At 31.4% G+C, this 51813-nt stretch overlaps 4 protein-coding genes and 9 long non-coding RNA genes across 20 annotated transcripts in view; 4 read left to right on the top strand and 9 right to left on the bottom strand.

Moving 5' to 3' along the window:
• Window positions 1–3841: 3841 nt before the first annotated feature.
• Window positions 3842–9114, bottom strand: LOC121119662 (uncharacterized). The gene is made up of 3 exons (XR_005864815.2): window positions 8973–9114; window positions 6479–8862; window positions 3842–6420 (listed from the first exon to the last, which is right to left on the bottom strand). It is a non-coding gene; the product is annotated as an uncharacterized lncRNA (long non-coding RNA).
• LOC139905621 (uncharacterized) lies at window positions 8072–9391 on the top strand. Its single transcript, XR_011780541.1, has 2 exons — window positions 8072–8211; window positions 8260–9391. It is a non-coding gene; the product is annotated as an uncharacterized lncRNA (long non-coding RNA).
• A 448-nt stretch (window positions 9392–9839) lies between these two features.
• Window positions 9840–11898, bottom strand: LOC139905622 (uncharacterized). Its single transcript, XR_011780542.1, has 2 exons — window positions 11185–11898; window positions 9840–11110 (listed from the first exon to the last, which is right to left on the bottom strand). It is a non-coding gene; the product is annotated as an uncharacterized lncRNA (long non-coding RNA).
• Window positions 11899–14785: 2887 nt separating this feature from the next.
• On the bottom strand, window positions 14786–16134 carry LOC139905623 (uncharacterized). Its single transcript, XR_011780547.1, has 3 exons — window positions 15749–16134; window positions 15557–15696; window positions 14786–15494 (listed from the first exon to the last, which is right to left on the bottom strand). It is a non-coding gene; the product is annotated as an uncharacterized lncRNA (long non-coding RNA).
• Window positions 16135–17063: 929 nt separating this feature from the next.
• On the bottom strand, window positions 17064–18202 carry LOC121120484 (uncharacterized). Its single transcript, XR_005865075.2, has 3 exons — window positions 18067–18202; window positions 17265–17338; window positions 17064–17187 (listed from the first exon to the last, which is right to left on the bottom strand). It is a non-coding gene; the product is annotated as an uncharacterized lncRNA (long non-coding RNA).
• A 704-nt stretch (window positions 18203–18906) lies between these two features.
• LOC121119553 (uncharacterized) lies at window positions 18907–21590 on the bottom strand. Of its 2 annotated transcripts, none has more exons than XR_011780545.1 (4): window positions 21080–21590; window positions 20789–20989; window positions 19686–20696; window positions 18907–19583 (listed from the first exon to the last, which is right to left on the bottom strand). It is a non-coding gene; the product is annotated as an uncharacterized lncRNA (long non-coding RNA). The 2 variants fall into 2 exon arrangements; XR_011780546.1 differs by having other exon boundaries at window positions 21092–21496.
• LOC121119552 (MIT domain-containing protein 1) lies at window positions 21479–22796 on the top strand. The gene is given in 4 exon segments (XM_040714251.2): window positions 21479–21881; window positions 21945–22154; window positions 22157–22230; window positions 22299–22796. Coding segments are annotated over 4 exon segments (789 nt in total). The 5' UTR covers window positions 21479–21727; the 3' UTR covers window positions 22650–22796.
• A 3911-nt stretch (window positions 22797–26707) lies between these two features.
• LOC121119490 (general transcription factor II-I repeat domain-containing protein 2-like) lies at window positions 26708–27046 on the bottom strand. The gene has a single exon (XM_040714161.1). It carries the CDS (start codon window positions 27044–27046, stop codon window positions 26708–26710), a length of 339 nt encoding a protein of 112 aa, XP_040570095.1.
• A 424-nt stretch (window positions 27047–27470) lies between these two features.
• On the bottom strand, window positions 27471–28151 carry LOC139905646 (general transcription factor II-I repeat domain-containing protein 2B-like). The gene is made up of 2 exons (XM_071889156.1): window positions 28128–28151; window positions 27471–28034 (listed from the first exon to the last, which is right to left on the bottom strand). The coding sequence occupies exons 1-2, from the start codon at window positions 28149–28151 to the stop codon at window positions 27471–27473; spliced, it is 588 nt and encodes a 195-aa protein (XP_071745257.1).
• Window positions 28152–28532: 381 nt separating this feature from the next.
• Window positions 28533–31467, top strand: LOC121120953 (uncharacterized). Its single transcript, XR_011780631.1, has 3 exons — window positions 28533–29297; window positions 29349–29900; window positions 29956–31467. It is a non-coding gene; the product is annotated as an uncharacterized lncRNA (long non-coding RNA).
• A 4476-nt stretch (window positions 31468–35943) lies between these two features.
• Window positions 35944–39443, bottom strand: LOC121120629 (uncharacterized). Of its 2 annotated transcripts, none has more exons than XR_011780628.1 (3): window positions 39318–39443; window positions 38128–39161; window positions 35944–36175 (listed from the first exon to the last, which is right to left on the bottom strand). It is a non-coding gene; the product is annotated as an uncharacterized lncRNA (long non-coding RNA). The 2 variants fall into 2 exon arrangements; XR_011780629.1 differs by having other exon boundaries at window positions 38162–39161.
• LOC139905666 (uncharacterized) lies at window positions 39311–41349 on the top strand. Its single transcript, XR_011780630.1, has 3 exons — window positions 39311–39449; window positions 39508–40587; window positions 40651–41349. It is a non-coding gene; the product is annotated as an uncharacterized lncRNA (long non-coding RNA).
• A 6373-nt stretch (window positions 41350–47722) lies between these two features.
• The window catches only part of LOC121119949 (choline/ethanolamine kinase), a 9876-nt gene continuing 5785 nt past the window's right edge, over window positions 47723–51813 (bottom strand). Inside the window, exons 2-10 of one of the 6 annotated variants that reach the window (XM_040714798.2) lie at window positions 51176–51366; window positions 50956–51109; window positions 50750–50864; window positions 49582–49640; window positions 49424–49488; window positions 48823–48956; window positions 48656–48769; window positions 48108–48594; window positions 47723–48048 (exon numbers count right to left, since the gene is read on the bottom strand). In XM_040714798.2, the coding sequence (XP_040570732.1) occupies window positions 47983–48048; window positions 48108–48594; window positions 48656–48769; window positions 48823–48956; window positions 49424–49488; window positions 49582–49640; window positions 50750–50864; window positions 50956–51109; window positions 51176–51193 (1212 nt within the window). In that variant the 5' untranslated portion in view covers window positions 51194–51366 and the 3' untranslated portion in view covers window positions 47723–47982. Of the gene's footprint in view, window positions 48049–48107; window positions 48595–48655; window positions 48770–48822; window positions 48957–49423; window positions 49641–50749; window positions 50865–50955; window positions 51110–51175; window positions 51378–51813 lie in introns of all 6 variants that reach the window. The other 5 variants (XM_040714795.2, XM_040714796.2, XM_071889172.1 and 2 more) reach the window with 5 other exon arrangements.

Below are 51813 nucleotides of genomic sequence, written 5' to 3'. Positions count from 1 at the left end.
CTTTTTAAAACTTAGTGAGATGACTGGCACTGCATGGAGTCCACCAAAGAGGTGTATGCTGGAGTGTATGCACTCAGGTTCACTCTAATACAGTCGCTTCAGTGCTCATCGGTCAGTCTTGTTCTGAATTTAGATTTGATGACATTCATGTCAAAAAACGCAGCTCCACAAAGGTATGTCGAACCAAATAAAACAGAAGTTTTAAGTACTGTTTGGTGAATGTTCTTGTAGTTTTCTGGGTCTACAAGGCTCCAGAAATGAAGTGAGGGATGCTGCGGCTTAAGCTGAACATGATTCTCGAGATTTATAACCTCCATCTCTATCTCCGCAGGATCGACAGTGAACAGTTCAGCCATCTTTCCTGAAATCTCTATTATGTCTACCTCCATGAATGGGTTGCCAATGAATGCCACACATGGCTCCTGTTATCATAATCGTTGAACCTATCCTCAAACTCCTGACCTATCTTTGACTGAGGTCACAATATTTATTGACATCCAACACAAAGTCAGCCCCTGCATAGTTATCTTACATCTTAACTACTGTTGGGAAGTGTTGCAGTTGAGTTTTGTGTTGAAGATAGGGATAAATTATCTTAATATATTTTAAAGCTGAATGTTAAAAATTTTTAAAACCATTTTTAAAATGTCTGCATCATACTTATAACTTGAATTATCTTTGTTTAAAGTGGAAAATAGGTGCTTTTTATTCAAGCTTCAAGGTATAGCTTCAAGACCAATATATTCAAAAAGTTTAAAAGTATCTCATTAGATAGCTGAAAATATGTATTTTGATTTAAAAAAATGAGCCTCGCCAAGAACACTCTATATCGTTGTCAATTTGAGATAAGGCCACGGCAATATTTCAAGGATATATCTCATTTTCGAATTGATTTCATAACAAAAAGTCCATAAATATTCGTATGCCCCAACTACAAGAGATAGAAACAAAGAGAGAGTAAAAGAAAAAGGAGAAAAAGAAAAGATATATTATACAATTTGTAATAACATTAAGCCTTATGTCTCAAACTGTATAAATAAATTATTTCAAGCTTCATGAACACAAGAGGACTCGTTGCATATCCGTAGTGAGTAAGGCATTAAAAAAAACGGGTATTCAAGGGAGTCCTCGGAGCAAATCCTTTTTCTTTTTTTCTCTCTATGTTACTATATCTTTTTTTCTTCTCTGTCTTTGTTTCTATTTTCTAATTTTTCTAATTAAAAAGTATCTCTGTTCTCTAGGACTATTGGGTCCATTAGGAAACAAAATTTCTTGTTTTAATTGGTTTGATTACGAATGTTTCTTTCGGCGATATCAATGCCTAGAAATTTCTTCTGTTTCTCCATTGAGTTATGAAGCCTATATGTTTGGACATTTTGGTGCCTCGGAAAGGGGATATCAAAAAATTAAATTCAAAATTAGTTGATGAAGAGTTTGTCTCACAACTTTTTATTTACTCATGGCTATGCGAAAATCTAGAGTTCAGAGACTTCACACTCATTATTTGAAAGATGGTTTTACTCATAAGCAACATAAGTTAATTGGAAATCCATCTAATAACCTGTACAATCGAAATATTAATGAAAGAAGAAAAGGTATCATACATTTTCTGGAGAACTTATTGTAGGATCATGGTATTTTTGTACCGGGAAGAGTTGTTGATATAAAACCAATTCGTTTTCCAAGTCATTAGAATAGGGAAGTTGTATAAAAATAAATATAAGGAGTCTGATTGCTCAGAAAATCTTAGTGTGAACTTATTCAAACATAGAATTTCCTCCAGTGTTTTCCTCCTCTCTCGATTCCTGAAGAGTATATTATATAGAGAGAAAACCTTATCTGAGGAAAGAATGGAACATCTTATGTTGAATGTCGCTCCTGAGATTTCTTGTAATGAAAAGAAACAATTTTTTTTTAAATTCTCGAATAAAGAATTAATAAATATCCCTTTTCCCCGACATATCGATTTCTTGCCTACGTTCACTACTTCTATTCCGAGATTTTTCATTATTTTTATCCTCACCATCTAATTATTCGGGAGAAGATACTCCTTCAACATTATCTGCTAATTTATTACAAGGTATCACAATAAATTATTTAATTTTACCCACCCCTTCTCTATTATAGACTCAGCATGCTATTTTGGTTGTACAAGTAACTTATCAATCCATTTTGATCCAGAACAAGGATTCTAATATGAATATGCAATTTATGTATTTAAATCACATGGAAAAAGAAAGAAAATGTGTTTTTCATGCAAAGGATGTGATTTGTACAGTAAATATTTGAAGAAGAATTTTGTATAAAAAAATGTGGAACTTGTTAACATTGCAGTAAAAAAGATCTTTAAAAAATATTGCAATTTGACTTATATGAAACATAAGTCTCTCTCATTCTTTACCACTGTGAGGAACTGCAAGTGATCCTCATCTTTGACGTTGACTCATATACTTCACTAGAATCTCGAAGAACCTCAAGGGGTTTAAATGTATCATTCCTTTAGTAAAATGAAGACATTGTCGTGATTATATATTGGAATGCAGAGTCAAAGAATTTTGGGATGAGGGAACTGTACTTAAATGATGTAGAGTTTAATTACAAAATTAAATCTCTGACTGATTTGGCATTTCTACCGGTCGAGGATGTCATACAAGACTTTATTGGGCTGACGGATGATGATTGATTCCGTCAAGAGCTAGTATCGTATTTCGAAAGCTATTATATAGGTGGAGAAAGAGGCCAAGAGGAGGGATGAAGAAGACTATAGACACCATTTCGCAATGAACTATGGAATTTTAACCAAAGAATCCGAAATTGGATGAGCAGAACTAACAATAATGTGGAAGGTTACAACAATGCTTACAAAGCTCTGTGCATTGTTCATCCAAATTTACGGAAACTAATTACTAAATTGACAAATGTAGAAGTAATCGCAAGAAATAAAATAGTTGATCATGAAAGGGGCAATTTCAGCCAAAGAAGGAAGAAATATATAGAAATTGATAAAAGACTACACCGTCAATTATTTAACTATAATCCTGTAGATAAGAAAGCCTTTCTCAAAAGAATTGTTTACAATTTATATACTTTTCAATAAAATATTAGTGTTAGTTCTTCAAATTTAAAAATGTGTATAAACATATATCAAATATTTTCTTATATAATTTTATGTCTTTTGTCTATAATAATAAACTGCCTCAGAAAAATAAGATATCCATTGATTAAATTATTGTTTAGTTTTCAAAGTTGGAGACATAAGAAGGAATCAGGAAATAATTCCGGTATTTGGTACCAGGGATGTTTTTAAGTTCCCACCTCAATCAGGATCGAGCAGTTTGTGTAGAGTAGATAACTCCTCGTTTGACTATCCCTTCCCTAAAAAAAAGTTTTGGGGCTCCAGCTCGTCAAAGATTATCAATATGTCAGATGGGCAGTACTTCAAAATTAACCTTAAAATAGTTTATTAAAGAGTTTTAATTTTTAAATAAGTGCAAACAGATGATGAAATCGACTTATGTTGAGTGATATCCGGAAAATAAGTGTCTCACTTTTTCAGTGCAGCTGATGTAGATGGATCTGAAGTTGCTACATTACCTGAATTGAAAGTGTCTTAAACAGAAAAAACAATCAAAGTAATACACAAGCATTTTATGAAGTTTAAAAGGCCGGCAGGGATCAATGAGTCACTCAAAGTTTATACAACAAAAGTCCGTGAATATTTTTTGATTAATGTTAAACTCAAAGTTTTTAAAACATTTGTAACGTATTATTGAAGTTTTTCATAATCTTGTGGATGAGTAAGGCATGCCATATTATGTATTAGAATTCAAATGAGACACTATTTTCAGTATTCATCAGAAACTATATTTACACGTGATTGTATTGCCGTACAAGATCTACAAAAGGTTTACATAATAAAAAAGCAACACTATACATAAATAGGTTCATTGACATCAGATACAACTCAATCGAGGCTGTCGGTTTTGAAGTTGAATTGTGTACTATTCCAAACTCAAACGAAGTCATTTGTAGCCTTTAGAAACTCTTCAAGGATGGGAGATGGGCTTGTTTCATCACCTAAGAGATTGTCTTAGGTTAACCACCTTACATACGCAGTATACTAAGTATTCTATTGGCATTGAGATTGCCTATTAAATCTTGGATATTCTCGTTCTTAAAGGTCAAGCTACGTCGTTTGGCATCATAACCCTTACTATTAAAGAGAAATCAGTTCTTGGATCAAAGAAGTTAACCCTCTGTGAGAGTAAAAGAAAGAAGAATTAAAGCCAGGCCTAGAGATCACCCAAGACATTCTTGAAATCTGATTGTTGATTCCTCTAGTATCTATCCTCTCTCTCAGTCGTTCACTTCCTTTTGAAAATTTGAGATAGTGATCATCATATCTTCACTGATTCTGCAGAGGTCCTCAGAGATTTCATCATTCTCTGCCGATCGCTTTTATGAAAGAACTTGTCTTCTACCAGTCGCTAGGCAAAGTTCATCGAAACTCCGTTACTTTGGAAGCAGGTAAACAGAATGGACAAAAACCCATCCTTGTATGTACTATGTAATGAATTCCATCAAATACTTGCTCGATGGGATCGTATCTACAATCAATTAATTGTTGCGTCTCGACGAGGGAGAGACACAAGCTTATTTATAATAGGAGAGATCCAGGATGACCAAGAGACATGAGGAGAAGAATTCACGTGGAGGAATAATGTAACACTAGATCATGTGTCTTCTAACTATACTCTAATATATTTACAAAAGACGACACTATTTATAATACGTAAAACTCAGTACTTATAATACATAGACGAATATACAAGAAGATAAAAACCAGAAAGGACATTTTAAATACATAACATTAATAAAAATATTATTATCTCAACTGAAATAACTAATATGTGTAATAAGTAATGTCTAGTTGTAGTATATGATGCTTTTCCGACTCCTTCTGAATTTCCATGAGATCCGTAGAGACACAAGTCTTTCAAAGTACGCTGATATTTACGTATGAGAGTTATTTTTACTTCCGTCTAATTCCAGATAGTCTCGTCACTTTCCAATAGTAACATTAGCACAGAACAAATAATATATTTTGAAATCTTAATGACGTGATTCCCACTCTCTTTCTCTCTCCTTTTCTCAACTTCGAATAGTGATGGTAAGATGAAAAAAGAAACTTCAAACTTCTATTTTATTGGAATTATTGAACTCAATTCGTTATTTTATACCTAAGCTCCAACTTCAATTAAATAGAAATAAGAAGTATTTATTTATCTCCGAAAAAAACCGATAACATGTCAATATTAACTGTATAGGATCTATTATAACTTTTGTCGGCAAAAGTACTGAACGGCAATTATGTAGCATGGCAAACATGTTGGAGGAAAGCACGTATGACGGCAAAGAAGATAGCCGGCGAGTGCATTCGAGGCAAAAGAGTGCAAGGTGAAAGTGTCTGAGGCAAATTCTCCTAGAACCCTAAACGGTTCTAGGAGGATTCGCCTTGTTTGCCTTTTATGTGTTTCCTTTTACGTATTCGCGTTGAAGCATTTTCCCCTTGTGCTGTTTTGGTTTGGAATATAATAGAGGGGACATTATTTCTTCTTAGTTATATATTTGGTTTGAATTTTTACCGTTGTATTCCAGCTTTGAGAAATTAAAAACAAAAAGGTAAACAAGCTAGACAATAACAATTTTTCAAATCTTAATTATATATAATACGTAGGTTTTAAAGCATTGGGAAGTAATGACGGAATGCTACAGCTATGCTCTGTTGAATAGAATCATTAACATTCATATGCAGTCCATTTCTTCATCAAAATGTAATGAAGAATACATGGAATACACCAGTAAAAAATCAAAACTAATATTTACCATATTTAGGCAAAAATGTTTAAGGTGATTCCTCCTGACACGATCCTAAACTACTACTTATTTCTGAAAGCAATTACTTTTGTGTTTCTTGATTGTCGAAGTATAATTTAGTAGTTAGTGTAATTTTTTTGGAGATTGGAACATGTTTTGACAAGAAATTCACAAAATCTTACAAAAATGCACCTAGGGATGGAAAGTATTAATTTAATAATTGAAAAATAAATAAAAAACGCTTCGAAAAATCACCCATATTACCTGATAAAATTTTTGAATAATGCATTTTTTATACCAACTTTGATAAAACGATTGTCCATATAATTTGAAAAAAGACTCTCATAAGTGTGGGCAATATCAGCATAGGTTATTTGAATTTGAGAACTTCTTTCAAACGTACTAGAATTATCAATAACCAATTACTTCGACTCATTTAAAGATTATGTTTTTCAAATCAATCGATTTTCGCTTGTATTTTTCTCCTTAATTCTTCTATCTTATTTACATATTATCTTCTTGAGAGTTTATTAATATCGGATACTACGAAAAAGCAATTATTATAAATATGAAATTATGAACGCTGAATGGAAACACTTACACAAGATTAAAGATTCATAACAATTAAGGGCCTAATAGAAGTTAAAGAGAGCAGTTTTCCTTGTTTTTCGATTCAAATGCTTGATAATTGGACGATTGGATTCTAATGTTTATTTCCTTGGAACTATTTCCACCCATCACTATATTAGTGATGAATTATAAATTATATACCTTAAATGCAATCACTAGTAATTTAAGGTATATAATTTATAACTAATTGATAGTATCAAGTATTAACTGTTACAGAATGACACAAGAATTTTAGAATTGTTATCTGTATCCTGCGCTTCACCCTCCTTCAACCTATTTTGTAACTCGGTGTTATTAAATAATTAGAAATTTTATATTTATTTAACTCAATAAGGCATGAGCAAACTAAAAAAATATATAATAGGTAAGGAAAAAAGTAATTTTGTGTATTCGCTTTATAAGAAGTGCTAAAATCCTCTTATTTAAGCCAAGTATGTTCAGTTCTGTTTGATAACTTGTTTCCAAGGAGAATCCAACTCATATTGTCCTCTCTTAGAAGCCCTTATCCCTATTGGAAATAAAAACTCGTAGTAACCAATTTTTGTAGCCCCCTATTGAACCCAAATTTGTACACCCAAGCACATTGGCCATAGACAGGAAAATGTCGTAGTTACTTCGTACCAGGTCCGTCATGTCGGGTGATGCATAAAAACTTCCCATCCGAGCTACCGGAAATTCAGGAACGTCACCAAAGATGTGTGCAATAAGGCCATCTCTTGATAAAACACGATTATTTTTCTATTCGCCAATGCTGCCGGCTTCTGTTAGATCGCCAGCTTCAAACGATCGAGTTGTTAACAGTGGAGGACAGAATTGTTTATAAAATAAATAAAAACCACTGTTGTGCAACACGAACCGAAGCAGTATTGGCCTCGTGGTCGTATTGGACGCGTTTTCCATTTCAGGTAGTAAAAATGTAAAGTATGGCAATTTTTTTTTCTCTTGAAAAATGTGAGTTTTTCAGGGACTCTGTTGAGTTCCTTGGACATTCTATTTCACCGGAGGGTTTTAAACCTCTTAAATCGAAAGTTGAAGCTATTGCAAGAATTTCATCTCCAAAATCGGAAGATGATTTACAGAGATTTTTAGGCATGACTCAATTCTATTCACAATTCATCAAAAATTTGTCAAAATGGACAGTGATGTTAAATCCAGTTTTAAAGAAAAAATTTAAATTGATATGGAATGATGAATGAGGAAGAGCTTTTCAAGGTATAAAACACAGTTTATCCTCAAGTACTCAACTTTAATTCTGGGAAGACTCGTTACCTTTAGGCTTAAAACAGATGCATCTGATACTGGAATGGGAGCCGTTCTGGAACAGAAAGTGAATGGGCGCTGGTAACCAATAGCATTTTAGTTTAAAGCCTTATCTGAAACACAAAAGAAGTATTCAAATTTTGATAGGGAATTACTTATTATAAAGGAAAGCATTAAACATTTTCTGTGGGCATTGGATTTACAAAATTTTAGAGTTTCACAGATCCTAAGCCTTTTTTTGTCAGCAATAGACATCTGCAATCCCTCCGGGACTCCCAAGTCCATTCCTCACATTTGCATATATAGTAGAGTTTAATTGCAGGATTGATCATGTGTCAGTTAAACTAAACCACACCACGGATATTCTTTCGAGAAATATCAACAAAATCAAATGAAGTCCCAATTTTCTCCAATATGTCATTGACGATCAAAGACTTCATCAACGTAAATTGTTAAATTTTAAAGTTAAACCTTATCTCAAATATGTTTCAGGAACTTTACATGCTGGCATCTGCAACGAAGACTTTTTTTGTGTCGTAGTGTCCTCTCCAGAACGAACTTCGCCAACGAATTATTCATTGAAGCCACAAAGATAATTATCCTGAATTCAAGGAGACTTTAAGAAGGGTATCACTTTTCTACGCTTGGCCTAAATTACGTTCTGATATTAAAAAATTTACTGAAGAAGGCATCGCATGTCAACAAACGAAGCCTTTTAAAGCATCCAAGCCTACTTCCTCTTTCGATCCACCATCAGCGAGACTTGCCTTCCTCCACATTAACATAATTGGCCCGTTCACACTCGTCAAGGGACAGTGCTATGCCCTGACTATGATGGATCGGTATACGAGGTGGCCGGAAGTGATCCCAATTCCAAATATCACCTCTAGTACAATGGCTGGAGCTTTCTTGAACGGTTGAATATCAAGATTTGGAGTACCTGACAGGTGGACGCAATTTACAAATGTTATTTTGACGTGTGTTTGCAGGGCACTTGGAATCGCAAATAGGACGACCACATCATATCATCATGAATCAAACGAGCTTATTCAACGGTTCTTCAGATCTCTAATAACTTAGCTAGTTGCACGGATACTAGAAAAGAAAGAAAATTGGATGAATGCTATGTCTGTTGTTTTGTGGGGACTGAGGAATTCAGTACCAATGGATCAAGGATCTAAATATTCGCCCTTCCAGTTACTTACTGCGTGCCCTGGATCTTTAGATTCAGGCTTCTTCGATTCGTTTCCTACTCCTAAGACAGACGCAGATGTGGGGTACTTCGAGATGATGGAGAAGGTGGCTCACGTTCCCAAACGAATAACCCAGAGAGAAACGTTCCACAATTGTCTGAGCAAGACTCACTACGTTTTGTTAAAAAAAGCCAGTCGGAGAATCTCTTTCTCCAACCTTCTTGGCTCCTTTTAAATTCCTAGGAAAATAAGAATGTTATTTTAAATTGGACTTGGGCGCCAAAGTCCACAATGTCTCCCAAGATAGACTCCGTCCTACTTTTGGAATCGCTAGGATCCAACCAGAACCTCCAACTGTGCATTGTACAAGATCCATTTAAAAAAAAACAATTAGTAATTACTGTTATTTATAAATATATCGTTTGATTATTTTTTTTTTGTTTATTATCTTTTGTACAAGACGATAAAAAAAGAAAATTTTTATTTTCTTTTACTTTCGTCTAAGCTGGGAGAACTGTTAAAGTTTGAGGGTACACGGTACAAGTTTGCCCATACGTCATACTTTCTTTTTCTATCTCAAAATTGGAAACAGCGACAGAGGATAGTTTAAATTCAAGTCTCGCAACCTTTTAATAAAAAGGACATAACTTCGGTACGTCCGAGATACTTAGAGACACTTGTCTCTAAAGTATCTTGGGTACGTCAAGCATAGGGACGAGAAGTGAAGGAAGAATATTATTGGCCGAAGAAGAGAAGACGCGAAGTGAAGCGAAAGGATCTCACTTTTCCTAGTTGTTCGGCTAATTAGCACTTCGAAGGGTTACGGAAACAGATGGAAGGGCATACGTAAATAAAGAAAAGAATTTACACTATAATAAATTAAAAACATTGAGTATATTAATTAATTAAAAAAACTTTGAATACACATATTAATAAATATATAAACATTTAATAACTAACAAATTTAACAGTTAACAAAAAATATCGGAGTTACAAAAAATTAAACACAAATGAATCAACATATAACAGAATAGAGCAATCACAAGAATATAAAAGAAATGAAAAAATATCACTAGCATTTATAGAAAACAACAGAAAAAATCATATATAAAGCAGTCCAAACTTCCAATTCGTTTAATTCGTAATCCTTCCGAAATAAAATGTTTTTGTTTTGATACAAATCTATCGAACAAGTCCAATTGGGGAATAGTATTTCAGATATACTTCTTCTCCTTCTTAGATGAAAGTAATGGGCATCATTGTGAGGAACATATATGCCATCAAATCCACTAAGTCATGGAACAGAAAATAAAGGTGGAGCGCAAAAATGAACTTTAAAAAAATAATTGAAAAATATGAAAGAACCTCATCTTTGATATTGGCTCATAATGTCGTCAAGAATTCTATAAAAATGACTAATATCCTTGAGACGCTTCCTCCACATAAATTCGTTGAGATATGTCTGAAAAAGCTCTTTAGAGGTATTTAATTACTCTTACCCGTCTTAGCATACCCTTGAGATGACTCCAAAAGACTCTATCGTCTGAGTATAAGCTCCAGTTAATGTATCAACAAAGTTATATTTATGCACTACAGTAAAGTGTGCCATATCTAATTAACTCCCAAGCTTGCAATAGGCTGCCCAATCGTCAGAAATGACAGTTGTTTACGGTGATAAGTAAAAACTTATTCAAACAATTGTGGTCGATAAAATTATAATACAACATCATATAGGTAAAAAACAAATAATTAAGTTTGAACAGAGGACATAATTATAGACTGTAAACTAAGCGTCAATATGATAAAATTTGATTTGTTCATATCTTTTAAATAAGTAACTTAATTTAAATTACATTATTAATATTAGACGTGCTTATTTTTTAGTTATTGCTTATTTACTATCATTGTATAGTTGTTAAGTATAGAAATATACAGTAAAATCTCCTATGATTGCATAATCCTACCTGTAAACTTATACCTACAATTATGATCGATAAAATGATCATATTAAGACTTATTATTAGGTAATAAATAATTAAGTTTGAAGGACTATGATTATTTATTGGTAAATAATTCAATTATGTTTTGAATTCACTCCTATCCGAGTTCATCGATGTCCAAGAAGAAAAATGCTAGAACGAATTTGCACACTACGACTCCCGTGCAAAGTATTCCAGAAATTAATTCTACTGTCATGATATAAGAAAAAGTCATAATGCCTTACATAATTAAATATGATCTTCTCCGGCCTCCTCTCTTAGTCAACGGACCCCCTCCTCCGAATACTCTATAAGAGCCAAATTCCCAACTTCTTCCGCACAATGAGACCATCCATCTTTTTCCGTGCCCCTTCGAAGTGCTAATTAACCGAACAACTCGGAAAAGTCGAGATCCTTCCGCTTCACTTCGAGTCTTCTCTTCCTGAGCCAATAATATTCTTCCTTCACTTCGCGTCCTTAAGTTTGACGTACCCAACCCAATATACTTAGACACAAGTGTCTCTAAGTATCTTGGACGTACCGAAGTTATTTCCTTATTATTGAAAGGTTGCGATAATTGAATTTCAAGTATCCTCTGTCGCTGTCTCCAATTTTGAGATAGAAAGAGAAAAGAGAGACATATGGGCAAACTTAGGTAGTGTACCTGCCTAAGCTAATATAAGTATAGATTTCTTGAGGGCACTGGGGTCTCTTCTATGTGATAAATCACCGACCTATAAAATAATTAATATTATATGGGTCGGTGGATAATCATAATTATTATTCTGGGAGATGTATTATTTTGTCTCATTTTATTGATTATTATTTTTTTTTTGGAAAATGCTGGATTTCTGCAGGATCTGTAGTTGAATTGTTATTTTTATAACTTGGAAGAGTACTGTTTAATGATTAATTATCTGTATATATATATAAGATTTTATATTTTAGACAAGTCTGAAGCGGGGCTACGTAATATTGTAGTATATAAATCTTTAATGCAATCATTTTTGACACTAATAGGTGGAATTGATCTTTTATATCATCTAAAATATTTTAAAAACCTATTGCAAATTCGAAAACAGAATACTTTGTCATTAAATGTACTCTTTTTTTCGTCAGGAAATGCAAGTTTTTATCCTAATATTTATTTATTAAAAGTACAGATAATTTAAAATCATAATCAAGACTTGAAAATGATCTAGAAAGTGTCTCCCCCTAAGTATTCGTTAATTTAATATTCTTATTTCAATAAATTTCTTGAAGATTTTTACTACATGCACTAATTTTATCATCTTTTTCATAAATACCGAAAATAGTTACATTTTAGTTTGGCAAAATGTCTTCTCGTAATACTTCTATACGTATGTGCTCAAATTATCCAAACTTCTTTTGCTATATTTGTCGGTCGTTATTACACATTTATAGGGCAGATGAGGAATATAAATTATTTAACAATGCATACTTACTTGTCCTATTTTAAAATGCCAATAGGTAATCAAGATAAGTTGTGGCACCTCGGTGGGGGGGGGGGCGCAAAGTGTGTAATTCTTGTCAAATAAAAATAAAAGCGATGTATCTAAGGAAAACGGAATAAGATGCCGCTTTGTGTACCTATGGTTTGCCCAGAACCAAAAGATAATTTCTTTGATTGTTATTTCTGCCTAGATATGAATTTACAAATAAAAATAAAAGTCAAATAATGAATCCAAATTTGTATTCAACAATCAGACCTATCCCTCATTTTGATAAAATTAAAAACAAACATATGAATCTCCTCCAGAAAATCAAGGCGACGTTGAAGAAATAAATTATCTAGACTTTGAAATTTTACAAGATGCCTCTTGTAAACATAAAGAATTTAAATAGTAAGAATAGTATAAATAAATTAAAAGTTATTGCTCTAATATAAAATTTAAACTCATTTGTGTAAAAATATACATATTTTAACCTTATTTTCATTACTTTTTAAAACTTTTTCTTATTTTTTCTCTACCTTTTTGGGAATGGGTCGATCAATTTCAAATTACTTTTTTTAATAGTTTTGTTTAAAACTATTTTTTAAATTATACTTCATATCAATTGATGATATTTTATATAAAACCATCTTTTTGGCTTGTGTTTCACACTTTCGAAAATTATCTGAGGTCTTGAATTCAAATACTGGGATATCTTCTTAAATCGTTTTCATATTTTAAGACGCCTTTAAATTTAATTTCTTCTAAAAGTAGAAAAGTGTCTTTCATATTCGAGGAAGTGTATTCCTCAAAAAAGGATTGAGTTTGTTGAATGAACATTTTATGGCTTTGACTCTGATGGTACACCCATAAGAACAGTGAGTATTTTTTATGATTAAAAGTTTAGCAGCTAAATATAATCCTATTGTTGCCATAGTTTATGTTGTCATAATCAATCGGAAAATTGTGAAAGAGTGGGCTATGTCTGCAATTAAATTGTTAACGGAAAATAGATTCGTCATAGTCGCATTAGTTTGTGATGGCCATGCCTCGAATCAAAAATTATATCTTCAATAATTATGTGAAGGGCAATTCAAGACATCATTAGAAAACTCGTATATTGGAAATGGAATATTTTTGTCACATGACACCGCATATTTTAAAAAATTTCTACAATAATTTGATTAAACTTATACTCCCTTCATTTTGAGAAAATATACTGTCTCAAGAAGAAGAATTTTTTAAGGAACATCTCAAGCACTTATTTGAACTTTTTGAGAAAGCACAAGGTTTTTCTATAAACATCAACTCAACAATAAAGTTTTGATTCCGAAATTTATGGAAGAATTAAAAATAAATTTAAAAGAACGCCTCACAGTGCTTTATTTCGCCCAAAAAACGCCCAAAACTTTAAAAATTAATATTATATATTGATTTTAACAATTCCAGTTGAAATTTAAATTTTATATAACTTATTTATCAAAAATATATTAACTTCAACTGATTTAATTTAATTTTTAAAGCATTTATTTCGATATTAACGAAAACAATTGAAATATAATTTATTTGTTGATGCATTGCTAATAAACAAAACATAAAATTTAATATATCTCATCAGATTCATCGTTTACTGTATTAATATACAATAATGATTTAGAATCAGCAGATAACTTTTGTTTATTTTCTTTATAATTATTAAAGGGACACGGCTTATGAAAAGATGGTAAATCTGATTTGTAAGGGTGTTAATTCTTGATGATTTTCATGAAAAGAGTAAAGTTAATTTGTCCTGAAAATATAGGTTCCAATCCCATAGTGACATTTTGTAAAGTACTATTACACTAATCTGGTGCCAATATTTTATTAGCTGCCGGCAATTTTTGGAGACTGAAAAGAAAATCAGGTTTAAAAATTTAGTTTTGTTATGATCAAGAAACTTAGAGACAAGGTAGGTCATACTCATGTATGTTATTCTAGATTTCCATGGGTAGGTCAGTCATCCTTATTTTAACCTTGCCAGGCACATATGACGTCAAGGCGATAAATAAAAGCCATCCTTAGCTTAATAAAACATAATATAGTCAGCTGTTTCCGTTTACAAGTTCCAATATCTCATAATTATAGTTGATAATATTGTAGAGAAAAACGCGTGCAAGTAGGAGGGGGGAAAAAAGACATATGGTATCATTGTTTAAAATACTGATGTGATTATCATCTGCCTGCTTTATTATGATTTTTGAGGGTATAACGAATGTATTTATTAGCAAAATGTTTAATGAAGAGACTTCGACGTTTTTTATCCGTTACAGTAGATTTGAAAACATCACACTCCATGAAATTGTAATTCATTATGAACCTTATTCTCAGAATAATAGCTAATGAAACGACAAAATAGAGTATTTGAAATATATTTGAAACTCAAAGTTTAAAAAAGAAGGCTTTAATTAAATATAATCTACATACTAAAAAATAAACCATTAAACATTTAAGTTAAATATACAAAATTAAACATTAAAATCATATAACTATTAATAATAATAAATTATAAATACAGAATATTGAAATAGTAGATTGATCCAGATAATTTTTTCTTGTTCTAATATCGGAATTCAGTTAAATATGTCATAACTTTAGGTTGCAATACACAAGCGAGACGTGGAGTTTAACCAAAAAGATAATCACCCCTCTTCTTCATGTGGAAGTTGCTATATACAATTGTGCACAGGATAGATATATCTCTACCGATGAGATCTAACTAATTATTAATAATAAAGTAAATGTCAAAATCATAAAATTAGACAATAAATATATTAATAAAAAATGTTAGAAATACATTCATCGTAAAGATTTAGAGCAAAAGCTAATTATGTAGTAATGTCCGGCGATATTACTCCCTATTAAGAGCATCAAAAAGATTTCCCCGTTATTTAGGTATGCTTATATAACAACATACTATTATCATGAAGGATATACACAATTGTTAATTATAATGCAACACCCAATGTAACTACCCTCGTTGTTGTGCCCATTTAAACAGTTGTTTTTGCCTTTTATGAGTTTTCTGAACACCATTTCTTGGAGCCCATCAACCATAGCTAAGCCTTAAGTGATAAAAAAGTAATATTTATTGACTATGTAATATTGGAAAACCTAATTATCATACCCAAGTCTTAAAGCGAAGTAAGTAGTCTCAGACAAACTAGTTGCAAACCATCCAAAGCTACTACCCCCGTTGTTGTGACCATTTAAGCAGTTGTTTTTGCCCTTTACTGAGTTGTGTATCATAATTCTTGATATGTTTAGCTAAAATAGAATCATATTTTATGGTTAGATTTAAAAAAAATTGAATACTTACTGTGAGATAGTACAAAATTCAGAGTTCCATTTCGATATTCGTAAATACTTTTTACTGATAACATGATCATCATTTGGTGTGGATGACTCAAAACATTTTTATATGTATTTCTATATATGACATCAGTACCAACATCCTCCATTAATTTAATGATGGTTCCTCGGGAAGGGATAGGTTTACCCGTGTATTTCTCCATAAATTTTTTGAACGTAGATGATTAGCAATGGATAAGGTTATATTACATGCAATAAGCATAAATCTCTTTTGAGTTTAATCTTGGTTCGGTTTTGATGGATGGAGGTGTGTTGCTGAAGTTAATACTAACTGACAACTGTTATTTACCTCATCAATGTAGAGGCATCTAAGCATCATGGTAGAAGGAACCCTTGATATGTGATAACAAAATTTCTAGATAACACCTCTTATTTAATTATATTAACAAATGTAATATCCAGTTCTATAGAGCCTTTTCATTGACTTCATGAATTTCATCATAATTGAAGGAGGTACAATTTTGGGGGCTCAAAGTTGATATTTTTACTACATAAAATGGATAAATTCACAATAAATCTTGATTAAATTCCATCAAATGGCTTAATAAATAAAAAAAGACTTAACACTTACATCGAATATTACTTTATGCTAACGATCAACACTGATATTTGAATATGATAAAGGAAAAATGACGATCCTAGACCATGAATTTAATGTAGTCCTCTTTTCTAGATATCTTTATCAGCAAAACTGCAAAACATATTTAGCTCTCCTATTTCCTAGATATATGCATAAATAGTTTTTACGCGATAAATATGTTAATAAATTATCGGTGATCTTATAACTTCAGTAGTTATATTGGAAAATATAAATTTCGTTGAATATATTTTAAAAATTAGTGTAGTCGGAAGTCATTTTCTGAATTACTAAATCACTTGTCGTTATATTTAAATATAATTGGATCGTGAGGATTTAGGATCTCCACATCAATATTCAATAAATAAATTACGGATTAAATACTTACAATGTATAAAAAAAGATGATTTAAGTATTCATTGACACTAAATAATCGATAATGTTATTTGACAAATGTTAAGCATATTAAAATGACATTAACAATTAAAATTATTTTCTTATTTATCAATTGTAAATAAGTGTGATGGAAATATGTATTTACTTATGTGCTTCATTTATTTAAGTTTATATTTCTATAAACTCTTCATTATAATATATTCGATCATTGATTAATTTACCACGATTTATATTTATTCCAAATATATACTTCTAAATATCTAGATATGTAGTAAAAACTTAAAAGTTTTGTTGACTACTCTCATTGGTCAAAGGTTAGTTCATAAGTGTTTTTGTTTCGTTCCAGAAGGCCGTAGTAGTTAGAAGGCATCAAAGCCTTTAAAAAATCAGTATAGTGCTACGTCTCTTAGCGTCTACGATTTGTTATTCCATATTTTCATAAATTATAAAAATAATATTTTAAAACTAATAGCAGAAGACTTATACTTACATTGACGTTTACTGTGATAAAGAGTATCAATTTGATTGTTTTATATTTCGGTCAAATTTTCAATTCTTATAAAACTAAAGAGTAAAAAAGGATTCAAAAATTGAATAGTGGGCATTATTAGGATTATTTATTTCATTTGTAATATTGATAATGTTCTTCACGCTTTATAAAAAAATTCTTGTCTAATTGTATTGTACAATATTATTATTAATATGGAATACATTAACAACAATCTACTCTTATTTTCAATAATAAACGTTAATATACATATTAATGAAGTAAAATCATAAGAATGCCCAATAACGTATCTCGTCTCGTACTCTTTCTCTTCCTTGAAGTATTCATTGGACTTAGAGAATATGCAATGCCAACTCAAGGTTAATAGAAATAGATTGACCTTAATACCAACTGAATTAAAGTGTGAAACCCCCCGATGAGGTTGCACAGTAGATCTGGTGCCTTCCCAGATATTTAGCCAACTCATTGGCTAGATATCTGGGACTATATATAGGGGTGATTTTATCTTATTTTATACAAACCCCTTAATGAAAAATGGAGAACATCAGATATCTGCGTTTATGAATATAATACGCTAGATTACTATTAGTTGCTTTGTAACATAGAACAACTGCATTTGAATCATTTATGAGTATTTTTCTATTTTCTTTAGGGATATAAAACATTATTAGGTATATATTTATAATAAAAAACTCATCAGTATAGCAAAGAAATAAATAATATAATAAGAATAAGTGGATATAATGTACTAAACATAACGCTCACGTGATAAACATTAACTTACAATAAGATCTTAATTTTCCATTTATACTGAGTATAGAGTTCAATGTAGTTATCTTGCTAATAGAACCAAAATGATGCATGGAATAAGCCTCTGTTGCCTTGTTGTTTTGACTATTCCAAATTTTCTTAAGCATCCCTACTTTCACATTGCTTGGAATATAGACCAAAAATAGTTATACAATTAATAGTAAGAAGGATTTTTAATTTTTACTCGCCTAACAATCACAATAACAAAATGTCCAAAATAAACGTAATGAATCAATAAAGTTAAAAAAAAAAGATATTCATAAATATAGAATGCAAATATTGAAGAATATCATTGATAATTTGTTATTGTTCCAATCAATACTAAAACAATCATTCTGTTACAATTTAACTATTGTTTTAAGTAGAACAAACTTATAATAAGGTAGAACGGCAAACGTTATAGTTATATATACGTTAATTATATGGTTATATAATATAACTCTTGCAAGGATATAGGATCTCTACAAAAATAAATAAATTATTAAATGTTTGTCATACTACCTAATTATAAGTTGTTTTACTGAAAACAATAGTTAAAATGTAACAAAATAATAATAAAAAATAACTTAAACCAAATCTAGTAAATATTTTTTGATTAATAACATATTATGTAATACAAATATAGTTTATATTTAAAAATGAATATCAAAGCAAAGAATAAATACACAATATAATTCAATTAATGAAGAAACTATTTCTCTCACTATATCATCTCATCTAAATAATAATAAGGAAATGAATTATTAACTATATTGAAATCAAACTAAAATTTTAATTTATTATAAACTGAATTCATGAATTGTTAGTCATTAAATAATGGAGGAACTGCACATTTATTAATCATTAAGAGCTTTAATCATACAAAAATATAAATCAATATTCATTGATTAGTCCAATCGGACATATGGTTTCAAAACTAATGAATACACTTATAAACAATAAAAATAAATTATATCGTATTTGTAGAATCATAACACAAAGATCCCATTAAATTTACATCGATTTAAATTATCATTTCTACAAAAATAAATAGATCGTTAGTTGAGTACAACTAGATATTTCAGTAATTAATTTATAGATCCTTGGGAATTTTATTAAACGTAGAGCAAGTTTGATAATTTCAATAGATTTATACTAATATACCAAATTAGTGTGATAAATTAATAAAGATGTTCTGTGTTTTTTAAAAAATTATTTTGAATAGTTAGTCTGACTGTAGGTGCTTAAATTTATCTTCTAGTTACGCATATACTTCATCAAAGTTATTCATTGGAACATATCTTACAAGAACTATCTGTATTCAGTATTACGAATTAAGATAATTCATACGCTGTTAGAAAAATATATTCCAGTTTAATAAGGATGTATAAGTATTACTCTCTGCCTTGGAAGCTAATTCCTGGAGGTCATCTGGTTGCCAGTTAGTCAAAATGAGCTCATCTTTTAACAAGTATTCATCCAGCAGACCTTTAATTTCTGAAGTAGTAAGACCTGAAAATTTAAAAAAGTCAAATATTGTTATGATATTATTATATTGTAAAAATAAATAATACCTAAATAAAGAAGCTTACTATTAAAAAATATCTTATTTACCTGAGAATTTGACAAGACTCAGAATACGAATATTTTTCTCTGCTTCCAGGATCTGTCTCACGCTGATATAGGAGATACCTCCACTTAGTTGTATGTATCAGCCGAACCTTCATTCAATGGGATCCGACTGGAACATGCAGAGGAGTGCATAGGAAAAGTCTTCATCTAGGAGAAGATACTCTGCCAGATCTGCTGCAGCAAGACACGTCTGCTTTGTTACTACGAAGGTTTCTGAAGCCAGGTCCTTTACTGTTTTACCACTCGATGAGAAAGTTGACAAAATTTCTCAAGAAAGAGAGGCCAAGTTTGTTCTTCTCATTCCCGAAGCTCATCTCTCTTTTCGTAGGCAACTCCAGGTGTCTTGACGTTTTTGGATATTCCACATAGTCCTGAGCTCACATTCTCCTACATGAGTGCGGTTGAAAGAAGAGAAGGTGTTGGTTTGGTGAAGAGGAGAGCCATTTGCTCACGAATGAAAGAGAGCTTAGAAGCTTGCTTAGGTTCAATCTCTGAGGAGTTGAGTAACTTCACAAACTTGTTGAAAATGTCTTCCCCAGGTCTCTGTTTGATTCAATTCTTCTTTTGCTCCCAGAAAGGAAGTCAAATTGATGGCTTGAATCACAGTGTTGACCTTGCCTTTTGAGGTAATGTGTGACACTGCCTTTTTGTCAATCAACACACCAGAGTTGTACATTTTGAATGACATATCTGTCTCAAACTTGATACTGGCTACTACTTGGGGCCCAATTTCTCATCATGGGACAGCTTCAAAAGGGCAACACTTGGTTTTGTGATGAGGATTAAGCTTGATGGGAGTGTCTCCATGGGGATTAAGTTTGATGGGAGTGTCTCTTTGGCCAATTTGTCAACAAGTTCTTCCACAGAACTCATTTTATTGAACTGTTGAGCCCTACATGACAGCTTCAGTTGGCATTGATGAAGCTTTAGGAGTTGAGAAGGCGTTGGGACAGTTTGGCCATAGGGATGTAATACATCTGGTTTGAGGTACCTCTAAAAGAAGGACAGTTATAAGCATACGCATCAAAAGTGAGCAGTTGTCTTCTTTAAAGCCTTGTCAGAGGTCTGAATTCTTTTAGACTCACAGATGAAATCAGATTCGTTGAAATGCAGGGAACACAGCTTCGTACTTATGGATGGTTCCTAATCTGTCTTCTTCAGATCTGTTTCTCTTAGAATGGCTCTCAGCTAGGCGGAATCAAATCCAGGTTTTCTCTCTTTGTTTGGCCACAGATGGATAGTAACACCAGACTGTTGTGGCTCGTTGTCATAGCCCGTTCTACACCCTGGAACACAAAACTTAGTGGTCATGAATGGAATACCAAAACACAATAAAGATGGGGTCCACAATGTAACTAATAGTTATTAGTTATTACTTATTATATTACCAAACACGTTGGATTGTTTTTTTAATGGACCCATGTTGCACGCGTATTTGAATTCATGTTTGCGCGTGCCCGGTTCTGATTACAGTAGACGTAAAGCGTTAAAGTTAAGTAGTGCAACAAAGCAAATGTAAACAAAAAAGTTGTTGGACATAAAATAGTTTATTTTTTAAACGTTAGACGTCGCTTTTCCATTTAACATTTCATTCAAACAGGTAAAGAGGATTTGAGGAAGGATGAATTAGAATAAACACATAATAAGTTTAAACACAAACATAAGCTGTTTCATCAAACACCCTCTAGCGCCTGTAAAAGAACTACATTTGGTCCTTCTTCTTCTTGAAAAAAAAAGAAGTTTATGTACTTGTAGCGCCACTTTACTTTAACGCTTAAAGGAGTCTTTGCAACAACTCATCATAAAAAAGGATGTTTTTTACCACAACGAGATACGTGATTGCCAATCACTGATTGGAGCTTGTGCCCCTCCAGGTAGTATTAGAGCCTAAAAATAAAACACATAACAACTTTTTGAAGTTAGAACTCATTGAAACTGAAGGACTTATGTCATCTAATAGTCTAGCTAATAGTTATACATTTAGAATGATATACCTCAAATACATAAACTAATATATTAAAGTAATGGGTGGAAACAGTTCCAAGGAAATAAGGAATCGAATTCAATCATCCAATTATTATTATTATCAAGCATTTGAACTGAAAAACAAGGAAAAATGGGATGAAGCTCTCTCTCACTTCCATAAAGCCCTTCATGGTTATGAATCTTTAAGCTTGTGTAAGTGTTTCTATTACAGCGTTCCTAATTTAAACAATCAAAATAATAGTTCAATGTTTATAGCATTCGATAGAGATAAACTGTCAGGAAGAGCATATGTCGATAAGACGGAAGAAATAAAGGGAGAAATACAAGCGATATGCAATAGATCTGAAAAACAGAATCATTATCATTTAAGTCAGTCGAAGTCAGTGGTTATTGATAGTTCAAGGTCGTTCAATAAATGTTCTCGAATGAAAATAACCGAGGGTGAAATTGGCCACACTTATGAGAACCTTTTTCTAATTATATGGACAATCGTGTTACTAAAGTTGATATAAACGATGCATTCATTCAAAAATTTCACCAGGTAATATAGATAACTTTTCTAAGCTTTTTTTTTTTTTAAACTATTAAATTATTTCTTTCCATCCCTAGATTCGTCTTTTTTTAAGGTTTTGTGAATTTCTTGTCAAGACATGCCCAAATCTCGAAAAGATTACATTAACTACTAGATTACATGTCGACGATGAAGAAAGACAAAAGTCATCGTTCTCAGAGATAACCAGTAGTTTGAGGCGCCGACAAATTGTTTTATCGATATTATACTCAAATACTATTCATGATAGAGAGATTCGTTTGAACAATGGATGGATTTTCAGCATTGACTGGGGCTTGGACTTTTATCAACCACCTAGAGAGAAGGGTTTTTACATTGGAAATCTTGATATGTCATTGCGGAAGTGCAAAAGGTCAACTGTTACTATTCTTCACGAATCTAGCTTATAAAGACATCTTCATCTGATATTTTGAACAATACAAATTTTTAATTTTTCAATATATCCGATGCACATTGTTAATTTGATCATTCTAAACTTTTTTTCTTAACTTTACAAATTTTGTTGAAGCAACGCAATAAATCTAAAAACTGTCAAATTGTATATTTCTTACCACCTCCAGTCTCTTCTTGATCATTTTAATAAGTATTTCCCAGAAGATAGCGCTCTACAAAAACATAACTGGATACGGTCCCCTTTAACTGTCAGAGCTAATCATCTGTGTTGTACAATGGAAGATGAGCTTATGGAACTTTCATGTGACCAAACGTTAAAAACGGATTTTGATTCTAAAAGGCATGGGGAATTCTGGAGTTCTGTGATGAATGAGTGCCCTCATTCAAAAGCAGCTTTAAATTTACTTACACCATTGGACTCGACTTATTTATGTGAGACAACCTTTTCTTTATTAACTTATTTCAAAATTGAATGCAGATCGCGACTATATATGGAGGATGATCTGCGAGTTGCTGTATCCAAAATTAAACATAGAAAAGACTTGCTTTAATATATATACATATCCGTCACATTAAGATGTTGATTCGTTTATAAACCTATTTGTAAATACACATATAGCTGATTTTATATTTACAATATATAAGATTACTTGTTCATTGTATTTTTTATTATTTTCTAACATTTTTTGCAATTAAAATCTTTATTTTTGATCAATATAGTGAAATCCCTTATATTATTTGCCTCTGGGTTGAACTTTATAAGGTTGGTATGGCTTTTAAGTCATCTATTTGTATAAAATGAACTTCAAATTTTTTATTCATCTCTCAATGAGAGGTGTAGGGGTCGCACATTGTCTAGCCACATATTTTAAGGGTCGAACTTTTTTTTAGAACCACTCTTCCAGGGTACCAGATAATTTTCGATAAGTAAATCAATTTTATGCCATGTTAGAAGCTTACTACTAAAAACTCCGATAAATTCATGTATATTTTTTATGATTTTTCTTCGTTTCATATATTCGATAAAAGGCTCCAGTATAAGGGATTGAGTCCACTTTCTTAATAATGATACTGAAATCGTTACTAACCTCAATCTGAATTGAATAATTTAGCGCAAGAGCTCAATATTATGTGAACGATAGGATAATAATGTCTTAATCCAATTTCGTTTACCAAAGATGGGTATATAGCAGCGAAATACATATAATAAATTCTGACCTCTATTGGGTTCCTTCCAAAGTCGACTGATCCAATAGAGATTCAAGGACTTTCATAGAGCTGAAAAATCACTAATTAATTCGTGATCAAATTTCTTGGAGTTGTGTAACCTTTTTGTAAATAAATTTCCCTTTTTACTTAATCAAAAAAAAAAAATACTTTCAATCTCACAAATTATAGATAACTATCAGCATGAAAAGGAGTAACACGTAAAAGATGTCTATTTTTGGTACATTATAGGTATTTTAGGCTGTTGCCCTCTCTCACAGATTTATAGTAAACGAATTAAAAACTTTGGAGCCTTCTTCAGTCTAGAAACGATGCCATTTTGATTCATTTTAACATTTTTTTTCACCTATCCATGATTTAAGCAATTTAATTTTTATTGTGTTCTTGAAAAGGGACCATTCTCATTCAAAAAGTTATTTGTATGGACTTAGAACTTATGTCTTTTCTGCATTAATTTTAAAATATTAGGGAGTAGGTTTTCAAGATTTGTTCCACATTTTTATTAGATTTTAATGTTTGAAATGGAGTACTAGTAAAAATTAAAGTCAAGTCATCTGTATAACATAAGCTCTTTAAAAGAGCTTATGAATTACTTAAAACAAATGATTTGGTCATTTTGATAGATATCTTGTATTAAAAGGTCGATGCTTAAAATAAAAAGTATTGCAGAAGAAAAGTCTCCTTGGCACACACCTTTTTGTAAAACATAAAAAAGTTACATAATGGAATCATGTTCGAGTTTTGGCTATGATAACTTCGACCATTCGAATATTATAGTCTACAAAACTCTTATCAGTAAAGGCACTCCATTATTTATTTGTTCGATAGGGTATCGAAAGCTTTAGCAAAATCAATTGCCATTAGCGATAATGATCATATTGTAAAAGCTACTTTGTCCATTACTTTAAATAGATTAAAATTATAGCGGACTAAAAATAGGAATATTTTATTTTGACATAAGTATAATTACTATAAAATCTATAATATATAACTTATGCCCAACTCTTAATAGTAGTGAGTCATTGTAATAAAATTGCATATTTGTAGCACGTCAACTCAAAAGGAAGTTAGAATATTTACCAGTGTATTTTCTCCATAAACTTTTTGAACGTAGATGATTAGTAATGGATATTGGTATATTACATGTAATAAGCATCTTTGTGATATCAAAGTTAAAGTCTGACTTGATGTATTCATCATTAACTTGATTTTATAGATGAATCTTGTTATGAGATGAGGATATTGAGTGGCGTGTAATTCTAGACAGGGGACTAAAGGCACATTTATATCGACAAATCCGACAAACCATCTGTTTCTCATCCGGTAAGTATTTTCCAAATTCCTAGGCCTCCATTTTCAGAAATCCAGACAGAAGGCGACGTTATTTTTTGCATTTTATTCAGTTCTCTATCGACTATCCCCATCTAATATTATTATATTAATATTGAATAATAAAGGCGGGAATGATAACGTTCATGATTGATAGAAGAAGATGTATATTATTTAATCAATGATGCCATAAGTATTTCTTCTCTTCTCCTCGCACGCTTTTCTATTCTTACCAAAATTATCACCCTTACGGCCATGAGATACATCAACATTCTTAACTGGCTTGAATTTAGCATATTATTTCCTCACGTGGACGTGAAACTTTTTAAAGCCGAATAAAAGTATCACAGCATTGTTTTGAAAACGATACTGTGTGTATACGGGACCTTAATTTCTATGTTGACAAAACCTGTATATGTATCTATCGGACTTTTAAAAAGTTTTTCAACCCATATTCAATTACATTTTGAAAGGTTTAAGATGTCTTATTTGGCATTATTGCTTGAATAAAGAAAGAGTCCGTAGATCTAGCTCTAAAATAAGACCTTAAGCATATATTTTAGAAAAAAAGATGAATGTAAAAATATTACAAGTTTTTATTTAGATCCATGTCGAAAGACCACTCCCCCACATCCTCAAACAGATGCGGTTTACAATGTTCGTAAACGAATAGAAAAGGACAATCATTACCCATTGATGCCGAGAATTATCTACATCAAAATTTAAGTTAATTGTCATTTTGTTTGACTCATAGTAGTAATAAATCACATTTAAAACAAGGAAATTTCAAAATTTACTTAAAACCCAAGGTTAATAGAAATACATTCTATTAACCTTGCCTAGTTATAACAAGTAATGTAAATCCTGTTAATTTTTTAGCCTGCCAATATTTTGTTACATCTGATTATATGTAGTTGATCTCCTCCCAGGTAAATAGAAATACACTATACACTAACCTAGTAATGTGTTCTTATACCAAGGGCGGGCAACCTTTTCAAGAGCAGGATCATTTTTCAGAATGCAACAATTGTCGGGGGCTCCACCAAAAAACCATGATTTGGTATTTTTTTGCTTTTATTTAAATTTGAAATAATAGTATATACAACTTGGATATGAAACAATAAACATGCATGTATTTTATTTATGAATGACAGGAGTTATTAAATGCATATTTTTATAATATTCATAGTTCGTGAGAAGCTTGATGTTGGAGGTTTTTAGCCAATTAGTTAATGTTTGGTTTTATTCTTGATGTGCACAGACGCAAACTATGCAGCAGATGACTGTCAGGTAGATTGTTTCTCAGTTTGCTTTTCATGTGTTTCACATTAGAAAACAGTTTCTTACAGGTACTTCCATACATCCATACAAATCTTCTGGCAAACCGCTATAAATTACAGTAATTTGCAGCTGGTTGAGACTTATAAAAGTCAATTAGGTTCATCTCTTTGAAATTTTGTATGAGAATGTCATCCTCCTGCAGCGCGTTCAATTCAAGCTAGACCTGTACAGCAGCTGAGCTTATCTCACAGGTACAAGGTAATGAGAAAACAGTCATCTCACTTTTGAGATATCTGAACTCTGCAAAACGAGAGGAAACCTCCTCCCTAAGTACTGCCACTCTCTGAGCATAACTATCCAGGATCTCATTGTTGCCATTGAAGACAGATTTAAGGGCGGGAAAAGGGTCAACTTTTGGTTCACGCAGACTTTGTTCATAGAACTGATGATCTCTTTCAAATGTTCGGAGGTGCTTAAATAAGTCATGTACCAACTTGTTTTGTCCTTGAAGCTTGTCATTGAACTGAGAGATATCATTTAAGAACGCGAGGTCCATTCGCATAGAGGATCACACCTCTTTTTGTTTCAACTTCAGGAACATAATGATATCATTTAATAATAACCAGAAACGTTGCAATGTTGATGCTCTGCTAAGCCAGCGAACCTCTGTGAAATAAATAACATTCTCAGACTGGCTCTCAAGGTGTCTCAAAAACTCTCTGTGGTTTAGGCCTCGTGAGCGTATGTAGTTTACTGTTTTTACTACAACGGAGTTGGCATGATCCATATTGATAAGTTTAGCGCTCAGGTTCTCCTAGTGTCTGATGCAATGAACTGCGATAATATCTGGCATGAACTCACGTACTTTGGCAATGAGGTCATTGTGACAGCCAATCATAGATGGTGCATTATCTGTACATAGTGATACACATTTGCTGAAGTCCTTAATTCCCATTTTCTGTAGTGATGCTTGAACACCTTCAAATATATCTACCTACACCTCTTGTAGTGCCCTTCAACGGGTTCAAGTCAAGCAGTTCTTCAGTTACATTGAAATCCTTATCTACAGCTCGAATAAATACAGCCAGCTGTGCTGTGTCTCTGATATCTGTACTCTCATCTAATGCAAGTGAATAGTATTCAATATCACTTAGTTTCACCTTTAATTGATACGCTATGTCTGAGCCCATATCTTCTACTCGTCTGACTATAGTGCGGCGTGAAAGAGATACGTCTGAAACACTTTTTAGCATTTGTGAGCACTTAACTTCAGCAAATTTCTGTAAGCACTCTTTTACTGTTAGACCATCAGAGAATGGCTTTTGTTGTTTGGAGAGAATCTTTGCAATCTCAATGCTCACTATAGTATTGACAATGTCACCCTCAGATGATCGTGTTAACACTTGCTGCTGCCCTTGTAGGTTTTTGGTCAACTTTTTTGCAATCTGTCTTTTCTCCTCTATGTTGAACTTCCCATACTTTTCACCATGATTTGTTTCAAAATATCTCTTAATGTTGTACTCCTTAGTTTGAGCTACGAAATTCTGGCAGATTCAACATATAGTTTAGTTATTTACTGATGTAAACAAGTATTTATCCTTCCATTCAGTATTGAATTTCCTGTTTTCTTCGGCTACTGTTCTTCTTCTTTGAGTAGCCATGACAACTAGACAGCACTTAATTATTAAACCTTTCGGGACAGACGGGACATGAGAGTCCCAACACCTTAAAATTAAAATGATATCTAGTACACGATGACTCGATAAATGTGTAAATAACACTTGTGGATTAAATCCATAAGTCTCTATTGTTCCCAAAAAGAAGCAAAAATATCTTTTTCAACGTGTATTTTTGTGTGTATACATATTATCTTATTTAACACTCTTTGCATTGCCGCTGTAATCATCATCTTTGATTCAAAATTTAGTTGAAACTATAATTGCATTTAAAATGCTTATAACTTTTTTCTGGATTTGTATAATATTAATAAAATTTTCATATTTATTAGAATATGCTTAATTTTTTTTTCCGAGTAAATATCCATAAATAAATTACTAGGAGAGGAGGAAAGGCCACAAAATAAATGGCAAAGGGCCACGTGCGACCCCCGGACCGCACGTTGCCCCCACCTGTCTTATACTTAAGGTTGATAATTTTGGTAAGAATACAAAAGCGTGCGAGGAGAAGAGAAGAAATACTTATGGCATCATTGATTAAATAATATAACTATAATATTCTTCCAGCAAGAACGTTATCATTCCCGCCTTTATCATTCAATATTAATGTTACATGGTGATAGTCGATAGAGAACAGAATAAAATAACGTTGCCTTCTGTCTGGATTTCTGAAAATGGAGGCACAGGAATTTGGAAAATACTTATCGGATGAGAAACAGATGACTTGTCGGATTTATCGATATAAATGTGCCTTTAGTCCCCTGTCTAGAATTACACGCCACTCATTATCCTCATCTCATATCAAGAGTATGGATATTCATCTATAAAATCAAGTTAACGATGAATACATCAAGTCAGACTTTAACTTTGATATCACAATGATGCTTAATGCATGTAATATAACCTTATCCATTGATAATCATCCTACGTTCAAAAAAATTATGGAGAAATACACGGGTAAATTCTTCCCTTCCCGACGAACCATCATTAATTAATGGAAGGATGTTGGTAATGATGTCATTTATAGAAATATCCCCATTGTAAATTGTGAAGTTAAGATAATTTTCAGCATGTTTAGAGTCATCCTCACCAAATTACGAAATGGAACTCTAAATTTTGTACCATCTAAGAGTAAGTATTCATTTTTATAAAATCTAATCATAAAATATGATTCTATTTTAGCTAAAATTATCAAGAATTATGATACACAACTCATTAAATGGCAAAAACAACTGCTTAAATGGTCACAACAACGGGGGTAGTAGCTTTGGATGGTTCGCAACTAGTTTATCTGACACTAGTTTCTTAACTTAAAGTCTTGGGTCATTAGGTTTTACAATATTATATAGTTAATAAATATTACCTTTTTATCACTTAAGGATTAGCTATGGTTGATAACCTCCAAGGAAAGGTGTTCAGAAAACTCATAAAAGGCAAAAACAACTGCTTAAAAGGTCACAACAACGGGGGTAGTTACATTAAGCCAAGGACTCTTATAAGCAGGACCGGTCACGCGCAAACATGAATTCAAATACGCGTGCAACATGGGTCCATTGAAAAAAACCATGCAACGTGTTTGGTAAGATAATAAGTAATAACTATTATTTACTTTGTGGACTCCATCTTTATTGTGTTTTGCATATCCAATCATGTCCACTAAGTGTTGTGTGTGCTTCCGGGTGTAGAACGGGTAAAGTAATGAAGTGAGACCCTTGGCAAGGCTCTAAAGAAGAGGTAAGACAGCTGCTCACTTTTGATTCGTATGCTAATAACTGTCCTTCTTTTAAAGGTACCTCAAACCAGATGTAGTAACATCCCTATGGCCAAACTGTCCCAACTACCTCTCAATTCCTAAAGCGTCATCAAGACCAACTGCGACCACGTCACGTAGGGCTCAACAGTTCAATGAACTACAACGGCATGTTGTGTGTCACGAATCATCAATTGGAGCACTTAAGTACTACTCTAAAGAAGACAACAGCCCTGAGTTTAAAGACACAGCCCAATTTTCAGAGTTAGTCAGAACTATGCGGAATATCCTAAACGTTAAGACACCTGGAGTTGGCTACGAAAAGAGAGATGAGCTTCGGGAACCAATCTTTGAGAAGAACAAACTTGGCCTCTCTTTCTTGAGAGATTTTGTTGACTTTCTTATCGAGTGGTAAAACAGTAAAGGACCTGGCCTCCGAAACCTTCCTAGTAACAAAGCAGACGTGTCTTGCTGCAGCAGATCTGGCAGAGTATCTTTTCCTAGATGAAGACTTTTCCTATGCACTCCTCGGCATGTTCCAGTATGATTCCATTGAATGAAGGTTCGGCTGGTACAGACAACTAAGTGGAGGTATTTACTATCTCAGCGTGAGACAGATCCTGGAAGCAGAGAAAAAGATTCGTATTTAGAGTCTAGTCAAACTCTCAGGTAAGTAAGGTATTTGTTAATAGTAAGCTTCTTTATTTAGGTATTACTTATTTTTACAATATAATAATATCATTACAATATTTTACTTTTTTAAATTTTCAGGTATGACTACTTTAGAAATTAAAGCTCTGCTGGATGAAAACCTGCCAAAAGCTGAGCTCATTTTGACTTACTGGCAACCAGATGACCTCTAGGAACTAGCTTCCAAGGGAGAGAGTAATGCTTTCTACTTTGTTGCCGGATATATTGGTTTTTCTTTGAAGAAGAAGATCAGCTGTACATCATGGTAAGAGTTAATGGTGATCAGAGACACACCTCCGGACTCAATAACCTTTGATAGCCCTACCAATCAGTATGTAGACCTTAAAGAGTTCCTCAACATAATGTACAGATGGTTCTCGACTTCATCCGACCTTCTCTACCTCTCCCGTCTTTATGCTTACACCATATTCTCTTACATTACAGCTACTGCTGAAGAGACAGTTTACTTGGCCCCCAAATCCTAGAGCTTAATTTAATGCCACATTCATTGACAGGATGCAGGACATTTTAAACTCTGAAATTATCATCGTTGTGGGAGTAAAGTACGAGGAAGGATACTCCTAGTCAGCTTTTCTTCAAAGAATTGAATTTTCTTTGATTAATGTTATGGGTAAAAATTTAAGTGCAAAACTGAATGATGACATCCGATTTTTAACAAAAAAGAAAATGGCAGCTAAAAATTCAAAAGCTAATAGAAAAAAAGCTAAGTTTCAAACAAAATCTTCTGACTTGTAGACTTGGACCAACTTCGTACTTTTTGATAGTGCCTTTTCTTTTTTATATGATTTAAATGTTTATTTTGATTAAAGTACTGATAAAATATAACTTCTATTAGAAATATATAGACCCATATTTATTATTTTGATGATTTTTCCTAGCAAAATACTTTGCAAAAATTCTTTATTTTGTAGCAAAACACTTAAAGGGAGATATTCCATATATGATATAGTTATAGATAAAGTTGATAATATAGTAGAGAAAAACGCATGCAAGGAGAAGGGGGGGGGGGAATACATATGGTATCATTGTTTAAATATTTTAAAATATTTTAGGCTTAGATTTAAAAAAAAATTGAATACTTACTGTTAGATAGTACAAAATTTAGAGTTCCACTTCGAAATTAGTAAATATTTTATACTTTTTACTGATAACTTGATCGTCATTTGGTGTGGATGACTCAAAACATTTTTATATGTATTTCTGTAAATGAAATCAGTACCAACATCCTCCATTAATTTAATGATGGTTCCACGGGAAGGGATAGGTTTACCCGTGTATTTCTCCATAAATTTTTTGAACGTAGATGATTAGCAACGGATAAGGTTATATTACATGCAATAAGCATCTTTGTGAGATCAGAGTTAAAGTCTGACTTGATGCATTCATAATTAATTTGATTTTTTAGGTGAATATCCATGCTCTTGATATGAGATGAGGAGAATGAGTGGTGTGTAATTCTAGACAGGGGACTAAAGGCACATTTATATCGACAAATCCGACAAACCATCTGCTTCTCATCCGGTAAGTATTTTCCAAATTCCTGGGCCTCCATTTTCATAAATCAAGACAGAAGGCTACGTTATTTTAGGCATTGTATTCAGTTCTGTATCGACTATCAGCATTTAATATTATAGTAATATTGTAAAGGCGGGAATGATAACGTTCATGATTGATAAAAGAAGATGTATATTATTTAATCAATGATTCCATAAGTATTTCTTCTCTTCTGAATAACCCAGCTTGGGAAGTTACCTTTGAGTGAGTAGAGTAGTTACACATAATTTTTTAAATCCATATATTCGTCGCCTTGCCTCTTTATTCGTTATGGACTCATAAACGAAGTAGACCATTATCACTTTTTAACTTCATACACCGAGTCACAATGATATATCATATGATGCATAGGAAGTGGATATCCTAATTCATATAATATGAATTGACATGGTGTTAGAGTTTTAGATAGTTTATATCTATTGTACATTATTCAGTCCTTTGTATAGATTAATTTGTTCGAGACACTCAACCAATATTTCACAACTACATAATATAAAATAAGTAACTTCTTCACTCTATTATGACATAAATACAACTCTTTTATTTTAATAGTACACGGATAAATTAATAAAAAGGGGCAAGAAACATACTTACACATACAAAAAGTCAACTCCAGAAATAATAATAATTAATAAAGATATACACATATATGTGTATTTATGTAACATATAGGCAACACTTGTAATAAATGATTTTGAGCTACAAAAAGTCGACGATAATTCAAAATGTAAGGGACATTTATAAAAGGAAAATTGCAAAATTGTACTATTACTAAATAATCTGAAATTTTCAACAAAAATATTTAGAAATGTAAATTTCATTATGGTCTTTGTATGTATTTTTAGGTTAAATTAGTTACTTTAATATTGATAAAATACAATGAAGTCAAATAGACTTTTTGCTAAAATACACATAATTTGCTATTATATATTATTTATCCCTAAAAATTGGGGCAGTAAAAAACTCTATTACAAGCTTCTACCCAAATTTGTGAAAAATAATTAATTATTTAAGAAAATAAGAAGTAATTGCTAAAAATAAAAAAGTGGGTATAGAAAGAAAATTTGCAAATAAATAAGTGAAATACGTTCAAGTATTAATATAAAAACATTGGAAAAATAAAAATATATGAAAAGCATTGCCTTGAATCTCCACACATTTTACAATTAGTTATGTCTATGTAAGTTATGTGTCTTCTCCTTTTATACATTAAAACAAAAAATATGTAATCGCTATTCTAGAAAATGAAGGATATAAAATTATCTTATTAAAATATTTAATTTATATGAGTTATAACTAATGACTTGAGAATAAAAAAACTAAACATAAGTTTAGCTCCTCCAGAGCTGATCTATAAACTGTGTATAAATAGATTACACATTAAAAAAAAAGCAAAATAACATTAAATTAAAAGTAAGTATTAAGAGAATAAAAATCGTACTCCACAACGTTGGAGTAAAGAAAACATGTTATACTCCGGGACTGATGTTTTTTTCTGATAAACACTGATCCAAACAAAGTTGACAAGATAACCCTCTTGATTGAGCATGATCGAGAGAGACATAGTTCCAAGAGGGAAAAGAAGGCTTCTGGAGAGAGTAAATTCAGGAAATATGAAAAAGGAGATAATTGATTAAGAGATAGTTCAACATGATGATTTTACCGACCATCAGAGATAGATATAGTCTTAAGTAGTTTGTCCTGATAAAATTCTTTGGTAATTTCCAGCTTGAGAGGGAAGTCGAGCCGGAGTCTATAAAGAGTGAAAGAGTCTTAATATTAATAAAATATCGCCTATTACTACTCGAACCTACTCCTTTTCATCTATCGACAATCATCAATTTCATCCTCCTCTTTTCTCTTCTCTTCCTCTTTTCAATTCAAATCTACGTAAGCAGTAACTATAAACAAATTGCTCGGGCCTCTAACTCCCTTCTCCGGATCACTTACTCTCCCCTGTTTCTAGTTCAACTCTGGATTGAATGCTACAAGTTACAACAATCATCATCATCATTCATAGGATTATGCTGGGTCTCGTTAATAGATTTCTAGAATATATCATGCATCCCCTTCACAGCCAATCACAACTGTCCAAACTTCAATATGTAGGTTTTAATGCATTTTGAAGGAGACACGGAGTACTACTGCAATGGTCCGTTGCGAAGAATCATTGTGCAGTCAATTACTTAATCAAGAGGACATGGAGATGATTGCACTAGAGTTATAGAATTAGATTAGGATGTGGACCTCATCGATGAAAGTCTGCATGCATTTCTGAATATGATATATAATGATAAATATATATAAATATTTTATTAACTTATCACTATCATAGATTGTCTTGTGCTCACTTCGACCCTTGACTTGTACTTACTTCACTGTGCCTCAGGGATACAACTATGTTCTTTGTAGCAATTAACCATCTTCATATTACTGGGACGATTTTGGATCCTAACGAATGGAAGTAAAAGCATTGTTTCAAGTCCCTTCTGGACTAAAACATGATTTTTAGGGGTTAATAAATACAAGAAACCGATTGATCTGTTGAGTTGAAGATTGAATAAGATAAGGAGATCTTCAAATTTTGAGGTTTATGGTTGAAATATCATTTACTCATATAATAATAATATAATTTTTATTTCACAGTCAATTTCAAACTTAGAAAGTCCATTCATGCAACTGAGTCGGCTCAGTACGTTCACTTAAAAGAGTTATTCAAAAGAACGAATGGATCGACACAGCACTAGTCGAGAACTACTAGAAGTAATACACTATTACACAAACTCAAAGAGGCAAATATGATGTAAATGATTAACCATTATTAGCACGAATGTTATAGATGAAAAATGAAAAATATTTTATTTATATTTAGCTTATTTCTGTTAAAATTCTAAGCCTAAACGATTTACTATTAACTATAGTGTATAATTATATAATAGGTAAATTAGAGGGTATGACTTTGTGTCATTTTTGAAAACCTCTTCAAATATTCAATGCTACTACCTCCCTCAGTAAAATTTTAATTTGTCCTAGGAAAGAATAGGATACTAGTAGAATTATTGATTCTCATAGTAGAAATCTTAATCTGTCGGACAAATTACGATCATGATCTCTACTAGGAGAATCAACGATTCTACTGGATTTCAATCTCTACTGTGACATTTACTTATACTTGATGACTGTAACTCCCTCTGACCAATTAAAAGAACATTAAAACAAAAAGATTATTTTTCTCACAAAATAGATGAGACACAAAGCTGAAAAATGCTCTTAAGTATTTATCAACACACATAAATTGACCTGGAAGACTTTCAGGGATAATAAATTAAAAATGGTTATAAAAAACCTTTCTTGTGTTGAGCTGTTGAAACTCCCAAGAATTCACGTATAGATTTATCTAAAGCAAAATTAATGGAGGATTCAACATTATTTTCAATTTCACAAATTAAATTATCTTTTTGGAAAACTAAATTTATTTTTTTGCATACAAAATAAGGATTTAAGTAATACTTTTAATATTCATAAAATGTTGAATTCGTTTTAAGCAATTTAATTCAGTTAAAATATTTTCATTTATTTTTCTATCACAGTCATTTTTTTAGATGATTACTGAATGGGTAATCGAGGAATTTTTTTTTCCGAAGTCGAACTTGCTCTACTAAAATTGTAAAGCCATTGACATAAAGTGTCTTACCAAAAGTCCATTTAATGATTTGAACGCTAAAAATTTTAGAAAAGAGTTTTTTTAACATAAAATCTCAATAATTTATAACAACTCTATTTGATTTATTCCAGAGATAGTTGTCATTAAAGACTACACATCATCGTAAACCTACAGTACACTTTTAAAAAACTGAAGTGTTTGTATTTATTTGTATAAATTTGACACTTCTATACAAAAAAGTGATTTTATTTTCAGAACTAAGGCACGAAACAGAGGACAGAAAATAATGTATAAACTCTTCTAAATATTTTTTTATTTATCATTGTTATTCTTATGGTGAATAAATTAGAATATATTGATGTATAGCTAAACTGCCTTCGAGTATTTATGAATATCATTAAAAATTTACAATCAAAATAACATATGTGGAATATTTCATTCTCCAAATAATTTTAACTTTATTTGTATATAAATCGCATAAGGGGCCCATTTAGGTGAATAAATTTAAGAGTTTGTGATGAATTTTAAAATTCATTAATGATTACATTTAGTTACGTATAAAATATTATTTCTCGGGAATATTAGAAATCAAATTAATGTCTTGGCACGAAATACTATTTATGTTTAAAGGATTTTAAGAATAAACTGAATTAACAATCAACAATTCCTTAATTATACTTCAACTTATAATCTAGGATTTAAAATTTTCTTGATAATTCAAGATTTTTATCTTTATTGAAACTGATAAATTCAGAGGAGGTTTCTTCCATTTTATTTTACTCTTAAAATTGTCATTTAAAATTGAGGTTACAAAGTATTCAATGTGATAAATACTATCTGTAATTTGGTAAAGTAAAATAATGAATCAAACATTAAGGTACCTATGTTTCTATCGATTCTAAGTAAATAGCTATGCAAGAAAATTGCAAGTGTTGAATTTGCTCTGGGATAAAATTGTCTGTCACTTACTTAGAATTTTAGATTGGATAATTTAATCGTTAAAACAAAGTTTGTTACATTACCTTCAGATACTCTTAGATATTTATTATAACATTAACTTTTGCTTTCTTCAATCTAAACGGATGTACCCTTTAGAAAATTAGGGCATTTTATTATGTGGCCATGATATACAGAGTTCGGAATCACAACGTGGACTGTTAATAAATGCTAATTATGTAGTTAAAATAAAGAGGTTTTGTAATTTTTCCTGCATATTCCAAGTCTATTATCGTTTCTGCATAAGTAAACAATAATAAACATTTCTCAGATCTTTCATCATGAGTGAGCAAGAAGCAAAAAAGCAGAGGATTTCAGACCTTCTGGATGCCAAAATTGAGGTGCCAGGGATTATGGACATTGTGAATTACTCCATGAGCCTCATTTTCGAGGTGGCCAAGATGAAAATGGATGGAAAAGGCCCTCAAGGAAAGAAGGAAGTGGGGGACACAACTTAAAAAGGGACTCTGAGTTTCTGGGGGACCTGAAGGACCCCACAAAATCCATGAATCGCCTCTTTTACGAGTTTGACTGGACGAGGGGAAAATCAGGAGGGCTGTGTAGGACTTGGGGTTGTCCTCTTACAAAAAGAAACTACGCCACTTGTTGACAGACATCTCTGAAGGAAAGGAGACTGAAGAGGTGCAAGAAAGTTCGTGCGTGGATCAAGGCCAATGGATCCACAGTAAAAATTTTCTCTGACGAGAAGATTTTCACTGTAGAGCAGGTCTGCAACCGTCAGAATGACCATTGGCTTAGAGGATCAACAGAGGTGCTCAAGAGGGTGTTCTGTACAAAACATCCAGGCCAAACAATGGTCCTGGGGGTCGTGGCGTCCGACAGAAAGAAGATGGTTCCCTTCTTTTTTTAAGGGTGGGGAGCAAATCGGCCAGGAGGCCTAGACTTGATTGCTGCTGAGGGCAGCCATATTGAGTGAACATGTTCACAAAGGTGGTGTCTCAAAGTTTTGTAAAAAAAAAAAATTTATAAAAAAATATTGAAATTTTTCTGAAATCAGTCATTCATTCCACGTTCTGCTTCCGACCCCTGTGCGATTTGAATATTCAGTGAGTTGATACAATTTGACAGGATTGAATGAAACATCTTATCTTTTGCAAAAAGTCCGGAAAAAATCTTGAAAAGTATCATCGACTCAACTTAAGAGACATTTAGCGAGTAAAAAAATAAGTATGTATTTATATATATACACCCCGCCATTTTTTATCTAAGTTATAAGAATGTGGTCATATTAATGAAATCTCGAAGGCGTTTAGGTACAACTCTACACTATAAAATATGAGTTGATGACTAATTTTTAACCTTGAGTGTGTGTAACTAAAGCTCAAATAAATAAAATAAAATAAAGGGATTGTACATTATTTAAATGATAAAATAAAATAAAGGGATTGTACATTATTTAAATGATAAAATAATGAATGTGTCTTGAATCTTTGGATGAGATTTAGCAGCAAGTATATGTGGCTAAAGCTCAGCCATGAAGTACTATAGTTTCTAGACTGAAGACTGGCTCATTATGTGAAAAAAGTTCTAAATCAATTATTATTATTATTCTTTCATTTTCTAGGAGTGAAAATCTAAGTATTGAGTGAATACGTGTGAGTCTGCTCATGAAAAATGGAGAATAACACTGATGATTTCTTGGAGAGTTATCTTCTATATTATTAAAGTAAATTTTGTCAGTTTGTTGTCTGTTTGCATTTAATATATAGATGTTTTGCCTGTACTAATGCTATTTTTAATATTGACGGTTCTCTTCTTTATTGCAGTAATTCATTTTTTCCCCTAAAATTATATAACAGGGAACTGATATTAACAAGAGTCTTAATTTAGTAATACCATATGTCTATCTTCTCCTCGCGTTCTTACAAAAATCACATATCTAACTATGAGTTACATCCGTAGAGAAATAAATAAATAGAAGCAACAAGTTGCGCAAAAGTTTGGGTAGTATCACAGAGCATGTACAGGTAGCGCACCCAAATGTTCGGTGTGAATCAACAAGACAGATAAGTAAATTAATTTTTTTTTTTAAATTAAATATTTGAACGAACATTAATTAGCTAAGTTGGTTACAATAAACTTTAATCCCCCAAAAATACACTTAAATATTGCTTTGCCATTTTAATAGCTTGATAAAGCATTTTTCAACTTCAACAAAGAAGAATTTTCTCATTTACTTTTCAGTGTCCAAAATGTAAAATTTAAATGGCCGGGGAACTTATTGTGCTGCGATGAATTGTGTCAAAAATAGGAGAACCAATCGTTTGTATTTCTTTAGATATCCTCTTAACGATGATATCTGGAAAAGATGGATTAAGAATTATCGTCGAACCAATTTAAGTGGAAGGTCGAGGGAGTCATACAACATTAGTCTTAGACTTTGTGATAAGCATTTTGAGTATTGCATGCTCAATAATGCTACTTAAAAAATGAAAAGAAAAAAGAAGACTGATACCTAATGCAATTCCCACTATGTTCGATGTACCGAATCCTCCTCCCAAAGTAACTCCTCAACGTCATCTTTTTCAACGAAGCATTTAAGATAAGGACACGATTCGTTTGACTTTACTTGAAAGATATTCAGCAGGTATGATTATTACATATCTTATAAGAAGATATACGGCTTGTAAAGACATTTTTTGTAGATAACATTTACATGAATGTCTATACATCCGTTAAATCCCATGAACTTTTTCGAATGCTAAAACTCAGACAAAATATCTATCTCAAAACAATAAAAAGATTGCAGCAAGAAAAAAAGGCAATAACTCCCATCTCAGACAAATGTGAAACACATAATCTCTTCATTTCAGCCATTCTTGTCTAAACTGCAACATTCTCAATATCTACTCAGCTCTGGGATGCAGTTGGAAAGACCGAAAACTCCTATACAGATGAAGTCAAAACTTTTGCAGTCAGCGCCTACTACAAAACAGATGCTACAGATTTCTCTCGGGAAAGTTCAAACTACCTGCTGTTTCATCAATACATGCCTGGATGTCAAAGTTCCACGTGAATAAGGGGTTATGTCCTAATTTGCTAAGGCTACTGACATTTAGATGGTAACACTTTGGACGAAAAGGATCGAGTGTGCAACTTAATTGTCGATGAGATATCATTGCACAAATGTGTAAATTTTTACACCATCCTTGATCAAATTGTTAGACTAAGGCAAAATAATCTGGGTATACAACTAAAATTGAAACAAGTGAAATGTTCTTGTGGATTAAAAGATATAGACTCACCAACCCTTCGCCGTGCAGACCTAAGATAACAAAATATGTTAAGAACGTTTTACTTGTGAGCAACTTCCGCTTCTTCCTTCACTTATCATGTAATGGGATTCTTAAGCCCTTTAAAATCCCTATTCTTAAGTATATATGACCTCCAACATTTCCCCAAGATTACATTCGTGAAAAGTTACCTTTACAGTTGTCCGTACTTTGCTGCACTATAAAGTCAAATGGATGAATAACGAACTAATAAGTGCTATCAAACAGAGCCAAAAGAAACTAAAAATTACAAAGCATTCGTAACTGTTGACACATATTAACATCATATCATAGAAATTTGTAATAAACATCATTGTGATTGTTCTTAAGATTAGGTATACACACCAGGCGCTCGAGGAAGCGAATATCATCATTAGTCACAATATCTTCTAACTAGGCCTCTAGTTGTTTCTGCTCTGTGTTAATAATAATATACTCCAGCTTACAGTTAGGGTACGTTAAAATATGATTTTTAATCATATTAAATATACATTTATTTTAATGGACTTATATCAGTTCCAGTGACGTCTTAGGTTAGGTGCATCATGACTTGGACTCATCTCGTGGCATGAGGAATTGGATTCAGAAATATGATAACTTCGACTTGTAAAAATATGCGCTATGGACATTTAAGGATCTCTATGCGACTGAGTTGACAAGAATGATGTATTAGATGCATTGGAAGAGGTCAATTCGCATGCGAATTGATATTTGTATGTACCTATATTAAGTAAATCAGAGCGTATAACATACATTCCAGTCTGTTTTTGGGGTTTGAAATGGATGACATGACTAAAAGGTAAAGTGATAGAATCGTCTCCATGTATTGCTATGAATTTGGATACTATATGATCAATCAGACTCAACTTCTATAAGAGAGCAGGAAGACAAGAAGTCATGGTAACTTAGAGTAGTTTGGGAATCTTTAAAATAACTTAAACTCGATAAAAATGGACTCGACTACAGCACAGGGGTTACATTCAAATGAAAGAGTGTTTTGTATAAACTGTTTTGGCCATCCAAGGATTTATGTACATTAAAGAACATCATTAAAGCAACTATAGTATTTGTGTTAATGAATTAAACAAGTTTGAGTTAGAAAGAGTATGGAAATGAAGTGATCGACAAAACAACTATTATGAAATGTTTTTAAATTTTTCATCGTATATTTTAATAATAAAAATTAGATATTTTAAAGATAAAAGATATCAACTATTTATTCAAGAGTTTATTCGTACATTTCTTTATTTGTATTTTCCCAGGTGGATCACTGTCTGATCCATTATTCGTCATTTACTGTAATTGAAGTATTTGTTTTCCAACAAAATTAAACGAAAAGTATTTCCAGAACAGTAAAAAACAATATGCTTAATTTCTTCTAAATCCGAAAAGTTTACGAAATCATCATCATCATCCCAAACAGAGTCATGACATTAGGATTGACGTTTCTTTTTTTAGTGATTTCATATCTATTAATTGTTCTGGTCACCTTGTCTAGCATTATTTGATTTCTATGACTTCCACATTGCCTATTGAATATTATTATTCAAGAAAATAAAGCTTGAAATTGAAATGGGGGTTAGGATTCAATCTAAGCTATAGAAATTACGTCCAGATGACGAGCTCTTGTTCAAATTGAAGAAAATGTAAGCAGCACAATATTTTTACATTTTAGTAAAATTATATAATTATAATTTATGAACAAATACAAAATATAAAGTTCGTGGATTGAGATCTTTAATCCCAACTGTCGAAAGTATATTCAAATCTGATCACGTATTAAAAAGTTTGAACAATCAGCTTCGTCCCTTTAGCTGACTTTGAAAATAACATACCTCCGAGCTGCAGTTTATTCCTGGGGACTGAAAATTTTAATCTACTATTCCCTTACTTAGTCAAACTGCCAATAAAAATCCTTGGTTGCCTCTATGTATTTCTTTCGGTATGGTTACATCCATCTTGTCTGTTATTGAAGGAACAAAATAGATCTTGGAAATAATTCATAAAGAATAAAGGCAAAATTAAATATATTTCTCAATGGTATATTTATCAATTTATAATTGTTTTTGATTAATCAAAATATTTTTATATTTGACATTAAAGTTGGTTGAACATCAATTCAAACATGTAATACATCATTCTTGTCAACTCAGTCGCATAGAGATCCTTAAATGTCCATAGCACATATTTTTACAAGTCGAAGTTATCATATTTCTGAATCCAATAAATGTATATTTAATATTATTAAAAATCATATTTTAACGTACCCTAACTGTATTAATATGAATACATGCAAAACAAGACTAATGAGTCCAACTAATGCCGGGTACTCTCACAAATTGTTGAGAAAATAATGGAATTATATCAAAGGTAAAATCCAATACTAATGTTCATATTTTGAGATTCAAATAATTTTTTTTACTAATTCCAGATCAAGAGAAGTTTCAATTAATTGAAATTATATTAATAATATTTTCATTAATTTAATGCTGACAGAAAATATTTTTTTTTTTTCAATAACAAAAAGTGTTAGTATGGAGAAAGGGACTAGTAGACACGAAATTCCCCTTTTAGCATGTAAGAGTAAGATTGGGATGTGATTTTTTTTTTTTTGTAAATTTCACAAAAATAAGCAACTTTTAGCATAGTTAATGGTATTTTAGCTCTAATATTAAGTTTAATGTTGTTACTTTATTGTGTAAACATGCTCTATCGATGATGCAAGTTGAGACAGTAGGGATTTTTATCGATAAATAATTAATAGAATATTATACTGTTTATCGCTATAAATGAAACAAAATTTGATTTCCCAAAATATATATATATTATTTAATTCATAATCCCTTCATAAATTCCATCCATTTCAACCCTTAAGTTTCAGGTTCTGTTCAATAGAGAAGTGAGGCGATTTTCACAGGACAGACCATGTGTAAATCTTTTGTTAGGGTAATTTCTATATTTTTTTAGAAAATCAAATGCAGGGCTCTAGTTTTCAAATGAACTTGAAAAAAAACAAAAACATATAAACATATTCTCAAATAGTCTTATTAAATCATATAATATTTCATTAAATGATGTTTTAATAAGAAAATGCATTTCCTTTTTTTTAAATGATTTTTTTTTCTCGAAAAGGTCAATTATATTTATGGCCTTTCATATAAAATACATTTTGATGGATTAACTATTTTTAAAGGGTATTTAAAAATATTTTATGTGAAATTTCTTTATTCCTTATTTACCGTCGCTTTATCTTTCTCCACCATATAAAATATTTATCGTTATTTTGACCCTTGCACTCCGCAATATGGTTCCATTCTTACCTCACAACGAATTATAATTTTTTTTTATATTTCTCAAGTTGTCTCAGCTAGTGTGTTTCAACTTGTCCCAACTATTATCTCACTGAATATGCACTTAACCGATTAATAACAATTAAGTATTAAATTAACCACAAATTATAAATGTTTATATAATAAAGAGGATTTAAGAATGTAACGAAATCCATGAATTTCAGAAAAAAAATCAATGTGCATGGAAAAAATTACTCCAAGGTTATAAATTCAAAAATATGTCACAGCTCAGGATTGGGTGTACTCCCATCCTAAAAGAGTATAGTAACTAATACCTGCAGCACTAATATTTATCAGATATTTAAATCAATAAAATTAATAACATAGTCATGGATGCCTAATAGTAGTAATATTAAGACTACACCTAATTTCATCCCATCCCCTGACCCCTCCCTCTGATTGTAAGTGTCAGTGCCAGGATAATGAATTACATAGAGCAGCGTTTCTCAAACTTGTTCCAGTTAAAGAAACTTTCAAAAAAATAAAATCTCAAGGCACCCCAATCTAAAATACTATTATAAATGAGACTGCATAGCTTAAATTCAAATGTCCTGCTTACTTAGACGAGGCAGTAGTGAACAGATAATTATAAAAACTGTAAATAATAATATCTTTAACCTTAAAAAACAAAAATTTATAACTTGCTTGACCGCCCGACCCCGGTGGTCTATTTATACAAAACTTCATTGACCATTTGTACTTGAGACAGATTTTTATATATTTATTTATTTAAGAAGAGTTTAAAATTATATACTTGCATATGTAAAAAGAAAGTATTTATACTCATATGAAATGAAAGATTATTTAAAATTGATTTTTTTTTTGATGACACTCCTAACACGGTCAGGGGGCACCCAGTGTACTGAGGTACCTATTTTGAGAAACACTGATCCAGAAGCAAAGAATATTTGAATAGAACTTATGACACATATGTATGAGCTATTAAACTGATATTTGGGACCCGTCAATTTTTTAGATATCAAAATTAAGCATAATTTATAAAAATGTTCCAGAGTAGATTTTACTATGAGCAGGGCCTGAGGTATAAACTAAATGCCAGACCCTTTCCAATATGTAGGACGCATATGATTTTTCCTCGTGGAGGTTAAGGAGTATTACTTTTTGTAAAAAACCGACAAAAGTTTGACCATTTTTCAAAAAATTTTATGTAAATATATAAGTGACTTTTTTAGATTATTTGAAAATAATAATAATAATTTGGCATTTTGTAGAAATAACAGACATGTTTTAATTTAACATTAAATTAATTTCTTTTTTTTTAATGTATAAGTTATTTTCTTAAATATACCAAATTTTGACTAAATATTTTAATTTTTTGAGAACAACCGCTACTTTTTTTGTACAAAATATAACAAATTTGACATTTTAGTTTTGGGTATCTGTTCTCCTTTCCTCTATGGTCACGAGCATAGGGGAAGTACCTTCCTAAAACCAACACAAATACTCTCTTCAGTATATGAATTTATGAATCTCATATTATTTGTTAAAATCTTCCGAGTGTATTCGTATGACTGATATCAAAAAGATGTGATCATAATACATTAATTATTTTAATATGCTCAACAAAAGTATAATTAATTTAACTAAATATACAATATATATATATATTTTTTAAATATTGCTCTTTGTACACTATAACACTTAATATGCCGTATTAAATGATACTCCGCAATCAGTGAGTATATTTTATTTATTCTAAAGTGATTATTAATAGCAATTATAAATTATTTTTATTAAAAAAGCATACTCTTAAAAAATTATAATCTATTTTACAAATGATTTTATATAAGCATGATCGAATGCTTTATTATATCGGATGAATACTTTATTTTCTAGTTTCTCAAACATCATATAATCAGAGCACCTTTTAATTCTGTATAAAATCTCAAGGCCACCCCTTTGTAAAATCTGATTAGTAAATAGGAATGAAAAAGAAAATACAAAGGTTCTATTTATTTAGACAGGACGATAAATATATGAAGATAACGTACCAGTCGTGCCTGAACTATAGAGCCCTTGACCCACACTTTTTTGTGTAATATTTAGAAGTGCGAAATTGTCTAAATCTTTGTGATTGTAAAAATGAAAGTATATGCTGCCAACTTTGATTGACGACAAATAAATAAATGAATATAATACCTGTATGCTAAAAAAAATTAAAATTAAGGTGGTCTCCCTGATAATTTGAAGAATGTTTTTGGGGAGAGCAGCTTAGCTGTCATGATGTATAATTAAATTAGCTGCAAGAGCATTAAGATGAAGTAAATAAACATAAACCCCACTTTGTATAAAGCAATGATACGGGCAGGAACTACTCAGATGTCGATCCTCAATTCTACTTTGAGTACAATAAGAACTTTTTACTTATAACTCCTTAGCGTTACTCTCCGTCGTTCATGAGCAAATACATTTATAATTGCACTTTATAGTTTATAAAGATATATGTTATCTCCTAAAGAATGAAAGAATAATGAGAACAGCTTTAGAAAATAAAAATAAACAAATATTGGGGTAGCGACTACAAAAAGCCATTGTAGCAAGGTTAATAGAAATACAAGGTTAGATGTAATCATCATGTAATCGGACGTACTAGAAATTTCAATCTGACCTATTGAACCGACTGCTGGGCAACACAGGCTTATTTTTACAAAGCACGCAACCACTCATAGTCTATGACGTCACTATTTATAGAATTTTCTATTTAATGTCTCGTACCGACTGCTGGGCAAGATAAACAGATATTGACAAAACACGCAACCACTCATCTAATATGACGTCAAAATTAATAGCGTGGTGGAAGTCAAACATCAGTCCTATACGCGTTATGGTATTTCTATTACCCTTGCATTATAATTTATAGTATATATTTTCATCCATGGAGATTATTATACAGACTATAGTTCTCCTTACTCGCTAATCCCTTTTTCAAAAAAGGGAAGAATAATTAATAAGAGCACTAATATCTTGCAGGTTAATACTTAAAAAAATGTAGGATCACGAAGAATTCGACAATTTTCATATCTCTAGGAATATTTCTATATTTAAATTGTAAGTTTGCTTGACTCCGACGTCACCATTATATAATTTGCCTCCCCTCCCTTGGAAATACATTCCAACACTGCTTTAATGTAGGTATTATCCCAAATAAAAGAATACGATTTTTGTAGTTGCCACCTGAATAGATCTTTTTGATTTCCCTTAGCTGTTATCATTATTGTTTTATTATTGAAGAAATATTATACATGCACAAAGTGACCACTATTGCGTGAAAGACGAATTATAACACTGAGTTATAAGTTGAAGTCCTTGTTGGACTCAGAGTATAATTGAGGATCATTATTGGAGTAATTTTCTGCCTTTATCATTGCTAGATATGAAGTGAAGTTAGTGTTTATTTCCTCCATCTCATAGATACTCCCAGCTAATTTAATGAAACGTCATGACAACAATGCTGCTTTTCTCCTAAACATTCTTCAAATTGTCAGGATGACCCATCATATTATTTTCAACTATGATTATAATACGTAGTATGGGCTACTGGTTTTCCGTCCTAAGCACAGGAGTTAGTGTTGTGTCGAACCAACAATTAGCCCGTAAACTTGAATCGAGGATTTTTCGCTTCGATAGAAACAATAAAAAAAATCGAACAAATTCGATAAACCCGAGCCAATTTCATATTTTAAAAAGTCGGCTTGATTTTTATTACTAAGCCTCATCAAATGTTTTGAGTTTTGTGGCGACGTACCAGAGTGGTTTTCTAATTGATCACAATTTATAATAAGGTTAATCTCTTAAAAGACAAACTAGACATATACAGGATCTAGGTGGGAGTGGGGATGTTAGTAGTGACTATGTATGAGTAATCTAGGATTAATCACCGTTAATAGACCGATAAATACTACTACTAAAGTAATTATTCCATATTTTTTTGTAATTCGATATTTTATAGTTTTAGTAAAATTGAATTTCCAAAATATATAATCAATAAGAGCATTAATAGGTTACCAAAATATACCTTTTTTTTAAATTTACACTCACGAAGATTTCAACAATTTATATATTGCTAATTATCACAGATTGAATAATTGGATTCCCTTAAGTTAAAGTATAACTGTAAAAATTTATGTACATATATCCAAAGAGTAAGTAGGAATATCTTCCTACTTTTAAATACTTTGCCGATTAAAATAAGAAAATTGAGATGAACACAGCTTCACTGAATATTTAAAATAAATTTTAATGGAAAATCTAGTATGTAAATAGCTTATAACAAAAAAAAAAAAAAAATTACAAAACATATTAAACAATATCATAACTTTCCAAGTATCAAAAATAATAAAATGCTTCCCTAAATAATATAAATACATGTAAATTCATTCTCAATTGAAAATAAATAAATAATAGGAAATTTATAGCACGTTTTTCGTATCAGTACGAAGATATATTGTGATAGCCAGTAATTATGAAACTTTATCCGTTACTTCATAAATCCTAGTTTTGATTTGAGGTCTAAATACTGATTAAACCGCTCTTGTGCATAATGCTAAAATAAAGGGGAAAAAATTTATAAAATAACGCAAAACGAATTTGAGCATCACTTACCATATATCCAAACTTAATTTCAGTGTCACAGGAATGTACCATACTCCAAAGAGTCCACAATAAGTGAGCCCCTAATATAAAGTGTTGCACTTCATTGCATAGAGCTTCAACTCTTCGCTCAAAGTAGGAATTCCTGCTCATATGGGGTTTCTTTTGATTTTTGGAGTGAAATATCTTTTCAGAGCTTTGAATTTCAGATTGTTTACTAAGATATTCATTAAAAAATTTCATTTGGGATTCTTTACTAGCAAATTTTTCAGGAACAACATAGTAGTGTGGATATTCCTTATTGCTATAGTCATACATCCATTCGCAGAAATGATTGGCTATGTCGAAAGCACGATATCCATATGAAGCATACTCATAGTCAATAAGAACAATTTGATCATCGCTTGAACCAACTTTTTCTTCTTTTACTAAGATATTCCCTCCTGTTAAATCATTATGGCAAAAGACAATAGGAGAGTTGAAGCGTTGAACCATATTCCTAGATGAATTAAAATACACAAAAATGAAGACAATTTCATTTCAACATTGTTTTTACGTACCAAAACCAATTCACTTCTCCAATAAGATCGTGCGACATTATTTCCGAAGCTATCGTCTTTTCCTTTATATCATGAACGTCATCGATATTGAAGTCATTTATCTGTTCCAAGTAGCTAAATTAAATAAATTAAATCTAATTTCTATAAGATTTTAATATGAATCGTACCTTTGCATCATTTGCCGAATCTTTGTTCCATCTTTATTTATAGGCATTTCCATACTATGTATCCGGGCAACCTTACGGGCAATGGCTAAGCTATACATAGGATCTCTTATTTGATTTTGACAAATTGATTTCGACTTAAAAATATGGTAAATTAATAGATATTATATTTGGAATGTGTAACATTTTATCTTTAATTTTCTTGTTTGGGTTATATATTTGTTTAAATCTTAAAATGACGCCTTAATTTGACTTTATGATCTTTCTCTTAAATAAAAAAAAATATCTTAAAAAATAAGTAGTTACAAGTATAATTTTAATATTGACCTTTAACTACAATTACAAAAACCCACATGTTTGTTTAATACATTATCAACTTTTCAACAAAATTATGAGAGTATTATGAAAACATTAATCACTACATCTTATATCTGCGACAAAGATATTTTTTATAATGACATACATGTCAGATTGTGATTCAAGGGATGCCGACATCCCAATACCTAAACACATAATAATTTTATTGAACTTTGATCAATATATAAATTTGTTAATAGCATGTAAATTAGCTATTAAATTTTTCATTTCAAAATGACACCCTTACATGAATATATTCTTCCAATCTTCCTCCTGGAAATATTCCATACAAATGAGGACCCATCCCACGTTCTGAGAGTAAAGAGAATACAACGTTATCCACATTCAAATTGGATTTTAAGTTTCGACCAAAGATACGCAAAAGTACTTCTGATGGCTCATTACCTTCAGATCGAATCCCTTCTGGAAGTGAACAGTGGTAGAGAAGGTTTGAGAGACCACCACTGAAAAATTAAGATATTCATATCGCTGAAATTATTATTTGGATGAATAATTAACTAGTTATTACAATTGAGTAATTATTATAATCGATATTATATAAAAATAGTTTTATGGCGTCTCTTCCATGTCCAAAATATTCACATATGCAGAAATCGAAGTCCTTACTACTAAAATTTAAAGTATGGATTTCAAATAGGATAATGTAAAACGGTGTTTCTCAAAATTTTCGCCACGTCACAATAATGAGCCTCAATAGATAGAAAGTTGGAGCCCAAAATTTCTGTTTCTGTTACCTACAAGCATATAAATCCAAAATGATTGTTCAATCGTGCACCCCAAGGTTTTCCTTTCGTCAATTATGCACTTTGGGATTTAAAAATTTAATAATAACCAAATTAAAAAGACTATCAATAAAAGATAAATAGTTTATCGATATAAATTATTTAGATTTCTTATTTTATTGTACTTTAATGTGACAATTTAGTAAGTGTAGGCTTTAAAATGTAATTCTTAATAGTAAGTTTTGCAATGTTTTAAATGAGATTCTATGAAGTAAGGACGCCAAAAAATCCAACAAAATGTTTGAAACTAAAGAGTTGCTGAAACCCTTTCGTAATTACCAAATATATATATATATATAATAAAACATAATTAATAATACTTAAATAGAAAATAGGGTCAAATTGTCAGAGGTTATTATCCTTCGTAAAGGCACGGATGAATAAATATTAAGCATTTTAAAGAACATAAATTAATTCACTAGATATTTGGAATATTAAATATGATTTGTATAAGAATGAGACTACGTTAGTCAAAGTATTCGTTTTTATAATTAGAGTCATGAACAAATAGATGGAGATCGAGGATCTATGCAGAATCTTGAAGGTCCTCAAACTTAATTTATAAGTTTATTGAGGTACATTTAATAACTAAAAACGAAACAAAATATAAATGCATAATAAATTTAAAACATGATCATCTGTGATCCTGCTGACACAAGATCTCAGAATATTTTATGGGAAATGATCTCTACATTAGAGGTCAATATCCACATGTGTAATGTCTATATCGATTATAAATATTTAAACTATACAGTAAAGATGAATCATACCTAATCTGACTTATAATGATCTTGTCTGGCGATACATCGCTCCAAGCACCCTTCAAATTGTCTCGACATAACTCCCATGCCTTTACTTTAAAATCTCCTTGATTAATATTCATGGCTATATATATAATATATATGTATATTATATTAGAGGAAAAATAAGAATGAGATTTTGGTTGAAAGTTTAAATTAACAGATTCTCACGTTACCAAAGACTGAAGATAGACATTTAGAAAATGTTACAAAAGAATTTTGACCGATGTTATGGACGGGTTTGACAACATTTGTCAACGAAGATGCTACGCAAAGAGGAGCGCGCGACTCTCGTGTACATGGGCTGAGTAATTGGATAGTCCTCATTATCTACAAAGAAAAACAAAATTGTATTTTATTAGAATGAATAATAATATGTATAATTATCATAATGACTTGAGTAGTACTCCACATTTTCTGAGACGACGGCTATGGGCAGGAGTATGTTATTTATTAATATCATATATTTATTGCAATAGAAAAAGTATGACGACATTCGGTGATCATTTTTCTTATGATAATGCGTTTAATGTTGAGTAATATTCCGATCGGACTAATAACACATTATTTGATGAATTTGCGCACAACTAAAAATTAACTAATTAATCAACGAAATTCAATGAATGATTTATGACATGCCATTGATAGGATCAGTTGTAAAAATGTTTATTCTAAATATACAATATAAATTTGGCAACAGATAATAATGATTGCAATATATCATCCTAACTCAACCCATAAATACATATACATATGTAATTATAGTTAGTACAGGATTTGTGCATAGTAATGTATATTATATATATCAGTGGTTCTCAACCTTTTAGTCACTGTGGCTGGGGAAAATATGTAAGTCCCTTTTCTTTCCTTTTTTAAAGTTTGATTTAAAATACCAACATTTGAACTTTTTTAGACAATAAAATGCCGGGTCGTTTTATTTTGTTCACCTTTTTTTCTATTTTATAACTAATTTTGCAAGAATATTTGGGAGAAAGGATTTTTCAAAAAATCCCATTTTTGATTACTTTTATTAT

The sequence above is a fragment of the Lepeophtheirus salmonis genome, chromosome 6 (assembly GCF_016086655.4).
Source record: "Lepeophtheirus salmonis chromosome 6, UVic_Lsal_1.4, whole genome shotgun sequence".
NCBI classification, from domain to species: domain Eukaryota; kingdom Metazoa; phylum Arthropoda; class Copepoda; order Siphonostomatoida; family Caligidae; genus Lepeophtheirus; species Lepeophtheirus salmonis.
The sequence above is the reverse complement of the archived record's forward strand: the minus strand, read 5'-3'. Positions and strand labels throughout refer to the sequence as shown.

Coding starts and splice junctions, on each gene's coding strand:
- LOC121119490 (XM_040714161.1), bottom strand. CDS start 27,046: ATGGACCTCGCGTTCTTAAATGATATCTCTCAGTTCAATGACAAGCTT.
- LOC139905646 (XM_071889156.1), bottom strand. CDS start 28,151: ATGGCTACTCAAAGAAGAAGAACA. Junction 28,035..28,127: donor CTACTCAAAGAAGAAGAACA/GTAGCCGAAGAA, acceptor TGAATCTGCCAG/AATTTCGTAGCTCAAACTAA.